The 60948-nt window shown below is 45.3% G+C and overlaps 4 protein-coding genes across 8 annotated transcripts; 2 read left to right on the top strand and 2 right to left on the bottom strand.

The window, feature by feature from the left end:
- Positions 1 to 365: 365 nt before the first annotated feature.
- LOC143428952 (lachesin) lies at positions 366 to 27725 on the top strand. 2 transcript variants are annotated; one of them, XM_076904250.1, is made up of 9 exons: positions 366 to 531; positions 7756 to 7883; positions 18556 to 18653; positions 24426 to 24672; positions 25542 to 25715; positions 26741 to 26869; positions 26934 to 27069; positions 27159 to 27310; positions 27388 to 27725. In XM_076904250.1, exons 2-9 carry the CDS (start codon positions 7757 to 7759, stop codon positions 27723 to 27725), a joined length of 1401 nt encoding a protein of 466 aa, XP_076760365.1. In that variant the 5' UTR covers positions 366 to 531; position 7756. The 2 variants fall into 2 exon arrangements, with proteins under 2 accessions (XP_076760365.1, XP_076760364.1); XM_076904249.1 differs by lacking the exon at positions 366 to 531 and adding an exon at positions 4489 to 4687.
- Positions 27726 to 29485: 1760 nt separating this feature from the next.
- On the bottom strand, positions 29486 to 30332 carry Ksh (transmembrane protein 167A-like protein ksh). Its single transcript, XM_076904147.1, has 3 exons — positions 30205 to 30332; positions 29948 to 30063; positions 29486 to 29879 (listed from the first exon to the last, which is right to left on the bottom strand). The coding sequence occupies exons 1-3, from the start codon at positions 30205 to 30207 to the stop codon at positions 29774 to 29776; spliced, it is 225 nt and encodes a 74-aa protein (XP_076760262.1). The 5' UTR covers positions 30208 to 30332; the 3' UTR covers positions 29486 to 29773.
- A 1687-nt stretch (positions 30333 to 32019) lies between these two features.
- Vap (RAS p21 protein activator vap) lies at positions 32020 to 37116 on the top strand. 2 transcript variants are annotated; one of them, XM_076905015.1, is made up of 15 exons: positions 32024 to 32395; positions 32639 to 32820; positions 32961 to 33142; positions 33212 to 33609; positions 33693 to 33838; positions 33910 to 34243; positions 34495 to 34838; positions 34906 to 35097; positions 35169 to 35318; positions 35405 to 35453; positions 35549 to 35767; positions 35840 to 36072; positions 36153 to 36294; positions 36393 to 36533; positions 36634 to 37116. In XM_076905015.1, exons 1-15 carry the CDS (start codon positions 32348 to 32350, stop codon positions 36709 to 36711), a joined length of 2838 nt encoding a protein of 945 aa, XP_076761130.1. In that variant the 5' UTR covers positions 32024 to 32347; the 3' UTR covers positions 36712 to 37116. The 2 variants fall into 2 exon arrangements, with proteins under 2 accessions (XP_076761131.1, XP_076761130.1); XM_076905016.1 differs by lacking the exons at positions 36393 to 36533; positions 36634 to 37116 and having other exon boundaries at positions 32020 to 32395; positions 35840 to 36077; positions 36153 to 36290.
- Positions 37117 to 37226: 110 nt separating this feature from the next.
- Ras85d (ras-like protein 1) lies at positions 37227 to 41509 on the bottom strand. 3 transcript variants are annotated; one of them, XM_076905017.1, is made up of 5 exons: positions 41360 to 41509; positions 40466 to 40658; positions 40245 to 40388; positions 39967 to 40173; positions 37227 to 39822 (listed from the first exon to the last, which is right to left on the bottom strand). In XM_076905017.1, exons 2-5 carry the CDS (start codon positions 40592 to 40594, stop codon positions 39718 to 39720), a joined length of 585 nt encoding a protein of 194 aa, XP_076761132.1. In that variant the 5' UTR covers positions 40595 to 40658; positions 41360 to 41509; the 3' UTR covers positions 37227 to 39717. The 3 variants fall into 3 exon arrangements, with proteins under 3 accessions (XP_076761132.1, XP_076761134.1, XP_076761133.1); XM_076905019.1 differs by lacking the exon at positions 41360 to 41509 and adding an exon at positions 40924 to 41346; XM_076905018.1 differs by lacking the exon at positions 41360 to 41509 and adding an exon at positions 40772 to 40910.
- Positions 41510 to 60948: the final 19439 nt, after the last annotated feature.

Genomic DNA, 60948 nt, shown 5'->3' with positions numbered 1-60948 from the left:
GGTCGGATGTATGACGTGCATCGGCTCACCCCTACATTGGAATTGCATTCGTCCAGGCGTGCTATATCGTCCATTACGATTTTGGGAGCGATCGTAATTATATTTGAGTTTTGGGACATGGTAACAAGAGCGCAATCGTTCGGTCGGCAGTCGAAAAACAGCCTTACCGTTGACGGACGCGTCATTTAATGCCAACACCCTGTACATATACCATACTGCATTTTACTCGCGCATACGCGCGTCGACCCCGTACACGTAGTGGACAGCGTAACACGTGTGGTGGCAAAGATAAGCCGGCGAAAATACGCGGAGTCACGTATTTTATGAAATATACATAAACGTTTGTCTCTACTGTGTGCTATAGGTACATGCCTGTCCGTCGACCTGACCGGTCCCGGGAAGTTTCAGCGGCATTAGCGCATCGCGCGTACCTTCAACGAATTTCCCGGGGAAATACACGGAAGAACCAGATCAACGATCCCCGACTCGAAGAACGCGTCTCCAGGGGCCTAGTCACCATCGTTTTACACGGTAAGCTCCGCTCATTTAGACGAAAGATGCCGAGAATTCGTCGACTGATGAATTATAATTACTTTGTTTCCCTCTTTTACTCTCTTGTGTATTCTATACACAAAAAATAAGTACGTAAGCTTACGTTATTAAGGTTATCCTTCTGTTTCTCTCTCTCTCTCTCTCTCTCGAATTGGCGAGTGTAACAACGAAGAGCCACTAAAGTTTGCAGATGGCTTTCGTAACGCAAAACGATATCTATTACACCACAAACAGTTTCTGCGACTAAGTTTTAACTAGCTCTATACTTTGCAGTATATACTATTACTTTATCACCGGTCGAACATTTCTATCGACCATTATTTCCCAAGTTCTACCGTTGCTGGTACTCCGATATAATTCGAACTCGGATATAATGCAGCCTCCAATATATTATTGACGATTACGGTATTAAGTTCCAAGTTCTCGGTTCCCGGACGGTTTTCCGAATCATTTACCCCAACATCGAGGACGAAGAGAAAGGGAGAGAAAAAAGCGATATAAGATGAAAAGAATAACAATAATCGAATGGAAACGTTTCTTCGGCGGTCTCATTGTCGTCGATGGGAATTGAAATGTTTCTGAACGAGTGGACGGTTTTTATGGCCGGCGAGAAGCGTGTCGCGAAGGGTATTTAATGCACGATCGTTTGCACGAACCGTCGACGAAATATTGCTGACACCGAAATAAACTCTCGGCTAATGATGCGCCTCAAACGAGCGAAACATAACGTAATCTTTTTGCGAACATTACCATCGACGATTCGTTAACGTGGTCTGTGGTACGCGAACCGGCGCCTAAAACGAATGGCCTCCAGATGTAAATTCTCGCCTGATGCATTGCGCCAAGCATAATTCGATTCAACCGAAATCCAAAACGGCTGTTACATCTCTGAAATCCGTGTAGCCGCGCGATCACCGATGGAACGCGTGTCATTTTGCTAATTGTACCTAGCGGCTACGGTAAATTATTTAATTGGCTAAATCTCGTTTTACCGATTGAACTGCCCAAGCATTTGAATTCCGTTCATTCCTATACCTTTTTTCCCCCGGTCTTGTTAACAACCGGCCAGTCGGAATGTCGTAAACCGACTAATTCTAAGTACAGTTACCTACGCCAAGTTCATCCGTACACGCGATCCAATGGAATCGATCTAGAAAACCGGTTCCATTTAAACCGGGATCGACCATTTCGTCTTCCGATATCCAGATAACAAGCGAAAAGGAGGGAAGGAAAAGCCGAGTGCATAATTTATAATACACCGGCGGGGAATTCATTTTTTTAACGATACCGCGCCGGTTTTACGCGTATGAAAGTTTGTTCGATTTACATCTCGCATCGTTTACCGTGCATACGCCTCCCATATTCGCGAGGTGTAGCTCGTAAAGTTTGCCCTTCTGTTCTCTTCGCGAAACGTTTGCGTTCACGGTAACACCAGTGGTTCCTCGCGATTCAACCTTTCTATCGGCGATGACTATGCAAATAGCGAAACAGGAATATTGGGCAGAGATATCTCTCTGCGCTCAAAGTTGAGACCGATCAAGTCTCCATAGTCGGTGGGGGTGCGGTTCGAAATACAATACATATTTCCTCAATAATCGTGAAAAGTTAACGCGTGGCGTACATCGGTGAAAAAGTTTCCCGTATCGGCTATCCGCATGTTTCCGTCGCTACGAACTCTCCGGGACGTAGATTAAATTAATTTGGAAATTTTGGACGATAGACGGATATTTAAGTAGATACATACGTATGTACGTGCTATGTGTCCTGTGTACATAACAGGTTTTCGGGAAAAAGTAGCAAAGTTTGTCGGTGGTTTGTTTGGCCGGCACTAAAGCGTCCTCGCGTAATCTGTAAGAAGGTCCCATCGCAGCCTTGACACGAATACGTATTTGTCGCAGGTATGTCGACATTGGAGCCTCGGGAACGACGGTTTTTTCTCTCTCGCCGCGCCTTCTAAACCTTTTTCATTTATCTTCGCCTAGCGCAGCTTAAGCAGCAATTTTCCAGCGCGCTTTGCATGTGCTTGTTTCAGCCGCTCCGTGCAATCCCCTTAATGTATACTTTTTCTCACTGTCATAATTGAAGAGCCGCTCGAAGGTAGAACACTTCCAAGGAATGTTCTTCGCTCATAAATTCTCGCCTTCGGTTTTACAAGCCGCACCTTCCTACCTTGTTTCGCGTAAAACGCTCGAAAAGTGGCCGCGCGGAATAACAAATGAAAGGCCACGGGAATCGGATCGGGCCAACTTTCCCAACGATTAAGCCTCCACGGGAGAAACTAGAGATCGCTTAATCTTCCGGGATACTTTGCTCGTCGTGGTTACACTCTGGCATCGAGTTCGACCTCGACCAGCCTTTTTATCCTCTACTCGCGAGCACTCTGTGTATCGTTTATTATTCAAAATTCGCTTTCGCATTTTCTTAATTGCATTTTTATCGCTGTAATTGGATGCGCTCTCTCTCTCTCTCTCTCTCTCTCTCTCTCCCCCTCGAACTTATCCGTATCTATCCAAGATCGTTCCAATTTTGCATTTTGCCGCGAACTCTGGGCTCTGTCGTGGCATTCTGTAATAGATACGCATCGCTGAAGAGAAGGAACGAGTCTTCACAAACGATCCGAGTAGTTGTAGCAGGTAGTTGGCAGAAACGAGTTTAGAGAATTTAACCGCTTAGCGAGCACTCGCTAATCACAGAGTGGGCGCCGTTTATAACAGGTACCTCTCGACTAACAAGCGGGAAAGTGCTACCAGTGGAAAGGCTAAAGATCCACCCGTTCTCTTCCCCGTAGTTTGTGGCGAGTAATGTGCTTTGTTTGGAATACCGGCTTGTTGCCGGTAAGTGGCTGCCGCTCGAGATGACTACTCCTTAGCAAAGTATCGACACTCGCACGCATAGCAGTCTAATCGCTAGACGATACAACGATCGAGCATCGGTCGAACTATTCGATACGCCGACAGCTGATCGCGTAGTCAAGAGATCGTGTGGGTAGAAACTCGCGGACCAGCCAGCAGTGGGTTTAAAAATGTTTCGGGCACTTAACGATGCGCTCGAGTATATTTGTCTTCGCGTAGACGTGGAACGCTCGATGATTGGCGCGACGAAAATAATGTTCACCGAATCGAGGTGTGACGTTACAAACGAAACGATTGGATCGATCGGGAACGTCTATTTTTCTACTAATATTTGCTCGCCATTTAGCCCCAACCCCGCGTATAGAAAACAAATGTTATTTCATGACATCGCGGTGCGGAAAGTCAATTTTGCCCGGTCCGCTGGAAAAATTCTGTTCCGCGAGTTAAGTCGGTGCTCGTTGGCTCGACGATTGGTAATCGAGATCGTCGGGATCTTCCGGGAAGCGATTCGCGAGAGGAGCGCAGGCGCGAACTATATCGTTGGTCGGTTCGATCCTGGGACTTTCCTCTCCCGTTTTCGACATTTTTCTGCTCGTTGGAACGGGCGAGCACCGAAAACGATTTTCAGCCGAACGGCGGCCAACCGGTCTCGCGATCGACGATATCGCCTCGGACTCGAACGATTCCCTCCTTTGGCTGACAGTTTCCACTACGCCCTTTATTCTCCCGTGGACCACGCTGCCCGTTCGTTCGAACTCCAACTTTCCCCCCTTACTCTTTTCCTCCGCGGCGACGCTCCGCATGCATCGAAGCTACATAATAAATTGAATATTATATCCAACGACGCGATGTGGTGCGGCGTGGCAGGGAACACGAAGGAGAGACGACGGCGGAAAAACCGAAAAAAAGAAAGAGAAAAAGAAAGCAGAGGAAAAGCGATGGGAAAGCGGGGTGAGAGAAAGAGAAGGGACAAGAGGTCCTGGACCTGCGCCATGCGAACCGAGCGTCCCGTCACGAAGCGTTCCGACGCTCGACTCGCTCGACGGCTAGCTCGAGGCCGTCAGTACACGCGTCTCGACGCCCGGGGATGCGTCCGTTACCGGAAGCGTAGCGCGGCGCCTCGTTCAATTTTGTTCGAACACGATCGGACCCCTTCCCACGAGATATACACGTTCACTCGGCGAGGAGTGTGTTCTATCGAAAAACAGAGAGACACCTATCAACTGTACACGTATGACGCGTCGCGTACATTTCCGAATATAATGCTACACGTTTCTCACGAGGTAATGTACCTCCTCTCTTGTTATGCGGTAGAAAAGTTTCCGGAAATCTGACCAACCAGTTGCCAACCGGGGATATCGATCCCCGGATAGGGATCCTCCCGATCGATACCGATAGATCACCGCGTTTCGAGATATATCGCACTGAAAAGTTCCCCGGAGGGTTTAGCAGGATTCGCGTGGTGGTTGCTCGCGAGCATGTACTATTACGAGCGGTGATTTTCCGCCGGGACGGTATATATCGGCGTGATATTTTCGAACGGAATTCTCTGGTGAATTCCAAGTGAATTATAAGGGATCGTAGGTGCGAGCGAATGGGCTTCCAGTCGAGCGGAATCGAGCAGATGCCGATTGATTTTACGATAACAATTTAGAAATCGGATGGCCGATAATCCGCGTAGGCCAATTCAATTCTCGATACTCGTGAAAATATCGGTCGGCCACGATTCCATGATATATGCATCTATGTATATGTACATTGGTAAAATTGATTTCACGAATCAAATTTCACAGTGCACGGTGACCGTGAATTTTCGGCCAGATCCGAGATCGTTCAAAGGGTGGTTCGCAGTCGATTACAGGATTCTTGCGCTTACAAAGGGTAGTAAAAACGGTTGGCGATTAGAATGCGAGAGATAGACAGGCTGGATATATATACACATATATATGTATCCGTATGTGACACGTTTTTATCGAATGGTCACCGTAGACGGTCGCGACTAATGGCCTTTGCCGTTGACTTTGATAAATCCGTCTCTCGAAGAAGATTCATTACGCGGTAATATCGGTCGCGTATGAATTTTAATATCGTCCGAAACGTTGTGGCCAAGTTTTCTCGTTCATTCGCGAGGCGTTCGCGAAATTTAAATCGGCAACCAACCGAATCTCGTTTCAATATTTACTTCGGCTACGTTTTACTGTTCCTAGCCGAACGAGACTAATCGATTTCGAGGAAGGCGCGCGAAACCGGAATTTCCTCTCGTAATGATCTCTCGTTAAAGCGGCAACTGTCGAAGAGAATATAATGATCGGAAGATGGGCGAATTCTGAGGACATGTTAATTTCCCGTCTAATCGGACGGACGTACCTTACTCTGTCCTCGGAGGGACCATCGTTGTAGTCGTCACGGTTGGAACAACGATGAACTTGTCTCGCAAAAACGGATACTGGCTCCTTTTAACAACGTTCTAGATAATTAATTCGTTTCTCCGGAGACTAGTCACGTATTTGCCTGGGTAAACGTATGCAAATGATACACAAATATCTTACGCATTTCTGCTATTTTGTACCTAAACGATCGCGAACGAATAAATTTTTCCAAAACCGTAGAATCGCACATCAGGTGGAACTGTGACGGCAGCCGTCGGAGAAGAACGTCCGACAAAACGGAGAGAAACAAATTAGACAAGAAATTTTTTGCACAAACGTCCGGAAACGGATTGGTTTAAACACTATAGGCGGTGATTAAGAAACGATGGACTTCGCGTAGGTCGATGACAGCGATAGTACGCGTCTTCCTCTTTGGTACGCGTAATTAATGACCGGTGTGGAAGCTCGGGAAAATTACGAGTTTGCATTTTCCTTGATTATTCATCGTAGCACGACGAGAAACGTATCAGACGTTGAAATTCCTTGACTCTACGGGATTTAAGCCGCGCTTAACGCCGTTTCAGCGTAACGAAGACAAAACGAGAAATTCCAATTTTTCCGGATTACTAAATTATTAAAGAAGGACATTTACTAGAGCGTTGCCGTTGACGATCGCCAGCGCGCTTCCATCGGATTGAAATCAACTTATTTCTAGTACAATGCCAAGAGGAGCCATTAAGTTTTTTTTTCTTTCCTACACCTATTCTCCGTGGAACGCGGACGCTTGAAAAGGCATTGAAAGACGATTTCGTCGACGAACTTTTTAAATTGGTCATAACGTTTGCGCGATTCTTTTCTGAACGGATATAATGTTTGCGGACAAACAGCTCATCACGGTAAACACACGGAAGAGGGTCGGAAATGGAATTTCGCTGCGAAACGTGGAATCTCTCTCTGGCGAATCCTTATATTATCAATTTGTCCGAAGAAGTTTTCGATGATGACGGGAATCGGATTTTCTCTTGCCGTTTCGCCAAAGTGACCAACCCGTAGGAGGGGGCAAATGAATCGTTGCGTTTCCCTTTGCGACGATACATTCCGTAACGTCCATTTTCCCGATTCAGATGCGAGGGTTGAAATTTTTCCTCCGCGACGCGGCCTCCGCCTCCGAGAACGATTTTCACCGACGCCGATCGACGACCTTCCTTCTCTGGTTCTCGTTCGCTGGAACCATCGATCACACGTCAGCGAGATAAGACAAAGAGCTTATAATCTGACATCGGTTCGAAGGGAAAAGATTCGGGGGTACAAGCACACGCGATCTCGTAAGCTTGTGGTTTATACAGTACCGTGTGGGACCGGGGGTGAAACGCGTTTAGCGCTTGGGTACGTACAGGTGGGCGTTAGACTAAACGGGGCAAAGTCGGGAAGAGTTTTCATTTGGTTCTGTCGTAAATAAGAAGAAGTACAGTTGCCAGGCTTGTACGTATCGGTAAGAACGGGGTTCGCGTTTGGCGGTGGTAAATTCTGCTCGCATGCCACGCTCTCTGAAATCTGTGCTCCTAAATGGCCCGGGATAGTTATTTACGAGCGTGGCGTAAAGGATAATTGCCTTGCGCGTTTCCTTAGACAGAGGAAGAGCAAAAGTCCTAATTCTACCTCTCGATTTCTGCTATTAGCCACGTACATTAGTTTCGTGAAATTACGCGAGAACTCGGTTCCGTTTATACGTCGCTTGACAAATGTATCGATCGAGGAAAGGAGAGGGCGGTAGAAATAATAAAAAGAAAGAAAAACCGACGACCGGCACTATATCGAGAAAGAAACTGGCAGGGAAAAGAGTTTGGGGGTAGGGAACGAGGCTATGGGTACAAGCTAGGCGAAACAGAGGGGCCGAAGATTGGGGAGAGGAATAGTGAGAGAGAGGGAGAGAGAGAGATAATCATTATTATTGTTCAGGTTTCTTTTTCTTCCACTTCCAGAATGAGGGTGGCACGGCTATTACTGTGCTACGTACTTCTCGAAGACTACAGTACCAATCTCGGCGGGGCTGCGATTACCAGCGACGCGGCGCGCCAGGACGCCTCTGCTACGAATCCCACGCTACCAGGTACATATTTCTGTACATGTACTCGTCTCGGTATATCGAAACGTATTGTTTTCTTTTCCGGACGCGTACCACGAATCTGCGATGAAACGAAGAGAACGCGACGCCAACGTCGCGGATGATACGGCACTTGGAACGCGATTTACCGTCATCCCGGCCGAAATTAATTATCACGGGGACAGAATCGGGTCGACTTTAACACTGGGTTGGTCAAATTTGAGGAGGCCCGTGAAAACTTGCCCAACACCCCGATCTCCTTTCATATCGAACGGTATTTACGTCGGGTCGAACAATTAATTTCACGCCTCTACCGGATCGGGGGGAATTACAATTATTACGGGAAGCAAGAACGGGCGAAACTGTACAAGCGATTTCGCGGCTCTGGTTCGCGTGTGCATCAATGATAACCAACTTGAACCAAATTCCCAAAGCCGATGACTCTGTTGCCCGGCCGTGTATTAGTCCCGGGAGACTCGTCTATTTCACGACGCCTCTCTGATCCGCACGAATATTTTTTTTTGCTCTTCCCCTCTTTCCTCTTCTTTTTGTCCTTGCTTCCTTTGTCCCTTTCCCTCTCCCTGTCCTTTTTTCTTTTTTTCTTTTTTTTTTTTTCGAATCGAGGACAGCGACAGATGCACTCGAACTCGTCGAAGTACGCACGTCAAAGGGTTTAATTACCGCAGCGACTTCGCGTGGACAGTGCTCGCTCGGATCACCTAATCGCGGTTTTCAACGGTAGCTTCAGTTACATCCTATCGCGTTTGTCCCACGCCGTCTGCTTTTATTTCGCGCATCAGAGGTGGATTACAATATTTTCCGCCGAACCGAGGCTATGCATTATCAACTTTACGTTTGCACTCCACCCCCAAGCTCGTATTTTACAAAACTGTGGCGGTAGAAACGCAATATTCGTAGACGAGGGAACGTTATCTCGCGGATCGTCCTGATCGATGGTTGATCGGTGATTGGACAATATTTGCTCCTCGACTTCAATGACTTTTAATTACGCGTAACAACCAGCCCCCTATTCTTCTCCATCCTCTCCTTCCCTCTTTCCTTTCTTCCATCCACCTTCCTTCGTTCATTCGAGAATTTCGCACATCCGATAATCCCGTAAGTTTAATTTAAACTTTGCCACGCTATAACAACGTCGCGTTCAGCTTCAACGTTTCAAGACGAAGTTCTATTGGATTCGACGTGTTAGAAAGGAAGTTTTTATTCGTCTCGTCGCTGTTTCCTTGGTTCCCTCGGCTGTGGAAAACCACTAATCGTCAGGAATCTATTCGCGATTGCATTAGCAACGCGACGTTCCCTTGGTTATTCATTAGGTAGGGAATAAGACGCGGCAATACGAAATCAGATAAGCTGTTACCGCAACGGTTAACGATTATGCTTAGCCATAATGGAACTAGCATAGCAGGTAGCATCTTACGCGAACATAATGCCTTTCGAGGGGCGGCAAGTTGGCCGGTGCCGGTAGGTAGTATGTCGCTCGGACGGGCAGATAACGAAAAGGCGAGATGACTGATAACCGGCCACAGCCTGTTGGCGGCCGGAATGAAAGAAGGGAAGATAACCAGGACTATTTAATAAAGCACCACGGCAGAGACGGTAATTGAAGTCACCGTTTGCAATTAACCGCAGAGCTGCGTAATTGAAATTGATAACGCGATGCAACGGCTACTTTGAAAGAATACCACGCTGAGAAAGTAAATCGGCCGTCAACTACAAAGGAGCTCGTTGAACTCTTTACGAGAGGATCCCTTCCGGAGGACGGTCCTTACAACGGGGACAAAATAGTTGTCAAGTTCCCTTTCGTTCCCGCGAACCTGTCCGAGTACCCCGAGCTCGTTGACGCGCGAAACCATCGAAAATCAGCGGGAAACGGATAAGTTTATTTCGGGGGTTGCCTCGCAAAGCGACGGAGGCACCAATAGCCGGGGGAAGGATGGACGAAGAAGGGGAGGACGGTGAATGTCCCTGAAGTTGAAGTAGCTCTCCTCGGCCCACCTCGACTACCCCGACTAGGTCTTTGCGCTCTCTCTCCCTGGTCCCGTGCCGGTTACTTCACCAAGTTTTTCCTTTGAGGATGAAAGATATTAATTAAACTGTCACAGACACGGTTGCAGGGGGCTTCTAACTTTATTTCATCGCTTACAAGTTTGCCGGTTAAGCGGTCGCAGCGCGTGCGCGTCCCCGCTCGTCACCACCGATCTTATCCCATAAGCATAGCGTCACGGATATGGATACGAAGGTGGCGAAGATGGCGCGTACGATATTCACGAAGAGAAACCACTCTTTCGAACGATTAGACCTATCTACTGTCACTCGGATCGGTAACGGAACGGTGACAATTCGCATCGTTCGTGCGAACGATAAAACGGCGTTTCCGTGAGGGGATGATGACGGTGACACGAGCGCCTTTTTCACCTGCCTCCTGACCATCTTGATAAATTCGTGATAAATGAATGGTTCGAGGGCCCAAAGTTTCGACCGAAACGCCGTGCGGGCCCCTGGTTCGGTGTCTGCCGATACGCTTGTTAAATAGAGTCGTTGCTTTGAAAAATACAACTTCGTCGAGTCACCGTAACGACATTTATTATCAGTAGCTGCGGGAAGCGCGAGCGCGAGCACGATTTACGAGGGTAACACACGGGCACGTCAAAGTTATTCGCGAAGGATACCAGCATGGATAGACGGTTTTCCAGCGGCGCTCCTTCTCCCAAGATTCACCGGGAAAACTTGAACGCGGTCTACGGGAAAGATAAATCGTCAGGGGTTAACCGATTAATAAAGCTTTTCGTTAATCCATCGCGAACGTCCCGTGTCGCGTCGTCTCTGTTCGATTTCAACGTTTTCGTTCAACTTGTCGTAGCTCGATTAATTCTTCCGTCAGCCTTCCGAAGATTACAAAATCGAGGACAGCGTTACAATTGACGGAAGGCGGGAGGGCGCCGGGAATGTACATTATCCGGTAATAAAGGAATAATTGATCGAGCGGAATTGTCTGCGATATTGTTTCTCGAAGAGCGCTTACCTTGTCAGGAACTGGTAATTAAACCGTCAAAGTATCAGAATCACGCTCGCCTAGGCCCGCATAGCTAGCACCGCTAATATCGCAAACATCCACGTGGTTTGCGTTAGGATCGGGCCGGGTACGAAGATGGTAGATTAGCGCGCGCAGAGGAACGCGTCGTAAGACGAGGAGGTTGGCGTTAATTACCGGCGGGTAATGCAGACGTACGTGACCACGGTACGCGTCGAAGGTATGCGCGCTGGGACGCGATACGTGCGCGTTCCCGTCGAGGGAAAGGATAGTTTTCGCCGATGGGTTCCGATGACTGGCTCACGTGCGCTTTAGTTGTAATCTCCTTACGCCTGGAGGACGCGAACGACCGCGGCCATAGGTACGTGCCGCGCAGGGTGGCAGCGGGTTCGCCGATCCGAGAACGGTGAAAGCGTGAGTGGAATCGCGCGACGCGTAATAGAACGCGATGACGAGCGCGGAAACGTATGAAAGAGGGTGTCTTCTCCCGCCAAAGGTCGAGCGAAAGTTTTAAACGCAATTTCGTGTTCGCGCAGCTGATCTTACTCGGTAAAATAGTTGCGAAAGTTCGGGTAACGGGCTCGGAACTCTAAGCACGCCCTAACGTGTACTTACGGTAACACGTAGGAGTTCGACTTCTTTTGTTTTCTCAAACAGCTTCTTCCCGTCGACTTGGTTAATTGAAAATTGTCGCGGAGACACGAGACGCGGAGAGGAAGCGCCATTGTCGCCCGTTATTTTTCGAAGCGTGCAGAATGACCGAAAAGTTGGAGACAACTTAGCGGGTAGAATACACCGAAATTAGATTCACGGATGAGCGCTCTCGAGGAGGTTGCCCCGCGTTCCCATACCCCGGCCACCGAGGATCCTCGTCCCTCCCGTTTTCGTTCTATTCGTAACGATTCACCGGCTCGGAACGCGGTAATATTTCCGTGCGCTCCGATCCCCGCCTAAAACTAATCCCGATTTCAATCTGCTGAAGCTGTCTCGCGCGTCTCCAGACATCACGGCCGACGCTCTTAACGTAAAGCATTTAGTTGCAAATTCGCCGGCTCGGGTTTAATAAACTTTTTTCTCCTGCCGGAGAGGGACGCGTAGCTGGGACGTATTAAGGGACGTGGGAGCGTGACGCGAATCGCGAGCGCATAATGCGCGTTCCCGGCTGCGCTCCCGGTGAACGTAAGCGTGTGCAAGGTTAAAGTATGTGCACGTACGTATAGGAGGCGTCGGTGGTCGGGTGACCGTGCAGTTAGGAAAGCTCCGTGTTCCGCATGTGCGATCTTACTAATTTCCGGGATCGAAACCTGTCCCACGAGGAGCGCGGGGGCGGCAGACATGTCCTGGGGGCATGGGCGCGAATTCGATTAATTAAAGTTCGAATTCGCGCCACTTCGTGGAAATGGAATTATCGCGGGGTAGTCGTCGTAGGCGGTAGCGAGTCCGCACCATCGACGTTTCTACGCGACCCACTCCCTCCTCTGCTCACGGTCGAGGCGACAGCAAGTCCGCCAAGAGGATGGAGCTGGTGGTGGTGGCGGTGGCGGTGGCGGTGGTGGCGGCGGCGGCGGCAACGGCAACGCCGAGGGTGGTGGCGATGGTAGTGGTGGTAGCGGCGGCGACGGCGGCGGCTACGACGGTAGCGGTACCGCAGAGGGAAAGGGACAGCTGGGTGCAGGTGGGCACCCGCGCGGTGTAACAGCTTGCGACTTTGAACGCGCCGGAGCGAAAGCAGGGTAGGGGGTTATATATTTACGGTGCTCCATCGCGGAGAAAAGTTTCGGCAGGGATTCGAGCCGTGAGAATTTAAGGTCCTACGAATCTGGGTAAGAGCGAGCAACTTTTCCTTCGACTTCGAGTGGCGTTTCGATAAGCCGCTTCGGTATCGCGCAGAGTACGCGGAACTATCGGACGAACGTTTACCGCGTCGCGTCGCGTCGCCTCGCGTCGCGAAACCGGATTATCCGTCGGGATTAATCAAATATTTATCAGGTCACCGTTCGGTTTACGTCGCCCGCGTCTTTTTCTCACCGCGAATTTCTCACCCTTTTAATAAGTACACTTCATCCGTGCACCATATCGATCGTATATACCGCGCTTACCATTTCAATGTTGCGAAACAAGAGGGCTGAGATTTTCTCGTCGAACATAAAGTAAAACCAGTAGCGTTATCGTTAACGCAACGACGACGGGTAGAACATTTAGAACGAGACTACCGCAGACGGTACAAGATCGTTAGGTACACTCCCCGTTTGTTGTTTAATATTCGCTTCGATTCACGAAAACTTTTCAACAGTTTCGACTGGGCTGAAAGTTGGCGCAACGCTGCTACAAAAACTTGTAACAACGATAGATATTCCTGCGATAACGAAACCGCAAATGAACTTGTTCAGGTGGATTTCATGGGCTTTCCACCGAACTCGAGTGTTACTTTAGTAATCGGCTTTAGTTCTGCCCGCTGCGATCCGGAGCACAATGAAATTTCGCTCGAGCGTTTGTTATACAATAGAAATCAAATGTTATCGCGATCTACGAGATACGTTATAATGGCCGTTATCCTGTTGATTCGGTTCTCGAGTTCAATCGCGTCGCGTTTAGTCCACGGGAAAGGTGACGCGTGATAATAAAACGCGCGGGATTGTCCGCGTGCGAGTAACTAACAATAAGTACGCGGTGATAGGATTAAACGAAACGCCAGGCTGCGAAGATTACAACGGTGGTTACAAAACGTGAGAAAAATTGCGATGCCCGAGATAGGTAAAGGAAATTTACGGCGCGACGAGGCCAGACCGGGGGGATTCTTTGCAACGTTGGATATCTGAAATTAACATGGATATTAAAGGTGAAACTAATTTCTCCGCTCTTTGAAATTCCATCCAACCTCGGACACCAGTTGGCATTGTTGCGATAGCTGCTAGTATCCCGGATGCAATTGTTTGAAGCCGTGCTTCACTCTCGAATTGTTTCTATAATATTCGGGCGACGTCCTCGTCTTTCGGCTGGTTTATCCGGGGACAGAAGAAGAACACACACGCTGTACATAAGTTGTACCTCCTTTTCCTTTTCACGGCACAGACAGCTACGATGATAAAAATCTTTTTGCGTCTGCATAATATCATAATAACTATGTAAATCAGAGCGACGAACCAGCCCACAAACACAATCGGGCATTCGTATGCTAACTTCCTATCCTCCGTTTCCCACCTCCCGACCTGCATTTCACTTTGCTGGCTACCATGTACACGTACATGGTATATTATACGAGTATACGTATACGTATACTTGCATGTGTGCTCGTGTACCTACCTGGTTACCTAACTCCGATAACGAGTTCAGTCCTTGAAAAAAAAAGGAGCATTCTACCACCTAGTTTTCAAGCATTATCCATGCGAGCTACGCGGACGTCTAACAAATCTTCCGGCATGGGAAAGAAGGAAAGAAAGGAAAAAAAAGCCAAAAAAAATGTTAGCCAGCGCTTGGGTCTGGTCTCCTCCTGTTGGTCTCCTCTTGCCGGTGGGTTGGAGAGTTTGCGACTATTCCGAGATCGAAAAACGAGAACGACTCGACCGAGGCAAAGGGAGCCATTCAACGAATGTTTCGCTCTAATTGTAAGTAGACGATCTAGGTGTAGCACATGTATACTTAGGTATGCGGCCGTCGCGCGGAAATATCCCTCAGAGTTTGTCCGCATCCCTTGGCCTGACAAAGCACGCGCCTCGCGTGTTCAAAACGATTCAAGCAAGGCAATGGCATATAGGAGAGACGCAACCATCGCGCGCGTTTGATCGTATAGACAGAGAGCGTGCGGAGCGCGCATTTAATGAATTTAATAAGCATCGTAAACGCGTTGCAACGACCGACAACGAGGTCGAACGAGACTTTAAACGGGCGGCTCGCAGATGGTGCCCCTCCTTTCACGAACCGATGCCGCATTTATTAATCGTAATGGTTATGTAATTGCGCCTTGTGTATCCATTGTCGCGGTAATAGCTCTTATTATTCGTTGGCTCGCGCTGACCCATTTTACACGCCGATTCCTACTTTTCGCGATATTAACGCATCAAATATTATCTATCCTGTGGCACGTTGAATTTATATTGTATCGCGGGAAATGTAATTAAATTGATCGAATTACACGGCGGATTGCGATAAAAGTCGTATTATGAAAGCGGCCGATCCATCGGACTGATGCGCGATTAATTAAAACGGCAGCCGCGCGTACGAGATTGATTTTCTATAAATGTAATACGTAATCTTTTATTCGACCGGAATACATTAACGATCATCGCCTGATTCCCGTTCAATTTTACTTTTCTCGTTCCACGTAACTTGCGTAAACATTAATATCGTTCCTTTAATAAATGAATGGTACTTCTCTCTCTCTCTCTCCCTCTCTCTCTCTCTCCCTCTCTCCCTCTTTCCCTCGCTGCGGATACTTTTGTCTCTCGATTTTTATATCTCCCTTTCTCCCGAAGAAAGAGAGAACGACGGTACCGACACGACAATTCTCAGATTTGCTCGTCAAATATGCCCGAGGATTTAATAAATGCAGCGTCTCGCTAAAGTTTCGCGATGAAACTTAAATATCCCTGAAATGCGAGCCAAGGCAGGGGAGAGGCCGCGAATGTACCACGAAATTCCTATACTTTTCCCTACCTTTTTTCTTCTTTTCTTCTTTTTTTTTCCCCCCCACTCTTTTTCTTTTCTTTCTTTTTTTCGCAAATTGATGCTTTCGCTGGGATAAAAATTTGCTGAGCTCTGCTCCGAAAAAAGAGCAGAGAGATGTTTGCTCTTTTGGAAGGGAAGTTACCCTCCCCTGAAAGTCAAGCTGCCTTCTGTACTCCCTCTTGTCTTCAAAGTTCGCTGTTCTATCGTAATAACATGGAAGTTTGTTATACTCTCGTTTGAGGGAACTCTCAGTCGCCGCGACTCTTCAAAATTAATGGTCGATTCAGGTTGGCCTTACCAAGTCAACAAGAATGGATACCAAGGTATTTCTTTGAATTTACACGTCGGATGCGAACAGCGTTTACGCACAATGTTTGCGCAAAAAACGGGAGAAGAGGTAAAAAAGCGAGTCGTCGTCGCTTTCCTCGAGAGATCCGACTCATATTTTCGTTCCGGCAGCGTCGACCATTTCTCAAACTGTCTTCCTACTGGAAAACGATTGCAGTGTATCTTCCGGCGGAAGTAGCAGTTCCGGTTCGAAATAAGAGAGTAATTTGTCGGAGATAGAGAGCGCGAGGGTGAAACGTACCGTTCCACCCTCGGTATGTAATATGTAGGTACTTTTATGAAACGTGGTAAAGAGAGGAAGAACGTCGAAGAACACTCGCGTGATCCCACGATTCTTTATTCACGATAAGCGTCGCGAGGGCATTGGCGACGCGTAAAAACATTCCTCTTTCGTCCAAGACGATCCGTCGTGGTGGCCAAGGGCCTACCCACCGCCAATTGCCGTTCCAAGTGTCGCGATGCGACGTTCTCCGTAAGATCTCTGAAATACGTTCAACGATATTTTATTCTGTCGATGCCGGTGCGCCCCATCCCCCTCCTGAGTAGCTGGTGATAGATCCGATTCGAGCGTAACGCTCGTTTTCCACTATTTCGGGATTTCACGTTTCCCCTTCCGAAATATCATAGAAAAATACTCGAATTTACGGCGGTCCTCGAGGATATTTGGATATCGAGGATATTATTGCCGGACAAATACGTGCTCTCCTCTTCCGTTATTTTCTCCTTTAATTACATACCTACATCCGCAGCAGTATCGATTCTATCGTGTATACTCTCAAACTTCCACTCGGTAAAAATATGAAAATACACGCTTACCGTAGTATATTAAAACATTGAAACGCAGACAACCGGATCCGCTTCGTGTACCGCTCCCGTTCATTTTATTTCGTTGCGTACATCCGTTTTCGCGATACGAGATCGTCGACTCGGCACGTTTGAGAGCGCTTAAGCGCGTTTCGTCGCACTGAAGAGCGTATTATTAGCAAGCGGGATCGAAAAATATTTTTGACATGGATGGACGAAGGAAGACTGGCATCGTACAATCGCGTCTCTCGTGGACTGCCAAAACCAGACTCGAATACGATTTCACCGTGCGGGTGCCTACTGGTTCGGTGCCGGTTCTAATTATCGGCGTTCGAAACGTGTCCGAGTGAGTTCCAGAGTGAAATTTTGTCCGCGAAGGATCAAGTCGATGGCACTCGAATCGATGGATCGCCAGGCTATTACGGTTACCTGTATATAGGTGGGAGAAGATTGAATTATTTTTCGACTGGAATAATTTTGCCATAAAATAAAAGCGGCGAGGATGGCGGCTGCGCGGTGACGGGAGCAGCAAACCTGCCGCGAGCACGATTGTAGGCGCACCCACGGCTCCGATTCCACGGGGCTCTGAAACTCCGATCCGTTGCTCCGTTCTGTTTTCTCTGCTTTGCGCCGGGTTCCTTCGATCTTTCTTTCCTTCTTTTTCTGCCGCGATCTTGCCGCTCACCGGCCGCCGTTTACCCCTCGCCACTCGCTCTTCGCATGGCCACTCAGCTCCGCCGCTGCCTCCACGTTTCCTTATATTACGTTCTAGATACGGCTGCGAGGACGACGCTGCGATCTGAAAATTCCTTCCCTCCCCTCTTCCTGTCTTGAAAGTGAATATCTTATCATAATAGCGACGGAGCTGTTTCCCGAGGCCCCAAACCCTTTATTCTCCTTCGCCCCCGCTGCCCACACGCTCGCTCGACCCTTGCTCTCAGCGAATAGCAAAAATCTCTCTTTCCTTTTCTCTCGCGCGCTTTTATCTAGCCAGTTATGACTCGAGTATCGATGCTCGTCGACGCAGCTGCAGCCCTGCGTTTTTCCGTTCGATGCACACGATGCACCCCGAACGGCGCTACGCTGCACCGTCTTCCGGACTCATTGCGCGCCGATGTGTTCACGTATGAGTTTCGCGTCTCCTAAACTTTGACTCGTCAGATATCGCGCGGCATGCGACCGCCTAGATTTCATTTTCGATCGTTCCTATCTCTTACCACTTCCTTCTTGGAACGTTTCTGATCCACTAACGTGGATCCCGTAATTTTCAATAGAATTTTCCAATTTTCACCCCCGGCATTCGGAACATTTCTCAGAGCCGTGGGACGTTTGTTCCCGTCGAGATACATTTACGAGAAAAATTCTCTTCCACTCTTCTCGATCCATCGGTTGAACCTAATGCGCACCGCGGTGTGTCATCTTTGGCTATTAGCCAATGACGGTGGATCCGTCATTGACGTTGACAGGAAATTGAAACTATGCTTCACGCGCTACCGTCCGATATTATATGCGCCAACAAGTTGTTAATCGGCGTCATTGCGCCGTCACGTACGCTTTAACGAGAGCAACGAATCACGGTTATCGAATCCACACCAGTTGTAACCGATGCGAAATATTTTTCAACTCGCGCGAACCATATACGGGGCATAAATCCGTGGGCGTTCGATGAATCGGTAAGGCGAGCTACGTTGGAAAACTGTAACGCCAATTCGAAACCCGGCGCTCGTTAAGAACCCGTTACGCGTCGTCGAGGAGAAACGCAACCACACCACGCAACGCACTGATAAGAATCACGTCACTGGGTTTTTGCAGATCTGCCAAGCTTCGCGGGGTCGATCAGTAACGTGACCGCAGCCATCGGTAAAGAAGCCGTTCTACCGTGCACGATCCGGAAACTAGGAAATCACAAGGTAAGGGATTTAAAGGTTCCACCCCGGCGAAAACAAGTAAGGGTGGGAAGAGTTGGCGTAGCCGTGGAACGTTAATTAGCCAGGCCGCGAGCGTACGAATAAACGGGTTCGCTGGTTCACGGGTCACGGCGCGATAAGGGAATTCGAGATTTTGGTAATCTCGTGGAAACAAATGGGTCGCGTGGATGCTCGTGGCAGATGTCAGTGGCTCGCGTCTTTTTGTGACCTCTCCATCCGCCGCCGCCACCCCCGGTACACCCACCCATTCCTCGGTTCCTTCTTCGTCGGTAACTTTCTACCAGTTTTTCCTCGAAAAGGTCGACGCGCTCATTCACCAGGTGGAAATAAACCGAAACTTTGTCCGTTCGCGGAGGATTCAGACCTGTCCACAATTCGTTAACTTCGCCGCCGAAATTAAACGACACTCCACCCCGAGTGATTAACTCTTTGCCTGCAGTGCCCACCTTTTGTCCGCGAGTTTCGATTCGAGGCGAATTAACGTCAACGCGACCGATAAGTTTGCGCGTCCATCACCGCCGCTCTTGATGGATTAAATTTTAATCGACGCAAAATTGCATACACACACCGTACCAGTGTTTTTACCGTACTATTTCGCGCATTTAACATCGGTTATACCTCTATTTTTCGGAGACAGCTAGTTCAAGTTTTCGAAGCTTAAACGAGAGTTAATCACCGGCAGTAATTACGGTTTTTCCAACCGGCTGAGAGAAAGAAAAGCGACGCGTCGTGAAAATTTCAAGCCGATTTATCAGAGGAATCAACGGGGAAGGAAAATTGCCACGAGCACAACGCGAATCGAGCATTTTGCTCGCAGACGTTTATTTAAGCGGCAAATTCGCGACGAGGTGCCGCGCCGATTCTGCTGGTCGCCCCGGGGCTGTTCCGCCAACGAACGCAAAATAAGACACCGTGTCAGCCAGGCACAAAAGCGCCTCGGGCTATTAATCGGCTTCGAACTTTCACCCCGTTTACATCGGCGAGATGAAAATTCCTGCTAAAAATTCTCAATCGCTTTCCCAATGCAATTTATTTTCAACCGGTGCAAGACCGCTCGCGTACGCGCGTATCCTCTATAAACGTTCGCATTCTCCGCGAGCATCGACGATCGTATAATTGGAAAATAAAGTCCCCAAGATCCTGTTTTCTCCTTTGATCTTCGCGATTTCCGTTCTAATCTTTCTCCCGAGAAACTTTCAACGCCCAGTTGAACGCGTTTAAACCCGTTTACAGGCGTGCTACGTCTCGCGTCCCTCTTCTTGTTATGTTGTTTTCGGAAACTACGCTTTTCACAGGTTTCCATCGAATCCACGCTAATCTAGTCTACGAAACTACCCGCCTGCAACCATAACCATGTTAAACTTGGACGAAACGGCTCGGTACCATTTGGCCCTTAATGCGTTCCGCTGTTAACGGCCACGACGATCCCCTCACGGAATAATATCGATTCTGCTGCGTACGCGACTTATTTGGTTCCATCTGTTTCCCAGCACGTTATCGCGCTTCGATTCTGCCGGACGATAGTTTCAGATTAGAAGCTACGGTACGCTTAATATCGCGAATTCGCGTGAAGAGGATAAAACGAGGGAACGCTGTCTCGCACAGAGATTCCACGCATCACGGGTTCGCGCCCAGAGGCGGCACAAAACCACCGGTTACCTCGAACAAATCCAATTCGCGGGAATGCTCGCAAGTGTTTCCGTGCAACGCGTCATCCCTGGTCAAAACTTGCCACGGCGTGTAACGCGTCTTTCCTACCGAGAGCCTACCTTTGATTCATTGTTGCGGAAACACGCGCGAATTTACGGCACCTCCATCTTCCCGTTCATGAATGTATAAACGCTGCAGTGGTCCGCGTTTTAGGAAGTCCATGAAAGGATTACGCGTATCGAAGAAATCTTTTTATTTACAGCGTCGATATCTCTCACTAGTCCCAGCCGATTCTTCCAAAGCTCCGCTACATCCTACGATAAGAGGAGCAGTCCCGATTTACTTTCAGTGTACGCGACACTGTTTCGAACAAGTAATACGAGAGACACGATTCGATGGGACACCGCCACTAGCCAAGTCTTTCTTCTCTTCTTTAATCCGGCCGCCGCAATGTTGGATCGGGAAAGAAAATGGGAGGAGACGTTCCATCTGAAGATCGAGGATACCGATCGTTGAATGCAGTCATTTGCACCACCACCGAGGAACTCTGTACGGGTCTGCGACTTCAAAGCGATTCTCTTCTACTCCAGGATGGAAAAGACGTCCGGTTAAAGTGGGAGATTTATAGCTTTTGAAACTCCATCGGACATATTTGGATAGTGGGATTCGTGCCTCGTGGGATTGACAAAAGGGAGCGAGAGGCCTTTACTTTGTATCGACCAATGTAAATGTTGTGCACCGAGTGGGATGAGGCGCGAATGAAGAAACATTCGGAGCGGGAGGATGGTAAGATGGTAAACCGATAACCGTGGATACCGGTGCGTTCCAAGTCGCTGTAAATTGGACGCGATCAGATCGAAACTCGCTGGATATTTCCTATTTGTCTGATTTCCTTAGCCGCGTTGGGACACGGGAGCAAGACGTGCGTACATATCTATACGCGTATACGTGGAATGTTGCAAGTGGCTAGGGGAATAGTAGGCGAGGGAGAAGTAATAAAGAAGAAGAGGCGAGAGATCGAAGGCCGACCATTTCGACGGCGTGATTGTAATCAGAATCGTTCTTATTCCCTTATTTATGGCCGACAAAATCCTTCGCTCGCGTCTATACGATCGTGCATAAAAAGCTCGTAAAAAGCGAAAAAATACGACAACCCAATCCAGCTCCTCCGTAGAAATAGAATTGGCTGTCGCGCAACGAGAATCGAAAAGTGACCGATCGCGCTTGACGCCTCTGGAGAAGAAAAGAGGAAAGAGAAAGGAGAAAAAAAGATCCCCGATTGGTGCTCATAGCGCATATATAGGATATGTAAAATAGAAGATTTTCAATTCACCTTGGAATTCCATGGAATAAGACATATCGCGTATGTTCGTCACGTTCGATTGACGGCGTCATCCGAGGTGAATCATTCGTGTTTCAAGCGGCGTGCGTTGAAAATGACGCGCAAAAAATAAATTAGCATTCGAAGGCATGGCCGATCCGAAGGCGAAAGGACAGATGAACGCTTTCAACGGGCTACCGCCAGGACTGATCGTTTTTATTTTTTTTTTTTTTTCTTTACTTGCGTAAACTCGTTTTAACGGTGATTCAAATTCTGCGGTGGAACACGAAACGACGATTTCGATGACGATCAATCTTCGAGCGACGTGACGGGACGTTTGCGAGCTAAATAAAATAAATTACCATGGGAAAAGCAGGGAGAAGAGAATCGCGCGATCCCGTGAAACTCCGCGGCTAGCCGGCGGCCTGCGGCGAGACTCGTGACGGCGCGACGAAGATGCTGGAAGTTTAATTGCCGTCGGTTGACTCGTCGTCGTTTTTGTACGAATCGGGCTTTCACGTTATGAAAGAACCACGGGACGATCGACTCGGTACCCGTTTCATTCACGGACGCGAAACTTTCACTTCGATAACTCTGGCCCCTTTGGACGACGCCCTGACCGAAATAGATTTTCTTCCGGCGCGGTTGTCTTTTTTCGTTTAATTACGTTTCACCCGCCGTCACGTTCTCGGCCATGGACAATCGAATCGTCGGTAGTTGTTAAATACGAGCCCGCGATCCTTCCTTCGGTTCGATTTCTTCGCACGGATAGCTCCGGTCTCGAGGCGAGATTAATTAAGCGTTCGATGGTTTTCGGTTCACGGTCGATTCCCACGGAAGCTCGCGTTATCTTTCCGTGACGCGAAGCACGAGCGCGGATTCACTTATGCCTTTCCAATTCCATCGCGGGCGTTCCATTTCTGATTAACGCCGAAGCCACGGCGGGGACGGCGCGACTTTGGCAACTCCGTTCCTCGAACAACCCTCTCCCGCCTGGCCGGTAGTCTCTTCCCTGACGAGCATCGATGAACCGGAGTATTTTCGGGTATGGAGTCGCTGCCAGGCCGATCGAGGATGTGGGAAGCAGAATAGAGGAGAGAGAGAGAGAGAGCAAGTACACGGAGCTGATGTCGAGGGAACGCCGTGGGGCGGGCAGCGCGAGCGTAGGGTGAGACGAGGGGGTGTGAGTTGGCCGGAGCGGTGTTTCCCCGGGGTAAGCACGAGCATATACTTGCCCGGGGCTTATTCAGACAAATCGGTGATTGCTGCGGAGAGGCGAGCGAAAGGGTAGCCCGGCGTGGCCCGACGTACCACCGGCATCGCTGCTACCATCGCCGTTACTGGAGCAACGAAGACAGGGGTTTTACCCCGAAATCCGCGATTTCGAGAGAGCGAGAGGACGGGCCAAGTTTTCGGGGAGGAGAGACGTGGCACTCGGCGAGAGGCCGAGACGGAAGAGCAGGATCGTCGAGGTTAGAACGAAGAAGCATCGGAGAGAAGGAGAGCGAAGAATGATTGTTTCCATGATTACAATGGAACGGAAGAGGAAAAGGGATGGAGGCTGGGCTAGGAAAAGGGTATGGGGAGCAATCTCTTAGCGCTAACGTAGATTCGTGGCCCAGGGTCTCTCGAAATATTACACCGGAGGGGTACCACCAGCCAGAGCCACGGCCGCCGTACCCACCGGGGAATTTCGTAACTCCAAGGATAATGTGTGTCACCCGTCGAATCGGTCCCGGAATTTTCGGGACCTTTTTCTTAGCTTCGCGAACGCGCCTACCCCCGCCCCGCTCCTTGCCACGATATCGGTTTCACCGTACGGAGGTGGAAATTATGCAAAATACGGAGCGTAACTCTCTCTGGTTATCCGATAAGAAGTTTGTTCCTCCCTCGCTGGATGATCGAGCGTTATCCTGCCGCGGCATCGAACGAATCGTTATCATTGTCCTCGAAGATAACGACTCTGCAACCGACGTAATAGTTTCCTCCGGTTCTGTTCGTTCTCCACGGGACAAACTGTTATTCCCCTCCGGTGACAGGAATGAAAGTACTTAAAACACTATCGATTATCCTCGTAGAGGGGAAGAATTGAAACGCGCGACCGATCGCGGCCCCACTTATTCTTCTCTTATCTGGACCGGTCAAAACCACGGCGATATCTTCTCCTGGGGTAATACTGGTAACGGGGATTACATACGTCTCCTGCCGCCAAGTATTCGAATAGGTGGAATACGCGGCGGGCTCGGTAATAATAATAATAATAATAATAATAATAATAGAGTAGCTGTAAGGAGGGCGAACGCATTAGCCGGGTTCCTCGAGCAAGGAAGACAGGAGGACGAGGTCGGGGTGCGCGCGTACGAATGATCGGTGTCGCATAACATCGTGTAACCCGACATCGTAGATACGGGCGTAGGGATAGGTAGTAGACATACGGGATGTGCACGACACTCGCTTCGGATTAATTACCAAGTGCAGCGTTATAGATAACGCGTAGGAGATGCGGGAGTGAGCCGTGGGGCAAAGGGGCGCGCGATACGACGTTAAATTGAACCTTTCGTCGGGTTGATTCCTGCGGTGCCAATGGCACCCCGGTTTGATCTTGCCTAAAAGCAATTACTGCCGGGAGGCGTACGCGCGAGCACGTAGATCGGCCGTGGATATGCCGCGTAAACACGCGGCTGGTTCACGCGATATAATATTGACTATGCTTGGCTACCCGTCGACCACTGTCGCTGTTATCGTTATTGTTTTACCAAAGATCCCGATTTCGACTGTCCCAGGTAGGATGGATACGGGTGGAGGATAAGACGATATTGTCGCTGGGCCATCGAACGGTGACGCACTCGCCACGGTTTCTCGTCACGTTGGAGAACGCGAAGGCGAAGAATCAGAGCAAATCTCGGGAGGAGGAGGAGGTCACTTCGCGGCTTCATATTCGCCAGCTTCGGGAAGCTGACCGAGGCTGCTACATGTGCCAACTGAACACGAAGCCCATGTTGAGCCAGCTGGGATGCGTGGATGTCCTAGGTATGCCTAATTGCGCGTTATAACCGCATTCCTACGGTCAGCTACACGGTCAGGTGTTTGCGGTCGGTCGTCGAGACGTCACGTACGCACGCACCGGTTTCGATTAGCCCGCCTCGAGAAGGGATGGAAAATATGCGCGCCTCGCCGCTAGAATACGTTTCAATAGGATCCCCGGCAGAACGGACGGTAACGTTACGTTGCTCACCACCCGCCTTCTATTCGCGTTCCGACCCTCTCTACCTTCCTCTCCGTTCTATACAGAGAGTACATGTGCTCGCGTATATTACCGACCTGCCTTTCTCTCTCCAACGAGTACGCGTATATACACGCGTGTACACGCGCGGAACGTAATAGCTACCCTACTACGTGTAAATACACAGGTATACGGTAGGTATCGCGCGTGTGGCGTGTACGTGGACACCGGGGGAGAAAGAGCACTCGGCATTCAGCTCGAAAGAGCGATCGGCCCGAATGGAATGAAATTCCTTTGTGGGCAAACACAGGAAAGGTCCTGCTTCCCCCTTTTTTTCTCCCTTTTTTTCCCTTTTTTTCTTTCATTCTTTTTTTCCCTCCCTCCGCCGGCTCGCTACCCTACCTCGGCCCGAATCTCGACCGCCGCTCGCCCGGTGTACAGAATATTTGTCCAAGTTGAACCCGTGTAATTGAAATGGCCCCGTGCTCCTTCAAAAGAAACGAGATTTCATTGCGAAAATGTTCCTTCCCGCGGCCCTACCTACGGATAGATGGTATTTAATTTTCCTCCTCCGCGCACCAGCCGTTTTAACTTGATTTTCACGTCTGGATCAGAGACGATCTTTCTCGAAATCCTTTTCACCGTGAATAATGAAATTTTGCGCCTACTCTTCCAGTACCGCCGGATATACTAAACTCCGGGACATCGGCGGGGGAGGTGTCTGTGCTGGAAGGCGAGAACGCCACCCTCTCGTGCAAGGCCTCCGGAAGACCGACACCTCGTGTGCATTGGCGACGCGAGAAAACCAGTTTCATACTTATGAGGGGTCTTCACGATACGCTGATATCAGGTGAGATATTAGATTTTTATCCCGACTCGAGTACTCTCGCGAGCGTCGTTCCCGGTGACAAATAACGCTCGATTCTCTCTTCTTTTTATTAATAGACGTCGGTGCTCGAAAGCGCGGTCGTCGTACTCTTCTCCGATATTATTATCCTTGAAATGTTTCCCACCAACTCGGTTCCTTTCCAACGATCGGGCACTATTAGTAACGGGTAGGTAGTAACGGTAATTAAAATTTCGAACGGATTATTCACGGTTACGATCCGTTCGCGGAGGAACACATGAAGACATCGTAAATTCGCGGACGCGCGTGACGCCGATCGAAAGCAATTACGCTGGAACACGTCCCTCATCGAATGGAGATTAGTTTGTCCGCGATGACTTTCAATGCCTTTCGGTGTACGTGTTATCGCACGCGAAGCGATCGAATCCGTACCGTTTTCCCCGGTTGCGGTGGAAATGGACGAATTTTTCGGCTCGACGCCCGGCAAATTCATTGATCGTGCCAGATATTAATGGCAGAAATTCTCGAGCGGTGCGTTGATAAATCGATGCGCAATATTTTGAGTAGAGTCGGGAGTTGCAACAAAAATATTCGAGTAAACGGAGGGGTTGGGCTGGCTCGAGTGCTGTCAGCGCAAGTAATGAATCTCCCATTTCCCATTTTCGATGGATCTCATTAGGCACGTGACACGTTTTATCGAGAATCGCGAAACGGCCAAGTGATTTATGTCGAACGCTCGCTCGCGATAAATATCAGCCCCGATACGCGCACCTACCTATACGGGCTATTACATAGTCGATTGGAAATTATTTTCTCTACCAAGTACGATTCACATTGTTCCTTAAATCGCACGCGTAGCTCGTGTTCGGTTTAGGGTTGTAGTAGAGTGCCGGCGGTCTCGTTGTTTTAACCGAAGGGACCGTATTCCGCGTGTAAATTGGTATACGCGCGAACATTGGCCGCGCGCCAGCGACATGTATACGAGCAGCTTTCAACCAGAGATATTCATACGATGCGCGATTTTCTAGTGAACAACAAGACCGGTGAGAAGCTGGAATTAACCAGGGTGGACAGAAGGCAAATGGGAGCTTATCTTTGCATCGCGAAAAACGAAGTGCCCCCGGCAGTCAGCAAGAGAGTCTACCTGAGGGTAAACTGTGAGTAATTCGACTATACCACCCTTCCCGACCGCTATCGTCCAGCTAATTATTTCTATTTCAGTTCCACCTACCGCAAAAGTTTCCAACGAGCTGCTGGGCTCCCCTCTGGACACGGACGTGTCGTTGATCTGCTCGATCGAGGCCTACCCAAAGACGATCAATCTGTGGACGAGGAAGGAGCAAGTTATCATGACCGGGTACGTGTTCTCGCCTCCAGTCTCGACGTAGCTCGCGATACGTGCCACGCGACACACTTATCATTTGTACGAATTGTCTTCGGACGCAGTGGTAGATACGAGATCGACGAACATCAGGACGAGGAATGGAAGACGACGAGCGAGCTGAGGATAAAGCGTTTAGAGAAAGCGGATTTGGGCAAGTACACGTGTTCGGCGTCCTCGAGTATGGGGAAGGCCGAAGCTACCCTCAGGGTATACGGTGAGTATATATACTCGCTATATATACGTCCTCTGTTTGCGCGTCAATTTCTTTTTCGTTTCGAATTGCTATTTTAGAGATCGAACGAGCAACGCCGCCCACCAGGACCACTTCGGCTAGCTGGAGAAAGTTGAGCAAGGGGAAATCCAAGTTCGCTCAAGTGACCACGATGAATCGAGTTTTCCATCAGATGAGCACGCCGGCTATGCAGAAGAGCACCGCGAGGATCGTTCAGAGTAAATACACGAGCACGTCGACGACGGTGGACCCGCGGGCGCCTTTCATAAAGGATAAGAACCTGTTTAAAAATCGGGAGACACCGAGCGTGAGAAATTGCGCGACCGTACCGAGGAAAGAGAGCTGCGGGACGCGCGTCTACGCGATCTGTTTCATATTTTTCTTAACGCTGCGATAAAAGGATTGCAACGAATGTACAGCGAATAGTACTTTGTTGACGCGATCGCGACACTTGGAAAGAGACCGAATAAAGAGGAGGGAATCGCGCGATTCCGTAGTTTCAGATCGTGCAAAGGGAAGGTTCGTTAATCGCGCGTTAATCCGCGATTACGGATACGAGCAAGGTATACTCGTATTAGATACGATACTTCCCAGAGACGATACAGCGAACAAATCTCTATCTCTTCTACCCTCCCGCCCCTTCTCTTCCTCCTTAGATCTCTCGTCGCGTCTCGGTCTTTCACCGAGTCGAATATTGTTGCGAATTTTAAAAGATAAATGCTTACGAATGTATTTTTTATGACCCTTTTATCCGTTTTCAAACGCAGGGGACAGAAGTAAAAGGTCGTGAGCGAAATGTGTTCTTTAGTTCAACTAAACGGCAACGCCGTCGAGTATTTTTTTAACTAACGAACGGGACAAAAAGAACACCTACGAGGTTTTTCATTCATATCCTATCGATTATGATTTATCGAGTTTTATTAGAGACGAGAAAAAATAATAGTTACCGCGTAAGTTTTATAATGTTAGCGTCGAAAGCCTTATACATGCAGGGTGTCTTCTATCTCAAGTGGGCCACCAGTGTCATTCACGAGATCATTGTTCGACAAATAGGGGAAAAGAGGAAAGGAAATAGAGAAGAAAGGAAAAGGTGATACATATATATATATATAGTTTCGATCGGTTACCCTCACCTCGGAATTATTTCAATGCAATGGCAATGGCGATCCGATTAGAACGAACAGCCCTTATAATATCTGTATAACGTCGTAATAATTATTACCAACGATTAATTGTACTCTACTTTCACGCAGGATTCGCGATCTCGTTGCGAATCGAGCCCACCTTAATCTCAACTATTCGATTGTACTCGAACACAGACAAATAATTAGCATACTAATTTGTACGTAAGAGGTAATAAGATAATATCTTTATTTATCGGTACGATAACGATAACAGATTTGTCTAAGGTAAGAAGTCAGGTTCATATCCGTAGGGGGTATTATATTCTAAGTACCGTACTCTATATATTTTAGAACGATACTAGACCTTACGTTTCTTACTTTACGTATTTTTTTAATTAACCGTAGACAAGTGATGTACCTCATATGCCAACGATCAAACGAGACCACAATTATAAATATAACCGACGTGGTTAATTGCGAGGAATTCTTTCGCGATTCGAGCTCGTCCTCGGATAGTTGTTCTCACAAATTCTCGCACGCCCTTTAATTATTACGTTAGTCGTTCGATTACGCTATCTTCTTTCAAGGAATCGACGATAATCGTTGTTCCGCTAAGGTATCCCGCTTCGTTGATTTTTAAATGTTCCTCGCAAATCCACAAATCATATCTTAACTCTGTAATTACGATTACGTGTGCGAAATGGTGCCAGTAGGAAGAGCTCGACGTCTTTTACTAGAGTTTTTCAGAATAAACATTTTCAAAATCGGTCCGTCGAAAGTTTCTTCTGGCGCTATTTACTCTCTTGTCGCGTTCAATGTCTTCTATTACAGAGTACAACATTTTAGTCAGGATACGTGGTCTATGGTTATCAAAATAGTAGCATATCTGCGACGTAAACACAAGAAACACACACGTACAATATATCTATTTAACGAATACTGTGTAACGTAAAACACTGCTCAATATAACGACTCTACAATAACTATATTAAAAAAATGTTGTTGTTTATAGAAAAGAAAAAAAAAAGAAGAAAAAAGTATATTACGAGAATATGGCGAGGAAATGTGCTCAAGTTGGATAATTATATAGCTTTGGAGAAAATAATGTGTTGACAAATAAAACATACCATGCGAATTAGCAGAGACACTAATTACTTCTGTTTATTTTATGTTCTGCCTTCGCCGTTCTCTCTCTTTATTCTCTTCCGTTTAACTTTACCAAACTGCCACGATTGCTTTGACAGCAGCCACGAATCCATGGTGTTTACAATTTATATATAATCGGGCGATATTAAATAGCTCGTTAATTTTAATTTAAAGCTTACGACCAAAACAGTATACCAAAGGCCATCAGAAGGCAACTCGCAGCCACATACGGACTCTTTCTCTCTCCGATCCTAGCACATTTCCAAAAGATACCTTGAAAACTAATCGCAGCACGTTAATCCCAGCATTCTTAATACGGTTTCCCTTAGAATTAACCGAACATACATACCCGACCTTTCCCAATCGATTGTCCAGCAAGCTGGGCACGATGGCTCTGATATAAGTACAGGTACAAATTAATAATAAAACAGCAATCAGCAAACTCTGGAAATTAAACAGGGCAGACTGTACGTCCCCCATAAATAAACATTAAAAGATTGTCTCATACTAGAGAGGTTAGGGCAGCTACTGTCACGCATATAGCTGCCGATTAGCTATTATATGATATATAAATAATAAAGAAAAATATAAAAATGATGATCTTACCATTTTACGATATCGTGTAACAATAGCAAAAAATATAACAGTAATAATAATAACAACAAAAACAAAAACAATAGCAAATTGTCGTCGAAGAATATTAGATAATAATTAATCCAGAAAAAAATCGCACACCATATACAGCCATATACAGACCACTCACTCCTCCAGTAAATCGTTGTAAGATGAACAAAACGTCATATTGAAACCCGTGGCGTCGTCTCTGTAAAGAAGGCTGAAACTAGTCACCTGTTATTACCGACACCACAGTGAGTGGCGCCATCTCTGTTGCGGTAGCTGAAACTAAACGGCGAGTAGTTTCAGCGATCGCCTAAGAGATGGCGCCACCGGTCTTACCGACCCCACTTATATCTGTGGTTTTTTATGTTGTCCACGATATTTTCTTCTAATTAACTTTTGCTAGGATGGCTTTTATGTAACAAGTTTATTTAATAACAACAAGTCTTTACAATTAAGGTAATTTGAATTAGAAACTAAGAAATACAAATCTAGATTTGGCAAAGGCAAATTGTGATGTGTACTCTTTGATGGCGTAGAAATAAGTGAATAATTTGAAAAGCGTAGAAATTTGAAAGACGTCGCAAACGAGAGTCTCTTGTTTATAGATGACGTGAATTAATTTTGAAACAATTTCCTAATGAAAATGTACCCTCCGAGGAGCGGAAGTAGATGGCTGTGAATGTGTCTGCTTATATGAGGAAGTCGGTAACGTCGGTAACGTCGGTAACGCCACATATCTAGTACTGGTGGCGCCATCTCCGTGGAGATAGCTGAAACTATTCGCAGTTTAGTTCCTTCTATCTCTACGGAGATGGCGCCACAAGTATTAGACATGTGGCGTTACCGTCTTTACCGACTTCTTCATATAAGCAGACACATTCACGTCATCTATAAACAAGAGACTCTCGTTTGTGACGTCTTCCAAATTTCTACGCTTTTCAAATTAATTATTCACTTATTTCTACGCCATCAAAGAGTACACATCACAATTTGCCTTTGCCAAATCTAGATTTGTATTTCTTAGTTTCTACTTCAGTTTATCTTAATTGTAAAGACTTGTTGTTGTTAAATAAAATTGTTATATAAAAGCCATCCTCAGCAAAGTTAATTAGAAGAAAATATCGTGGACAAGACCAAAATCCACATCGGTAAGACCTGTGGCGCCATCTCTTAGAAGATCGCTGAAACTATTCGCCGTTTAGTTCCACCTACCTCCACAGAGATGGCGCCACGGGTACTAGATAAGGTGCTGTTGGTAAGGCTGGTGGCGCCATCTCTTAGAAGATCGCTGAAACTATTTGCCGTTTAGTTCCACCTATCTCCACAGAGATGGCGCCACGAGTACTAGAGGTAGGTAGGCTCGGTAGCGCTGGTGGTGCCATCTGCCAGAATCCGCTGGAACTAAACGGCGAATAGTTTGCCCGTTCTCCTCAGAGATGGCGCCACGATGAACTAATAATGCGTGAGATATTTTATTGGTGTGGTAACTGGACACATCGAAGCAGCTGCTGTCAGACCACAAGGCGGACATTCAATAAACGAAGTTATTCAGAAAAAGTAGTAATGTTTGGTGCTTATTTTATTCGCATCGTTCGACGATTTTACAGATTCCCTCTTCGTTCTATATCGCAGTAATTTGGTGTCGTAGTTTCGAAGAGAATCTACGCTTATCACACAAATACCAACGCATCTATATTTGATAATAAGAATAATCGTTATCATCGTAGAAGCATTGAACCCTCCTTGTGGCTGTTTTGTTAACGGTGTATTATTTCCAACAGTGGTTTCGGGAGAATCGTTTCGCGATCAGTCTCAAGTAACTCCATCCTCGAATTTGAATTCTAAACGAGCGACCCTGGAAACATGTTACCAGTAGCTAAGAGCATCTGAATCGCGTTTGGGATAAATAAGATCGTATATCCCGTCTCTATTCTAGGGTGAACGCGTGCAGTAAGAAAATGGCTGCCGAGAAACGTCAATACATTTCGTATCAATAACAGTTTCGCTTTGTAAATAACCGCGGTAAGAGGGATCCCAGTGAAACGGATGTCGGTCGATTAACGTTTTCAGTTTCTATTTTTTTTTTTACCCACAATCGTGTGTATGAAGGAGTGCGTGCGAGCGAAAAATGGCAGAATTTGTGCGTGGAGGTCCGAGCGTGTCGAACAGTGCTAAGGTACGTACAAGCGGCTATTATTCCTCCTCTTATCTTGCTTCTTCGTTAGATCGTGCCACCGTTCGAGCGAATATACACGGTTGAACAACGACTAGTCGAAAACACGTAATTACTCACGGTTCTACAGATTTCTGTAAATCTTTTGATTATTTTTTTCTACATTTCGAGTAGACAATAATATTTGTCCAGAGAGATTAGATTATCCATTGGTCGATTAAAAAATCATTTATTTGAACTCTACAGATGGATCACAACAGCAAAGGAGGCTCTCCTAGCACTGGCAGCGAAGACGGTGGACAGAATGAATCTATGAACGCAGAAAACGAATTCGATCCGTTTCTTGAGAATATGCCGGACGATATTCAAGATACCGAGGAGCCGGATAGCGCGAATGCGACGTTGTTAACAGCTCCTCCTGAAAATCAGTGAGACTCGATGATATTTATAAAAGTTTAATCGTTAGAGGAAGATTAAGGAGTCATTCTAGATAGAATTCTTGATATTTAACGAAAACGTAAAGATATTAATATATATATACATGTATTTATATACGAATACCTTTTAGGTGGTATCACGGTAGATTAGATAGATTTACTGCGGAAGAAAGACTGTGGGATGCGAGTAAAATGGGTAGTTATCTAGTGCGTGAAAGTGATAGGAAACCCGGAAGTTACGTGCTGTCCTACTTGGGCAGAACTGGCATTAATCATTTTAGAATTACAGCCGTGTGCGGAGATTATTATATCGGTACGGGTTTAATTCATTTTATTAGAGTAATCGATATTTTTAATCGCTACAATGTGTATTCTGTTACAGGGGGTAGACAGTTCAACAGCTTGTCGGACCTTGTCGCGTATTATACTCATTGCTCGGATCTTTTAAAGAGAGAAAGACTTATTCATCCCACTCCACCTCCCGAACCGGTGAACGATAAAAAGCGAATAGTCGCGATACTGCCATATACAAAAATGCCCGACACGGACGAATTAAGCTTCCAAAAGGGCGACATATTTTTTGTGCACAACGATATGGGAGATGGTTGGTTGTGGGTCACCGCGCATAGAACTGGTGAACAGGGGTTAATATTTCGCGAATTGGTGGAAGATTTAGACGATTCTATCGATCCTAATACCGTATTCTCCTGGTTTCATCCTAATGTCACTAAAAGCGAAGCTGTCGACATGTTGGTAAAAGCAGGACCTGGTAGTTTCTTGGTAAATTTTACATACGTACATGTTATACGTATTAATTTGTTATCCTTGGAAATATGGTAATATTCTTTACCCTTGTTGTTCAGGTCAGACCTTCGGATAACAGTCCCGGTGATTATTCACTTTTCTTTCATATAAACAACCAAATTCAAAGATTCAGGATCGAGAAGAAAGGAGTACGTTATCTTATGGGTGGTAGAACATTCGAATGTCTCGATGCTGTTATAAATAGGTATTATTCTTTAGTTTAATTTCACTGGAAAACTGGTGTATTTATATTATCGCTAAAAATTCTGCTTAAAGATACCGAAAAGAGCAGATAGTCGAAGGGCATACTTTAGTTCAAGCGATGGTAACCGAGCCCGATGGTAGCGTAAGAGTTAACAGAGAAGTGCAACACGCGGAAAAGATATATGCGACTCTTAGGGAATGTCGTGAGCAATCTGGAGCTAAGAAGAATAAAGGAATTAAAATGCAAGGATATTTAGAAAAAAAGTCTGAAAAGAATAAAAAATGGAAAGCATTGTATTTTGTACTTCTAGTTGATGCAACTGATACTCATTTGTATCTGTACGACAATCCAAAAAGGACCAAACCTAAAGGTCTTATCGATTTAAGCTGCGCTTATCTATACCAGGTAGATATCCAAGTTTCACACGAATTTCAAACGAATCTCATTCGTGTTATATGATTTGTATCAGTTAACAGACTGTGTTAATCTTCGAAACGTATACGTATATATCTATCCTATGTGTTTAATCGTACTAATCAACATGGACAGAGGATTAGCTTGATTACGTTAATGAACAAAGTTGTTTGTTAAGTAAAGGTTTATATAACAATGAAATTGATCGTTGTGGTTTGTTCCTGAAATGTAGTTTTTTGTAGGTTCACGAAAGCGTGTTCGATAGACCTCATTGCTTTCAATTAGTTGAACGTGCTTTACCATGTTTGGCCACGATAACATATTTGGCTGCCCCAAATTCCGAGAATGCTTTAGACTGGATTAATGCCTTAAAACCGTTATGTGTATCACAACTTACTCGTGCTCCGAAGGTTGCTCGTCTTCGTGAATTGCGTTCATTACATCTGCATATTTTAGACGCGCATAGACTTCCATATAAACTAGTACCGAACCCATTCATTATAGTGGCTCTGAACAATGTTAAAGTTGCTCGCACAAAAGTTAAGACTGGATTACATCCAATTTGGGACGAGGAATTCATTTTAGAGTATGTATACGAATCGCTGTCGAAGTAGTCATACGCTTTACGTTAACGCTTGTTAATCGTTTCGCAGGGATGTACCACCGGATGTTATGTCGTTCTCATTAACATTGTACAATAAGGGGAAACGTAGCAAGGATACAGAAGTAGCAGAATTGACCGTCGAATTAGCAAGTTTGACAAACGGTGAAGAGATGGACGAATGGTATCCGTTGTCAGGGCTTACACCCATAGGCGAATGGGGTGTGCTTCGCTTACGAATAAGGTGGGGGACCGTTACAGATAGATTTCCTCTGTCTAGCAATTACGTCTTGCACGCGTCTAATATAATTACAGATATCGGCACGATTTAGCGATGCCTCCGGAAGAATATAGTCCGTTGCAGCAATTATTACTGGATCCAGAACTGCATGTTGTAAGAGCGTTAGCGGATGTGTGTCACTTGGATAGAGTACCGTTGGCAAACAGTTTACTTAGAATATTTAGGTATAAACAAATATGTACAATGTTTTAATGTATGATTACCAGTGTCGTTTAATTATGACATTTTAATCGAAAATTTATATATTTAGGCACGAAAGAAAAGAAGCCGACCTATTGAGATCATTGAATCAAGCAGAAGTATGCTCGTTTACATTTGTATACATTTTTTTTCTTATACGGTTACATATTTTCAATTTGCTAAAGAGATGGGCCATTGCTCTCTTTTTATTTAGGTGGATAAGGAAGATGAAACGCCGACACTGTTTAGAGCTGCTAGCCTTACAACTACTTTAATGGATTTATATATGAAATCAGTATGTACCTCGTTTCTGAAAGCTGCTCTTCGCGACACTATAGTGAAATTGATCGAAAGTAAACAGAGCTGTGAATTAAATCCAACAAAAATGGATTCTCCGGAAGATGCGTGCAGCAACGCAGAATTTTTACTTCAAGTACATAAATATGGATAAATATTTAATTAGTCCGATTAATTGGAATTCGACTTACCATCAACGTCGTTTTAGGTTTTAGACGAAGTGACATTGAGTATTTTTACAAGTCCTGACGCGTGTCCAAGGACCTTGAGATATATTTGCGGATGTTTGCAAAGAGCAGTCGTTGCCAAATGGCCACATGAAAGACTAGTCAGAACGCGAGTAGTCAGTGGATTTATATTTTTACGTCTACTCTGCCCTGCCATATTAAACCCTAGGTCATTTAATTTAATAGCTGAACCGCCACCACCAGCTGCTGCAAGGTAGGGTAGGTCTATATTAAACGTAAGATTCTATAATTGTATAAATTGTTTGTTAATTCTTATTTAACAACTTTATACAGATCATTAGTAATGGTTGCAAAATGTTTACAAAACTTGGCCAATTTGGTAGAATTCGGTGGTAAAGAACCGTACATGGAAGTCGTAAATCCATTTATTCTCAAAAACAAAGAGAGAATGGTTGTTTTTCTCGACCAATTGTCTGTAAGTGTACCTTTTTGTTTTCTTTTACATACGTAGTTTTAAGTTTGAATTTAAAAGAGATACGCCACGTATACATACAATTTGAATTTACGTTGTAGAATGTAACCGAGAAACCGGAATCTGAAGGTGCAGATCCAAGAAACAGGTCTTGCGTTTCAGATACAGCAAGAGATTTGGCAACGTTGCATCATATTTGCGTTTCTCACTTGAAAGAACTTCAAGTGTTATCAAAGACGCAGGTACTTTTTGCAATTGTTATATTCATCTGCTTTGTTGTTACAAGTTATGCAATTCGCGATCACACGACACCTTATTTATAAATATATTTGTTCCTTTCAGTCGACGATAAAGCAATTGGTGACTGTAACTGAAATGCTAAGCAAACATAAACAAAAATATATGGAAATGATACGGTAGTGCTAATGCCATTTGCCATGAACAATGCCAAACGTAACAAAACAATTCATAAAATTTGACGACAGATACACGGTAGTATCTAATAATTTTACTCATAAGTGATTTAAATAATTAAACGTACAGACTGACGTGCCATATACATATGCATATACATACATATATGTATGTATACATATAGATATACACAAAATATATATGTATATATACATATATATATATATATATATCAAATTAATTGTATACACACAAGCCTACATTTACCATTTCGTATGTAATTAGAAGATAGCTTATACGTATAGTAAACAGTACCATGACAGTGATATAGTTACATACAGAATATATATAGGCGTATAACAATTTTATATTTACTTAGGTGCTCGAAAATAAATGCAAATTAAACCAAAATAGGTTGTGTCGTATAATACAATTTTTTGTTCCCTAAAATACATGCTAATATTACTGTTCGAAACTAAATAACCAGCTCGTTTGAAGAAGTGGATTACGAAAAAATGATATTTTTACACGTATAAATGACTTTTTATTAATTTTAATTATTTTTATAAACTAGTTATTACATTTGTATCGTTGCAAAGTTTTACCATCCCATTAAATGACGAATATCGTGTTAAATTTAAGATCCTAGTCAGTTAATACAAAAATTCTTAGAAAATCTGTGATAACAAAAATATATATTAAATATCAAGTTACAAAATTAAGATGCATATGCACAATAACATTTTTACACATTGAAATGTGTTCTTTTTGTTCGGTTCAATGTATAAGTCGTAGTGGGGGATGCACTACCTTAGTTGAAGTAAATATTATTTAATGAAGCTACTTATATAATAACTGATAAAATATATCGAATCCTTTCTCTCTCTCTCTCTCTCTCTCAGCGCGCTCTCTTTCTCTCTCTCTCTCTCTCTCTTATAAATTTATTTTGTGCTCCGCTTTGAGAAATGGCTATTTTATACCAAACTTGTGAATATAGAAGTTCATTCGTATTCTTTAACATTCGCATATCGTTCCATCGATATACGTGGGCATTGAGTAGGTATATATTTAATATATCTAAAGATAATTTGTTCTTAATGCATACATTTTTGTATTTTATAATTGGATAATATGATTTTCGAAAAAAGGAATAAGAAAAACCCGCTACGTTTCGTATCCGTTCAAGTTTTCCTAATACGCACAAACAACAAAGTGAATATTAAATGTATGTATGTGATTACATATATGACACATGGCTGCATGAACTTTGATTAAAAAATGTAATTTTTCAATACTTTAGTACCGTTTGATTTGAATATAATATGTTTTTTGTATGTTGCCGGGTTTCAACGTTATAAAACCAAACAGCATAGATGATCTATGATTAATATTTAGAGACAATCAGTCAAGATAGAACGAATATAAAGAACACTTTTTGTATAAAGTTTTATTACCAATTTTAACTACATAACAACACCTATGCTGTGCAATTTTATATATACACATCTTCGATATTTGAAAAAGCTAATATTACAAATTTCCATGTTTACACATGTGAGAATATTTTCAAATTGTACTATTTAAATCATTTAACAAAATATTTAACTCTTGATTGTTCAAAATTCAGTCAGACTAGAGACACGCTCGCATGAAATCTCACGGGACCTCAGTCAAAATTAATTTTTTATGTGTTATGAATTTATGTCCTTGCTAAATGAGATGTCATTATTGTCTGAACAAATATCAAACTATATACTCGTAATAAAAGCTTACAATTGATATTCATAATGTATCTAAAATTGTATGTATCTTTCATAGCATAATCGCAGTTTAAATTATTAAAATGACGTCGTGAATGTCGGGAGATACGTAAGCGTAATAAAATGCGGCATCTCTTTGTTCTATACAAATGTAACTATACATTCAAATATCAATGTAAACTTTCTCTTCGTTTTGCGTGGTGTAATCCTTAAATAATATCTTTTTGCCAGTTTTTAATTCTACGCTGAAACAATGATGACTGATAAAAATTACATTGTACGATTAACAATCGTACCTACCAATCTTTTCTTACTGTAAACGTATAAAAAAACATTTCCATAGAAATTAACACTTTATTATGTCATTCTCTACAACGCACAAGCAATATCGTGTATGCGTTTTCGATTGCACTAAAAAGAATAAAATAAAATTTAAAAAAAAAGAAAAAAGGAAACACGAACGAACCTATATACTTCTAAGCCGGTAAATAGGTGTATATGTTGAAATTGCATACTTAATCACAGTAATATCTAACTAGCATGGCATGCTTAAGATTATTTTAATCACAGCACAAAATGGGGGAGTTACCCATGTTTTATTTCCTTGAGTTTCATGGCTTCTATCTTTTTTTTCTTTTTTTCTTTTAGGAAAATGGAATTTTTCAATCACGCATAATAAAGTGTAGAAATAGAGAATAAAGAAACATTTTTAATTAATGAATTAATTATATATAGATTACTTGAATAAAACATGTGAAAAACATGTACAAAGGAATTTGTATAATTTCATTTTATATATTTCATCCATCCACAGCTTCTAAAGCTATACATTTTTTCTTTTTTTTTTTATAGGTAATACTTGTCCGTACTTAACAATAAAACAAGTGGATGGCCTAAAATAGCTTTCGTTTGTTCTTCTTTTTTTGTTATACTGACTATTCTATGCAATCAAGGGTTAAATTCTTTTGCTAATAGAATATTAAGAGTTATATGGCAGACTGTTGAACAAATAATGTATTTTATGAGATTTAACTTGAAGAGTAAAAATGTATATATGATATAATACAATACTATTACATATTTTGTTCTTTTTCCCTTCCGATGTATAGAAAAAATTGTGCTTGTAATTTTTTACAATATTCTATAGAGGAAGCTGCAAAAATGTGCGTAAAGTGAATATAATCTAATGTTTTTTTACAATCTATTTCCATATTAATGTATCGAATGAGAGAATTAATGTTATTTTAATGATTTAAAGCAAACAGCATCGATGTCTCCTACGGCTCGAGTTACCTGTCTTCCTATGTTTCTTTTTTTCTTTACCTCTATGCTCTTTGTCTTTCCGTATTTCTCTCACCTATAATTTATTAGTTGCATTCCAGTGATAGATATGATGTAAACAAAGTATTGTACTACATTCTGCTATATTATACTGATCGTAAATATTTTATTTCATTTCAGAAGCCTGCAAGCACTAATTTGCTTAATGACATATACTCACCAGAGTATAAAAAGCGTCATCTACTCCCATTCTAGTCTTGGCAGAAGTTTCAACGAAAGGCACACCATACTGGCGGGCAACTTCTCTAGCTTGCGTCATATTTACTGCCCACGATTGCTGAAGATCACATTTATTTCCTACCAATACCATTGGTACTTCCTCTGCATCTTTTACTCTTTTTATTTGTTCCCTGTATGTTCCTATATCCTACAGCAAACATTTCTTCACAGATACAATAGGAAAAGGAGCAACTTTGAGAAGCAGAAAGATTAACATACTTCAAAACTTTTAGCTGAATTTACAGCAAATACTAATAAAAATCCTTCACCAGTTCTCATATACTGGTCTCTCATTGCACTGTATTCCTCTTGACCAGCTGTGTCCAATATGTCTAAAAGGCATGTCTCTCCATCTATAACTACCTATGTTTCAAACATTCCATACAGATATAGTCTTGAAACCTTATAATCTTTTTTATGGCAGCATAAAGAGAGCTTACTTGTTTTCTATAAGAGTCTTCTATAGTGGGATCATATTCGTCTACAAAATGGTTCTGTATCAGTTGAATGGTAAGCGCAGACTTGCCGACACCTCCAGCTCCCACGACTACGAGCTTGTACTCTGTCATTATGCAATTCTTATTCCAATGTGGATCGATGCTTTTTTAATGCAAAGCTGTAATCGCTTCTTGCCTATAAAGTAAAAGGTAATATACAATTGAAGTCCACGGCGAATGCGATACAAAGTAACGTAATAGATTAAATAAAAGGAATACTAAATGTGGGGTTAACAAGTATTAATTTACCACAAAAACTAATCTACTTCTTATATAAGAAACACAGTAAAGAGAATCCATGTATTTTCAGCAATTTCGAGCGATGATACTTTGTTGAGTCATTCATCAGAATCGTCTTGATAAATTAATTCTGTGACTAGATCGCTACGAGCAATACGTACTCTGTGAGCAATAATTTGCGCCAGGTTCGTATGTGCATTTATAGTACGATCGGTCCTTAAGTCACTTATGTATTTTTAATTCGCCGATCAACATTCGTAAGTTTGACGGCAACGTACGGTGACTTAACAACTTAAAAACAGAACAGTGTAGCAAGCAAGCACACCTAATAACATTATTGTACGAGCATGTGGGCAGACGTGACTGACGGTCAAAGATAATTGTGTTATAACCTACAGTACGCATTCTTTCGGGCACAATTCAATTGAAAAGGAGAGAATTTAATCGAGCTTCTCGTTCGTACAGATTCATCGTATTACTGATGTTTAACGGGAGGTGTGTTTCCAAGTAAACATCGAATAACCGAGTAACGTTATCGATGCGGAAGTGAACGTTGTTCGGGCACGAAACATCCTCCACTTTCGTTGATGGCCTTACCAAAATTTAATAATTCATTTCAGGAACGTGCACCGGCTTAAAAGCACTCTTTTCCAACTTTGACTATTATGAATTAGTCACTGGAGAAACCATCTGGAAAGAAGCACCAGTGATGCCAATGTACGAAGAACCAATGATCCATATCTCAAGGGTGTGGATCGAGGAATAACAAAAATTTCTATCCTGTTAGAAAAGCCGAGACATTCTCAGGTTCGTATTTCATTTTTGTTTCGTACATTCGAAAATGAGATTCGTGTTGTAGTTAGCTTTCGTAAAAGAAAATAACATTCATTTCTCCTGTAAACAAAGATTAGTAGGAGAGGTAAAGTTTGTTCGACCAATCAAATGGTAGCTCTGAGTTTGTAATTATACGCCGTGTGCGACCTCTGTTCAGTGTTGACGGGCGGACGGGTTCGAACGCGTGTGGTGAAGTATCGGTGACTCGTCGTTTATTTCTTTTCTGCCAGTATCTCGACACGATTCATCGACGAAACAGGTAAGAATAAATCTGTCGTTAAATGTAATTTCATTGCTGGAGTAGGCAACATTTTGTGTGATTATCTACAAGCTAATAGTGGGTTTCAATGGTTACCGATAATATTGTTTGATGCATTAATACTATTTGCGTATTGCGTTCAAAAAGTCCTCGAGATTTTACAACTACGTTATTATTTGCAGTGCTATCGATACAAATGGAAGCAGATTTTTCATTGCTGGAGTAGGCAACATTTTGTGCGATTATCTACAAGTTAATAGTGGGTTTCAATGGTTACTGATAATATTGGTTGATGTATTAATACTATTTGCGTATTGCGTTCAAAAAGCCCTCGAGATTTTACAACTACGTTATCATTTGCAGTGCTACCGATACAGATGGAAGCAGATTATAACGCTCTCTATGACAAGGATCTACAAGTTCGTGGATGGCAGTAGTGCAGACGTCCTGAATCAGAAGATAAAGAAGCAAAAATGTAAGTACTTATTTGAGAGTGATGCTAAATTTTTATTTCAATGATAATTTTCCATGTTGAAAATCGATATCACCACGACAATGACCTTATAGTATGTGTTTTCAATGGCTTTGCGACTTCAGGTTTTTAAAGCTTTAATTTTTAAAGTTGCGTTACCACATGAAACATTTAAACCGAGACGATTATTGTATTTGTATGTAATGAGGTACACGATGTCCTATAGATTTATATTAAGGGACACGAAACAGTCATAAAAGATAGTAGGCTTTTGCGTCTCTCCAAATAAATTCATCGAGAGATGGTATGTGTATAACCGAATTATGCAAAAGCTTGTTGAAAGCTTTGGATAAACGTGGAGAAACCATTTATATATCCAGGCCGTTTCATATTTTTCAAATGTGAAATTTGAGAAAAAAAAAACATTTGATGCCGTATTTTAGCAGTATTGCTTTTGGTAATAATTTGCTTGATGCATCGTTACAAGTAATACGTACACGACTATCTATCGCGTTAGCAATATTGCTAACAAGTTTTATGAAAGCAACACGATTTCTTACCATTAATTTATTAACGTCGAGCGAGGTAGTTACGATTAATAAGTGATTTTAATTTCGATTCGCGGATGAAAGAACCTCGCGTTATTGGACATCGAATCTTTTTCCGGCCAGGGCGGTTGAAAGGCGGCCGTGGTCGAGGAAGTATGGTTCAAAGGCGTGCAAGTAATTTGAGGGTTTATTACGGAAAAGCTCGGTAATTTTACGAGTTTTCCACCGAGGCGAATTAAGATTTGCATAACGTCGGCGCGCCGCTAGGACTTAAGTGTCGAGAAATGCAAATGTAGCCTCGTGCTTAGAACTTTCCCTCTCCTCTGGTACACCCTCGCAGGCCCTGTTCTCTTGGCCGTTAGGAAGGACGACGAAATCGTAAAGGATGTCGAGGAAACGGGGGATGAGGAGCAAAAATAGGAGGTTCTGCGTAATATTACGCGAAGGTAAGGTTTGCTTTGCCCTTCTTCGAGTTTCTCGTCGAAAGGAGAGGATCCTGGAAACGGAAAATTCAGACGAAACTATTTAGCGGAGAATCATTCGGATCTATGCATGGGCGAACACGCGTTTGATCCGTTTATAGCGTTAAAATGTTTCTAGTTCGACGATGATATCAGCCGTTTATTCGTAGGGAGCAGGTTGAAGCACGTAGCAGTATCGAAGGAAATAAAATAGAGGAAGCGAAATGGGGGATGAGGGAGAGTCGAGCGTATTTACGGTATATTTTTGTATCGCCTACGGGGTGGTCAAACGTCAATTCAGCCGCGGTGTATTCCCGGCACGCCGCGGAATCAGTGGATGGTATATTTTTCGCGAGAAATCTCGTGTCCAGATAAAGTTGGTTATCGCAGGACTCGACGAATACAACGAGCCGGATCGACTTTTGGAACTCTGCAGTCCGCCTATCCGCTAGCTATACGGATCTTTCCTCCCCTGCATGTCGATTCGTTCCCCCTGCAAATTTTTTCCCCTTCTCCTCTACAGATTACCCTCGAGAGAGAGAGAGAGGAAGTTACATTCGGTTGACGATGTGTTTGCTTTCTTTCGCGAAAAACGGACGCACGTATCGGATACGCGGCGAGGTAGACCCGACTCGAATGCTAACGAGAACGGTTCTCGGCTGGGTTAGGTGCGAAATACGTTAGGTGCCGGCGATAAATTCAAATTTTATTGAATTATACAGTGTACCAGGGAAGATCGTTTAAAGTACAAGCAAATGCTTTCACGATCGAATTCGTCGCGTGGTTTCTGCCAGGACTCGTCGCTCCTGCTCGCGCGTAATAAATATTTATAAGGTAGAACAGACAGACAGAGAGAAAGAGATAGGGAGGAGAGCCCGTTTCTCGATCGATTCCTTCGTAAAATGCCGCTAATTCGATTAGATTCTATTGGCTCGGTCGTACGCATCGATAGAAACCTGTCTTTCCTCCGAATCGCAGGCTTCAGCCTTTGGTATGGACGAGGCATCAATGGTACCCTTTTATCACTCGTTAACGAACCCTGTTGGAAGTTTTTAAAGATTAAAGCGTTGCTTATCGCCAGTCGAATAATGAGCAGAGAGAATGCGAAATTTCGAGTGGTAATAACGATCGACAGCCGAGGAATAATTAGTCGTAATCGGATTTATACGGCGGGATTATTTAAAATTATATCACTTGGTAACGCCGATAAATCCGAACGCGAGAATTTACTCTTTTTTTTCTTCTCTTGCCGTGATTAAATTTTACTTTCGTCAGCTGTGCACGCGCGTGCATTTCGCGGAACTCTTTCGAAGTTTTTCAAACATTTGCGGAGCGACACGGAAGCACACACGGAGAGTATAATTGTGTCTCTGGTAGCGAGTTCTCGACCCGGTTTAACGTTCCAAATGTTCCGAATCCACGGAGAGAAATGGCTCGTTTCATGATCCGTGATCCCCGAATTCGCACGCAACCTACGTCGATCGCAATGATTGTTTCGGATCGACTTGATTAACGTAACGTTGCTTGAACGTAATTTCGATGAACGGACGGACGAACGGCGGGGTTGGACAGAGGTTGAAATCGAAATGGCACTAGCTAATCGTGTAGGTACCTGTGATTCATCGAAGCGGATCAGATGCAAGACAGGGCTCAAAAAGATTTCCCTCTGCCAGCGGTGAAGACAATGGCTCCGAAAACGTTTAATACCGGCGCGCGTCCGTATGCCTTCGGTGCGCGATATGATTTATCGTCCTCCAAGATGCGCAAGAATATAATGCCAGTGATTTATCGTTCCATTATTCGGTCTCCCGGTCCTGCCCGTGCGTTTACGACAAAGTGGTGAACGCTTTAGTTTCATGCCGTCCCGTAAATCCCTAAAGCGGCTCAATTTTCTGCCAAACGTAGAAAATGTTACATTTCGTTTCGCCCAACCCGCCTCGTATTTAAACGATGTACAAGGGAACTCTCCGTCGCACCTATAACTGCTTCTTTCTCCTTCTTCCTCTTCTCCTCCTAATACTCTGCTTCGGTACAATTATAGACGGTTCCGGTCCGGGTTCGGGCAGAGGAATGTAATTTCGTGCCGCCTTAAATTCAATCTCGAGGGTGTTCTTTAAGTCGTCGTTGGGCATAACGTGCCTTGTAGCCTTTAACGAAAGCACCTCCTCGCCGGGTGTTTTCGTTGGCGGATGCTGGTCCGGTATCACTTGAATTTTGTTACAGCCGGATCTGCATTTTTCACCTGCGCAATATACGCGTTCCTTTCAGCGTCCTCTCCAATTTTCCGAGCGAATATAGAAAGACGCGTCGTACCTTCCGAATCAGCGCAATTAAAATCGAAGCTCAGCTCCTCTCGTCGGTCCTGAAACTCTGGATCAAATTTCCCGGTGTTCTTCGGTATTTTCACGGATATGAAGTTGTCGTCGATTTCGTGCGACACTTCGTCGTAGGGTGGTGTCGCGTCCGGGTGCGGACACGCCGGAAGTAGACATCGCGGACAGACGCATTCGTTAACCGTTGTCATGTTAAAATTTTAGTTTCTCGTTCAACGGGAATTTTGCCATTTTGTCGTTCGCCGAAACATCTGAAGGCTGTCGCGATGGGGAACACGAGAATCGAAATTTCGGATCGATGAAATTTTCGGCTGACCATTGCTCGCGTCGATGGACAGGGTTTTGGATTAGCGATGGTCGATAGAGAGGGTCAAACACCGGCGCAACACTGTGCCTCTCCAAGTTTGGAATTCTAATTGGAAATTAATTGTTGAACAGAGGGGAAATTGCAGGGTACTGCAAATGACTAGGTGCCTTTTGCCCCGAATTACCAGCTGGAATAATATTTGCGGTGCGATGAGAATCAGGATCGAAGCGAAAATACCGCGTGCGCAAGCTCTATCGATCGATTCTCGGGCGTGGGGAACGAATTACGCGCTGCTCTAATTTTTGACGTACCAATTTCAACGACCATACAATATACATACCTACGTTACTCAATGATATTCGTTTTAAAGCGGACGAGTCGCGTCGCGTCGCGACACACCTACCGCGAACAACTTTCCGTACTGAACTTTCGCGGCCACCGTGTAACGCGTATAAAATATTAATTAAATTAGCTTGCCTGGAGTATCTGCGTGAACCCTTTCCACGCTAAAAGAGGTATTTCATTAAAATTTACACTTCAGGCTGCGTCGGTTGATTTCCATAGGAATGCACGTGACGAATCTAATTTTCTATATCGCTACTTTTCTCTGATACCTGCTGATAAAACGTAGGTATCCATACTTGTCGCCGTGCGATCAAGAGCTCAGGTCGTCGAACTACAATCGAGTTATCGGTTTTTAAATGAAATTCTTTGGCCAAACTCTCTCGTTAGCTTTCCTTTTTTAACTCGGAAACTTTTCGAGTTAACGCAATTTCTCGCGCAACTCCGAGAGATTAATTCGCTAAATTAAACGATCCGCTTGTAGTTCGTTTAAGCCGTTTATCGTTTCGACATCGAATGCCGTCCATAATCGTTTCGGCTTGATTATCCTCCCCTTATTTTTTTTTTCCTCGTCGAAACGACTCGATTCACCTTTCCCTCCGACCTATTATCATAAGAATGTCTGCTCGGGAAAATTGTGTGCAATTTCCTTTGGTAGAAACGTGTCTCGCGATTCTAGCGTTGTCGGTTTTCACTTTGTCCTCTTAAGAGGTACGTTCTGCGCGTCGTGGCATAGAGGCGAGCAAACAACACGGTCCGCTTAATATTTTTCATTCCTTACCGTCGAAAATAGGAGGCGCTTGCTCGAAGGTGAGGGCGAGAGAAGACGGAGAAGGTGGAAAGGGCCGAAAAAGCAGGATGTAGATGAGAAAGGGCTGTTACAGTTTCAACAGGGAGGGTTCGTTTAAACGAGACAAGGGTCGACGGGCGCAGGATCGTTGCTTTTCTCTGGAAAATTTCTTCTGGACACGAGACACTGCAACGTTGGAGAAGTCGCTCGGACGCTGGCGGTTTCATTGTCTGTCGTATTTGTGAATTTTTTCCCTTCGCCGGTCTCCTCGATTCGTCACGAGAAACTGGAGTCATTCCGTCGAATTGGCAAGCACAAAACATCATATTTTACGGACGAAGGGAGGGCATAGAGAGATCTCCTCCCTTCACCGGGCATCTACCAGCGAGCAACGTTTATCCTTTCGTTTAGGATGAAAAGAAGAAACTTCTCTGGTCTGTTTTGTTGCTTTCGCGTAACCGTTTCTTAGCCGGTGAAAAGTTTTCAGGAAACGTCGCGTTATCGAACGATTTCTGTCGCTCTTCCCGTCGGACATTTTAATCTTGCGCTTAAAGTGGTTTCCGTAAGCCGGGGTTCCAAGTAAAATAGATTCGAAAATTCCATCGATCTCGCCGATATTTGATGCGCTCTATCATGGAGATGCGAGGGTCTCTATGCTACAGTCCGCTAATACCGATATGAAGAACGACGACGTTTATCCACCGGGTAGGTTTAGTTAAAGGGGTTGCTGCGTCTCGTTCGAGTAATCGATTTCTTGATTATACGACATAGTCGCGGGATTTTATGAGTTTTCGCGGTACGGTTGGGAATGGTTTTAATTAAAAGCCGACGGATTAAAATTAATTTCAGCTTTTTGCCCCACGGCGTTTTTAGGCTGGGAGGGGGTGGGAGGGGGTGGTATGAAATTTTTACGTCAACTCGAAAACTTTGCTCGTTTTAGTTTCACGCGGCATATTCATTTCGAGCACTTGAGTTTGTCAAAACATAAACGAGCTTTATTTAACCGGATTGTGGTTCTCTGGGGTATAATGTCATTGTACGTCGACGTAGCTATCCATTCTGACGGCTAACGAGGTGGTCGTAATATCGTTGCGCGAGTTGGCAAGCACAAAACATTTTTAATGAGATATCCGAAAGAGAACAAAGTTGCCACTCTAATTTCGCTGGACCTTGCTAATTTTACGCCAACATTTTCACGTCCCGACCAATTAACGTTATTTCATCCGTAGCAGAACGCGTAAATTAGAATCGGATGCGTACCTAAATTAGAACCGGATGCGTTCCATCGAAGTCGGAGAAAAATAACAGCTTACGCTCTAGCTCGCGCTTAGCGGGGCTTATTCCGTTTAGCAAATGGCTCTAAGCTTAATGTTTCAAGTTAAACGCACATAGGTTCGCTAGCTAATGTACATCGAATGGTACGCGCACCGAAATCATCGAATGATGCATCGTTGGATTAATCGGTAATCAGAACACCGCCGTTTCGTAGCGTTATGCAACACGTATCGCGTGATAATGTATCGTTGCGAATCAACCTAAATATACTTTTGAGAATGCTGTTTGCGCGTTTAAACGATGGATAACGACACCATTTTCCATTTCGTTTCGTTTCCACCACTCCGGGGTAAGCTTTAGAGGAGCTGTCTCGTTAGATATTAGAGGGAGACGGAGAAAAGGTACGTTCGTTGCTCGCATAGATTAGCATAAATGCAATTCGGATTATCTTCCCGTATACCGTCAATAAAATTGCAATTTCAACACGTCACGCGGTCGCATGTGCAGTTGGTATGCGTTCAGGCAGTTTGCTCTTGTCAAACATTGATTCCATCGCACTATAATAGCCGAGATAAGTAAATTAGCGGGAAATAAACAATGTCGAGGAAAAGCGTTTACGGATCGATCTCGTATCAGATTATCTGTAGTCTAACGTTGATTTCAGGGAACGATATCGCTTGTAGCAGTTCTGGAACATTGATCCGTACGCTAGGTTACATTCCTAGGAACGTGTCTTGCACAGTGCAGCTACTATCGATAGATTTTTCCATTGAAACCCGTTTTAACGATGTTCCAGAGTATTGTAAGGGCAGGGACAATCGCGTATAAACGTTCCGGCGCTTTTCGTCGACCCGCATCACTTAGCGTGTCAGAATGGTCCGATAAAGGGGTGCGCGTTTCGTCCTCGAAACATCCGTTTCGCCTGCGATTTATATTCCGTTTTGATAATATTTCACGTTGGAAAGTTGCTCGAATAATTTTCGTCGCGATGTAAATTAGAAGCGAGATGTCGGAGCTGGGAGATAAAACCGTCCATCGAATGCATTTACGATGGCAGAAACTATGCAGGGTTGTTTTAATTTCCAGTTGGCCGGTGTCTCGGTAAAGCGAGTTGGCGGACCGTTTTCCCGCCCTGGCGAAACTTTCGACGAATTTGCGAGTTTATAAATGAATTCGTTCGCGTTTTAATCAATAGCGCCGGGTGGATCGCGAGTTCGACGGATAGAAACTTTGAAGAGTCACCGTTGACGGTATTTAACGCAATATCGTTATTGGGCCACTCCGGGCGTGCGTCTGCTTAATTGAAATTTTTCTCCGAGCTTAAGAAATTACTTACGCTATAATTGTTGGCTACGGAACGTTCATTAAAACTGGGCTAGGAATCGTACTCTGTTCGATTTGAGAAAAATTGGATCGAAGTCGGGCGGAAAAATCGGCAGCGGCTGGCTGAGATACGAGAAGTTGTCCCCTTATTACTCGGTGAACGTGATATATCGGTGTATTATAGATACTACGTGTCCATGTTCCGCAACAGTTTCCCATTCTTGAAATTTCCCAGGGATTCACGGCGCGCATCGCGGCAACGAGATTATTCTCCGCGAACGCCCGACAAAAGCAGACACCGTTGCGGGACACGTTTGCACCGTGGTTGCTCATCTCTTCCTTTCTCTACGTTTTCCGCAGCAGGACATTGCGATTTCATATGAATAACGCACGAATTACCGGACAATCGTCCGGATGTGCCAGATAACGCCGTCTCCACTGAAAGGTCCTCCGTCGGTGTAGACGTAGCAGACGTTCGTTGAGGATCGCTGAAGCGGAAGTCGTCGATCCTTATTAGACGTTAGTAAGAAAGAGTTTCGTTAGAGCGCAGAGACGGCGAAGAGTGTGTAGGCGAAACAGCAGGTGTCAAGCTTTGGATTTTCGGATGGTTGACGTTTCGACCGACTGGGTTGTCAGTAGAGCGAATGGAGAAGGCGAGAGGCGAAGAGACGAGGCGAGAAGAGAAGAGAAGAGAAGAGAAGAGAAGTGAAGAGAACGGGGTGGGAAAGGGTAGATTGAGAGAGGTTGAGATGGGTGGAGGAGGGAAAGGGAGGAAAGGAGGAAGGTCGGCAGAGAGGTCAGCGCGTGACAAATGAGGCTGTTTGTCTGAGCCTCGTACACACGGATAACGAGCCCCCTCAGAGGTCTCCATGGGTCCTCTTTGGCCGTCGACTCTCGAGCTGCATCTCTCGGTATTCTACCACGCCTCCCCGCCTCTACAAACCGAGAAAATTGCGTACTTTAAACACACCTGGCTGCCTGTAATTCTCGAGTATGTCGTTGCATCTAATTGACGCCGTAATTAGCGATGAGACGAATGGTTTCGTAATTAGGAATCGTGTCAGGAAACCGACGCGTTGACGTCCGCGATAGCGGCGACCGTCACCGGGGAAAACGAATCGGACGCGTTCGCAGAAGAAACTTTCGTTAACGATTGTTAACGCATCGAGGTGTTTTCGGGCCAGTGAAGGGTTCGTGAAAGGTAACCAGACGCATCGGACGCGCGGACGTGTCTAGCGTCGCGAAAGCTTCGTTAATTAGCAGCTTTTCCGCCGGTCCGCCAGTAATTACCTATTATGCGGTTGCCCGGTCGAAGCGACAAGTTAGCCGCGCGACAACGTTATTTCGCGATCCTTAATTAGGCTATCGGTAAATCGAATCGAGGGATTGGTCGGCCGTTGCTCCCTTCTTTACTACGACAGTGGAGAACGTTGCAGATCCGCCAGCTAGACACCCCAAATGTGCTGTCAGTTTCACGTCCAATTTTCCTCCACGGTTATCCATTAATTATTATCCTTCCTTTATCTTCGTTCGAAGGTAAGTTTTCGATGCCGAGCGTTTCAAATCTGGCGTCAAATCTGCTTTCGATCAATGTCTGTACAATATATCTCTTTTTTTCACTGGAAACGATTGATATCCAGGCGATGGTTGTTAAACGTTGCTGGAATTCAACGTGGGCACGACAGATGCATCGTTGGTTTGTTTGCCCGATTACCACTACCCATGCAATGTTATGCGAGGCGTGTGCACGTTGCACTTTGAAGTTCATCTGGATAATCAGATTGGACGTGGTATTAATTACGACATAGATTATCGTCATTGATATTAAACAGATAATGTGCGTATTATCGCCAAGAGAAAGCGATGGATGCTGTATCGATATTACTAAAAGTTGAATATATCCAATGCGAGATTAGTCCGCGATTTGTTTGCTCGAACGAACTGAATTCCCATCCACGGTTTTGCGTTTCGTATCGTCCGATCTAGAAAACTCGACGAAGGCTAAGATGAAGTAAAGTTCATTGAAAAAAATAAGTAGAATTAGGAGGGTAACGAGGGTATAAGTAATAATCGATATTGTCGAGGGATAAAAATGGTCCGGGTCGTAACATATGGCGCGATACCGTAACAGGGGTGGCAAGAAGGAAATTCGAGATCGTAACTCGATCGGACTTTTTTGCTTTTTTCCCCTATTTTTTTTTTTTTTTTACCTCCACGCCCCTTTGTCTTTCCTATCTCGAATAAATACGGAGTTGACCTGAGATAACGATGGCTGAGACTTACGGTAGTTTAAGCGACTGTATCTCTTTTGTTGCGCGACCTCGCAAAACCCAAGGCGTTCGGTATCCTGTCCCATTCGATCCTTCTCATGAATTTTTTCCTCTTCATTTAATTTCCACGAGCGTTCGAATCGTTGCGATCCGAAGAGGAGCAAAAAAGGAACGGATCGATGTTTACGTTGAACTCGATTAACGTGGCTTCGTAAAATTTTTACAGCCCGAACATTCGAATGCCCCGGGCGCTTCTCGCGAAGTATCTATTTTTTTCTTCGTTTATCATCGTCTCGGATTTTGATTAGATTCTCCGTTACACAGAGGGAGGGTATATGGAAATTGGATCGTAGAAGGTATCTCGGCTCGAGCCGCATATGCGGATGGTGAATATTGGAAGAAAAGATGCTCTGTCGCGACAGAGTCGCATTCGGTTGGAACATCGCGAGAGAGGAATTCTTCGACGTACGAAATTTGCGGCGGGTTTGACGCAGCCTCTTAAAGGGATTGATTCGGCCATAATTCAAAAACATTGGCGGACACAGCGAACGGGGTGCCGAATTCATAGATATGATCGTCGATAAGGGGTGCGGATGGTGGCTGTGGCGCTTGAAATGGATGAACCCGAAGACAGTGTGTACCCTAAAGGACGAGGCCGGGACATCGTATTATGGTGGCCGATCGAAACCAATAAATCACTCGGCGGTCGGTCCCCGATGACGTTCGCCATCGATCATTCGCAATTCGCAAGAAGGGATCGTTGACCCACCGCGAGGGTTCGTATCGAGCCTAGCCTAATCGATATTCGGCCATTAAGTAGAGACACTTAATTAAGATCAATTAGGCTTTTGATGCGATATTAACACTGTCCGCCGGTTCTCTGTTTCCCTTTGACGTATCGTATAGAACGCATCGTGTTCTGTTGACCAATCCGTTCGGTTTAACGAGTTCGCGATTCATCGCATGACGATAATCGATTAAGGTTAGCCTCCTTAGTGCACATTAGGTAGGTACACGCGAATCCGTGGAGCTTTTCATGTTTCGCTACATTACTTTCGACTGGTAAGACGTCGAGCCGATGTTCTTGAAATAATGCGCGCATGCTGCGCTAGTTTATCTTGATATTCGCCTGGCATTTTCCCGATACATAAAATAGTGGCGTCGACTACTTACGCCGATGGAACCGCGCACGGTTTCGAACGGTTTCGTATACGTTCGCGTCGAATGATGAATCTCGAATAAACAAAGTCGTCCACCGTCGCGTTTATCGAGAAACATTAGATCGAAATTTGACAGGCCGCGTTGAAATCGTTAAAATTTGTTCGCGACAATTACTGCGTCGGGCGTGTTGATTTTATTTCAACGCGTTGCAGTTCTCCCCATCGAAACGATAAATCCCTGGGGTTATCGATTCATTGTACCGATTTTTACGCGGCGGCAACTGGCTCGATTTCCCTGAACCATGAATTTCACAGAGAAACGAAATACGGTAACGGTGACGTTACGTTAAAACATGATCTTTCGATTTAATGTTCTATCACGGGCAATCGATATCGGGCAAAAGCAAACAGGCGGTAACGTATTTCTCTTTGAAAAGTTCTTCTCTTCTCCTCCAGTTTTCGACCGCGCGTTTACACGCGTGCGATAAATTCGAGGATAACGCTCGAAAATGGTGAACGTTGGAGCGAATTATCCTGCGGCTGGTATCGCGCGGTATAATCTAACGAAACAGCGTTCGTATTCGCGGCAATAAATATGAAGGGTCGTTAAACGTGAAGATCGTCGTTTACGAAAGAAAAAAGGTTCTTATCAAGAGCTTGCGACAACGGTAACTCATCCTTGAAACGAGAATATTATCTCAAGTATAAATTTAAAGACGGGGTCGAGCAATTTCATTGATTTATCGAGCTAGACGAGACGGTCGCTCGAGGCTTGAAAAAAAAATAAAAGAATAAAGAAAGGTGGAAACGCGGCACGGACAACCGTCATATTCGAAGTTTATTTATTCTCTGTGAACCGAGGCTGGCCACGATCTCGTTAGAAACGGCGCACGTCCCAAATCGCAGAGATTTTATAGGGCCATTTGCTGGCAACCCGTTTCGCCGGCGAGTTACAGAATTTATGGCGTTCTTCGCCAAGATTACCCCCGAAGCGTAATCCCCTTGCCAATCATTTGTGCGCGGTTATAATTTGCCAGTTACCTCGGCGACGGTTTCGAAAGTGACGAGGGGCCCCGAGGGAAGATTTGTTGGACCGTGGATGGTTGCGGCTCGGATTAAATCGTGGTAAGCGGTTGGATAATCGTCGGTGGGCCGACGCGGAACGAAACCGACGGACTTTTGTCGGAAGTCTCGACGCGACGATTTAGGCGGCGTCCAAACTATGGAGACTTACGAGCGTGACCTATATGAACCGCGTGCCGGTGCAACTAAAGTTACGGCCACGGAAATAAATCCGCTTTAGTCCCATGGGAAGAGACAGATTTATTTCCGGAGGAACATTGTACTATTTGCGCAGGGCCTGCGCGAGCGATACCTCTGCCCTCCGCGGGATTATTTTTACAAGCAGATAGCAACCGTTCTAGTTAGTCCTTATCGGTGATTGATACCGGGCGATCCGTCGAGATACCCGAAAAAAATATTTCCCTCGAACAGAGTTCCGACTCTGCGTACCGATCGTTTCGGTTAATCCTAGAATGGTGATTTTGTTTAAACGCGCGCGCCAAAGGGTGAACTCCCCTTTGTGCCCAGCGCCCGTATAAATAATATCGTTTCCTTTGGCATGGCCGCTTAAAAAGATTTCTCATGTAAAGCGACGTTGTCCTTTGATGAACCTTTTCCCGTGGATAATAACGAAACATTGGAGGAGCCAGTTAAAGTCCCTTGACGGTTTTTTAAATAGGTACAAAGCGTACTCGATATTCCTCTGTCCCTTTGTTTTTTCCCAGGCTCGTACGTACAGAGATGTAAAAAGCGTTCCATGCTTTATGGATATTCAGAGTGACAGGGTTACGGAATAGAATCCTGCGCGATTGTGATACGACGCCGACAAATAGCAAGTGCATACGGTGGTATCTATATAAAGGGAGAGAGAGAGTGAGACGGAGAGAGAGGAGGGGGTTGTGTCTTGGTTGGTACAGATCGGGGATGCAAAAGACCGAGAATAAGGCAGATAGAAGCGGAAGGACGCGCGGCTAGGTATACACGATTACCCAGCCATCTGCGGCAGAGAGCTATGGAATGGCCATAGAGAGGATAGTTTAAGTTTGCGGATGTAACACGGTTTCCATCGAAGGCGAGGTTGCTTTGCCGGATGATTCGTCTCGTCTCGACTCGTCTCGACTTGGCTCAGTCCCGTCCAGGCCGCTACGTGTGATTCAAGTTCATCCAGTGAGCTAAGGAGGTCTGGTGAACGCGGAGGCGAAAGCAGACGAATCCTCCACCCTCTTAAGCCGCCCACAGTCCACGCTTCCGGATAAATCCCTAGACGTGATGCTCCTACTAACTAACGGGATTGCTCGAATAGTACGCTTAGTTACGGAAAGGGTTCTCGGTCGCTCGAGGTCGCTTTACCTCGCTCTTGCTCGGCCCTTGGTTTGCTTTTCCACTTTTGCTAAAACGCTCCCACGACGATACCCAAAGTTTACCGGCAGCCTCGGCGAAACGAGACTTTTTGCACATCTGTCGTGTCATGGGTACCAGTCGAACCCATGTGCGTTATCCGTGGCATCGATATCGCAGGATCGCAATTAATTATTCCCGTCTCGTCGAATGAGAATCTTCCTGGGCGCTCGGAAGAGGGAGAGGAAGGGTAGCAATAACTTTTGCGAGCTCTACCTTGTAGGAATACTTTCAGATGATTGCTCTTTGTTTAGTTTTAGCAAAATTTAAGCGAGACCGTAAACAAGCTCTTCCTGACTCATGGAAATATCGAAGCAAATTTGCTGTTCTAAAAGCTCCCGCTGTAATTACACCATACCATTTTGCCGTGGAACAAGAGTGGTCTCTTCTGACGACGAGATATACTCGGAACCCGATACTGGAGTCTTTTATTCCGTTCGATGCGCGTGCTTGTTTTTCTATTTGTAATTCGTTGGTTCGCGACAAGCGGAAACCCTCGTAAAAATGTAAATTTTAACGGACGATTAAACTCGCGCTGCCACGACTAACTCGACGAACGTACCAGCGTAAATTTACTCTCTCGTAATTGTAATTTATTTTTGAAGCACGGTGATCGAGTCGGTTCCTCTTCGAGGCACGTGCGCTTACCGGAAAGAATTGCCGACACCTACACCGGCGATTCCTATCCGAACTCGTTCTTTAGTCGTTGGTAACTTGCTGCGGTAAAGTTTCAACCAGTACTTGTCGTTTAATGGATCGTTTAATCGGATATCGCGAGTTACGAGTTGGAGCGTCTGTTGAGAAAATTTCGCTGTCGCAATTTTCAAAGCGGTTCCGTCTCCACGCGTCTGTGTTCACGTTTCTTCCTCCGTTCGAAACATTCTCGCGGAATGTTCCCCGGCGTGTTTCGAATTCCTATGGGAACGCTCGGTTTTCCAGAAATTTCAAGAGTTGCTTCGAATCACCCGCGTTTCGCGTCTCCCTCCCGTGCTACCCTTTTCCGCCATCGCATTGTGACAGATAGACGCGATAGGAACGCGGCCGGCGACTGTCGGTGGATAATTATTCCGGTTGGTTAATGCGTGTTAATTATTTACGAGCTATGCTGAGCGCGTCACGACTTCACGCTTACCTACTTAAAAAATTTCCGTTGGCCATTTCTCTCTCTCGTTTCCAGCTATCTACGGTGGTATGCGTGCAGAGTCGCGTCGGATACTGGCCACGTATGCAAATGTAAGCCGGGCTAAGCGCGTTTTAATTATATGCAGTCGCGGATGGGGGTGTAGCTGGATGCTGGTAGCTCGGACGCGTTCATGGAGTAAAGCGAACCGGATGTCGCTCCGCCGGTGTTAATTGGTTTAAGATTTATCACCGATACGAATAGGCGCTGTCCGCCGTGCGCGTACTCGCCGAGTGTGCCGCAGCAACCCGCTCGAATCAGCGGATCGTGTACGATGGAAAACTCGAAATAGAAAAAATTAATTTTTTCTGAATCACAGAGGACATTTGGTTTTGGGGAACGAACAGAAAACAGAGACTGCCATGAGCAGGGAGGAAGGTTCCGCCGTGCATTTCGCAATATGTTCGGTAAAACGTTCGGCTCCTTTTTCACCGGGCCGCGGGCAGAGGGCTTAGTCGGTTTAATTGCAGAGTAACGGGCTAGTAAAAGGTATTCCACCGAGCTGCTGGTCGGACATTTTGCACTTCCTTTGATGCTCTCTTCCGATAGAAATGGGACGCACCGATAGGTATACCCGATTCTAATAATGATCACCTTTCGGTGAAAGGTTTACTGTTTATCCGTATCGCTGCCCTCCGCCTTGTCTTATCTGGCTCGTCCGCTTTTGCCTTTGTCCGACGCTATTTCATTTTAGCATCGCCGGGGGAAAAATTATATGGCCCTCTTGCTCATTTCTCTCCATCGTTCCGCGAGGCATGGCTACAGGGGAGCTGCTGTTGGTCCGTTTTCTCTGCAGTTGACGTCGTAACCGGCTCCGGTGTCTTTTCGCCTGTTTTCAACGTGGATCGTGGAACGAGTCCGCGCTTAGCAACGCTTAGCCGTGCCTGCGACGATCCTCGCGTAATTTTCTCTCCGCGCTTCTGCGAACGGGAAAACTTTCCCCTAAGAAATCTTGGGGAGCTACGCGGAGGCTGTCCCCGGTTTCGCAGCTCGTACGTATCCGCGCAAAGGTGCTGTATTGCTCGCCGAAAGTGTTGCGAACAGGAACAGATATAATGGATAATAACGGGCGATATTTTGCGTTGAGCGTAGTCACGGTGGAAGGTTAGTTTTGTTAAGTCGAAACGTTCGTCCGCGAAACTGGGTCGGGCCTGACCGTAAAAATACATCTCGCAGGAAACGTTTATTCGCCGGTGGCCACGGATATCCTTGAATCCGGCTATTGTTCCTTTCGCCCCCGGAACAAATTTCACGCGTACGTAGTTATTCGTACGCGTATTTTCCTCGCCTCGCAGATACATAGACGCGAAATCTTGGAAAGCAGGAGACAGGCTCACGTGCCTCGAGGAAACTTAGTGGAGCAATATACGTCGTCGGATAAATTCCCCGACACGTTCCCAATGTTTCTCTTTCGAAGGATAGGAAAAAAAGAGAGAGGGGGAGAAAGAAGTTTAAGATCACGCGAATGGACGTGAATCTCATATATTGGCTACGGTCTGTCGCGACCTTTATTATACTTTTAATAAATTTTCTCTCGTGTAGCTACCTTCGACCGAGCGTATAATACTTTTAGCAGCGCGCGAACGATGCTTTTCACTCGGAGGCCATTTTTTGACTTTCAGATGAGCGCGCGGACCATGAATATTTCCCGTGGAACTGCGTTATTGAACGCGTACAGCTTTCGTTGTCCGCGTATAAACTTCTCCTATGGTTTGCCGTGTCGGTGTGAAAAAAAGAGGATTTGCAACGGTAAAACCGCCCCGTATAGGTAGACGTGAAGGGGTGAACGGATTATTACATTTTAATGTAACAGTACGCATTTCACTGTCGATAACCAATCGATTTTTAGTGGAAATGATTTAGTTTATTCGTTGGGAACATTGTCAACCGCTGAAACTCCATGGCTCGTGCGTTCTACGCGGTTCAACGCCAATTGATTATCGTAAAAAGCCCAAACGCGGGACGTATCGAATCTCTTGAGTTTTCACAGAAATTCATTTATTCGCTCGTTTTATCGAACGACGAACCAGTGGGAAGTTAGTTCAGAATCGTCGAGAAACTTTGTCCAGCGGTGGTGGGATATCTCTCTCGTTGGTTGATAGGCGTTCAACGGGACCGAGAGGTCAGGAACAGGGTGTTACCGACATTTTCAATCCTGAACCAATATACGTGTCCTATCGATTATAGAAACGCGTGCATACGGAGGAGCGTTAATAAACCGTCCGCAACCACCGTTTCGCAAATGGAACCATATATTATCAATGACTCGTCGAGGCTATGGTTATGGTCGAGCAATCCAAACCGCGTCGATTCATCAGGCTGCGTTGCAACGCTCTGCTCGCCGCATTAACGCTATGAACCGTAGCATCAAGAGGCGCCGTGTATCCGTCTGTCTCTGTGAACCGCGGAGACAGCGCGTGACTTTCTACGACCGAAAATTTTCTACCAGGCACGTGTGTCTTTGGTTGAAATCCAATCCCATTAACCCACAGGCCGATAACGACTCGTTCGTCGTACTCTGGCATCGGATCTACGGATTGAATTAAACGCAGAATTCAATGACGCAGGCACAATACGCGTACCTCTGAAGAATGTTGAATTACTCGGGGAAGACACCCCTCCTGACGCTCTCTCGTGGAACAGATTATGGTTTAATCTTGCGCAACTTGCGCCGCATTTCAAATTCTAATGAGCGAAACTTCACGCCTCGCAAATCGGCGTAAACTCAGGGTGTATGTTTAAAAGACGGAGAATTAACGAGGCGTGGTCGCGTTAGATTTTTCACCTGTCACGCGGTTAGAGGGTGGCATTAAATTGACTCGCATTAACACTGTAAAATAAGAAAATATTAGCGGACGAAGATCGAAGGAACGCGATCCCAGGTCGCTATTAATTTTCATCGATGCGTCTTGACAAAACCACTTTGAAACCGTCCCGGAGACAAATAACATCGTCGCTCTTTTCGTAAGAGTGATGCACGGCTACCATCGCTCCTGCCCGGCTCCTCGCGAGTAGTATCCTAACACGGAATTCCCGAGGTGAAACTACCCTCCAACCTCGATTCCTCCCGCCCTTTCCGTCCCTTCTCACTGCAGTCCTACACCCGACCGTCTCGTTTTCTAACCTCGTATTTCATTCCTTGGCCTCGACACGCTTCTCTCTCTCTCTCTCCCTCGCTCCCTCGAGTCGAGCATGTATGCGTGCGTGTGTGTAAACGCGTTTTGCGTTAGTACATCCGTGGTCATAATTTTGCTTAAGAGCGTTTCTCAGTAGCAAACATCGGCAACGACCGCGTCGACCGCGACGATGTCTACTACGAACCGAATAAGACGTTGAACGCGGTCTCCCAGGGGATCGAAATTCGTTTGTCGGCGCAAAGAAGGGGAGGAAAAGATAATTGTATTTTATGAATTCGAGATAAGCCGATAACGGCGAGGCAAGGGAAGCCGAGAAAGTCGAGGATGTTGAAGAAGCGACGGTCGAGAGGGATGTACGAAGAAGGGGTGGCCCGCATAGCATCAACATAATTTTCAAGATTCGCGAGAGGTCGCATTTCCATAATGGGATGCATCGAAAGCTGGGAGTTTGGTTGGGTTGCTTCCATGCTACCCCTTTATTCTTTATTTCTTGGTTACACTTGCTACACCCAGTGTCCTCCGAATTAAACGTCGAGAGAAGGGTTTAATTATTCTCGTGCGATTCGGTAAGCTTTGAAAACCTCGACGGCTCGTGTTTAGCAACAGACTCCGTTGGGTGCCGTTCGAAATGAAGTTTCGTGCAAAAATTGTCCGCTCTGTGTCGAACGATATGAATGCGCCATATGGCAGCGGGCTTCGCAGATGTCCGTCCGGTCTCTATCGGCTACGTTAAACTTCATTTTATTCGCCGCGTCAGCGTGTTTCCCATTTTTACAAGTGGACCGAATTTATTTCGCCCGCCTGTTTACTTTGCGTTTCTTTTTTCGTATCGCGCGATCTCGGTAATTTTCGTCGATACGAAACGATCGCGTAGGTATCGACGATGCGGAAACAGACGAGTCGAATTTCGCCACGATACTTCGCAGCGGAGATACATCAACGTCAAAGTGGACCAACCGCTTCTCCGTTGGTTCGATTAAACTAACTGTTCCAAGTTTTGCTCGCCCTGTCTACGTATACCGTTCGTCGCCACTC

Source organism: Xylocopa sonorina, chromosome 11 (genome assembly GCF_050948175.1).
Source record: "Xylocopa sonorina isolate GNS202 chromosome 11, iyXylSono1_principal, whole genome shotgun sequence".
NCBI lineage: Eukaryota > Metazoa > Arthropoda > Insecta > Hymenoptera > Apidae > Xylocopa > Xylocopa sonorina.
This window is presented reverse-complemented; position numbering and strand designations above follow the sequence as displayed.

What these genes read in the sequence shown, in the direction of transcription:
- LOC143428952 (XM_076904250.1), top strand. Translation starts at nt 7,757, where the DNA reads ATGAGGGTGGCACGGCTATTACTGTGCTACGTACTTCTCGAAGACTAC. An exon ending in TACGAATCCCACGCTACCAG is followed by an intron (nt 7,884 to 18,555) that starts GTACATATTTCT and finishes GGGTTTTTGCAG; the next exon opens with ATCTGCCAAGCTTCGCGGGG. An exon ending in AGTCTACCTGAGGGTAAACT is followed by an intron (nt 26,870 to 26,933) that starts GTGAGTAATTCG and finishes TTTCTATTTCAG; the next exon opens with TTCCACCTACCGCAAAAGTT.
- Ksh (XM_076904147.1), bottom strand. An exon ending in AATCGATTGGGAAAGGTCGG is followed by an intron (nt 29,880 to 29,947) that starts GTATGTATGTTC and finishes TGCTGCGATTAG; the next exon opens with TTTTCAAGGTATCTTTTGGA.
- Vap (XM_076905015.1), top strand. Translation starts at nt 32,348, where the DNA reads ATGGCAGAATTTGTGCGTGGAGGTCCGAGCGTGTCGAACAGTGCTAAG. An exon ending in GCGTGTCGAACAGTGCTAAG is followed by an intron (nt 32,396 to 32,638) that starts GTACGTACAAGC and finishes TGAACTCTACAG; the next exon opens with ATGGATCACAACAGCAAAGG. An exon ending in AAGTGTTATCAAAGACGCAG is followed by an intron (nt 36,534 to 36,633) that starts GTACTTTTTGCA and finishes TGTTCCTTTCAG; the next exon opens with TCGACGATAAAGCAATTGGT.
- Ras85d (XM_076905017.1), bottom strand. Translation starts at nt 40,594, where the DNA reads ATGACAGAGTACAAGCTCGTAGTCGTGGGAGCTGGAGGTGTCGGCAAG. An exon ending in AAGACTCTTATAGAAAACAA is followed by an intron (nt 40,389 to 40,465) that starts GTAAGCTCTCTT and finishes TTTGAAACATAG; the next exon opens with GTAGTTATAGATGGAGAGAC. An exon ending in ATGACGCTTTTTATACTCTG is followed by an intron (nt 39,823 to 39,966) that starts GTGAGTATATGT and finishes AATAAATTATAG; the next exon opens with GTGAGAGAAATACGGAAAGA.